The sequence below is a fragment of the Nanorana parkeri genome, unplaced genomic scaffold (genome assembly GCF_000935625.1).
Source record: "Nanorana parkeri isolate BGI_ZX_2015 unplaced genomic scaffold, ASM93562v1 scaffold800, whole genome shotgun sequence".
Taxonomy (NCBI): domain Eukaryota; kingdom Metazoa; phylum Chordata; class Amphibia; order Anura; family Dicroglossidae; genus Nanorana; species Nanorana parkeri.
The window spans coordinates 258,877-330,965 of record NW_017307068.1 but is presented as its reverse complement, the minus strand read 5'-3'; the positions used below and the strand labels follow the sequence as shown (position 1 = coordinate 330,965).

The 72,089-nt window shown below is 43.6% G+C and overlaps 1 protein-coding gene across 1 annotated transcript; it reads left to right on the top strand.

The window, feature by feature from the left end:
- Positions 1-35,300: 35,300 nt before the first annotated feature.
- On the top strand, positions 35,301-67,728 carry NIPAL1 (NIPA like domain containing 1). The gene is made up of 6 exons (XM_018564957.1): positions 35,301-35,493; positions 51,877-52,152; positions 61,274-61,330; positions 62,163-62,253; positions 63,151-63,311; positions 67,078-67,728. The coding sequence occupies exons 1-6, from the start codon at positions 35,439-35,441 to the stop codon at positions 67,695-67,697; spliced, it is 1,260 nt and encodes a 419-aa protein (XP_018420459.1). The 5' UTR covers positions 35,301-35,438; the 3' UTR covers positions 67,698-67,728.
- Positions 67,729-72,089: the final 4,361 nt, after the last annotated feature.

Here is a 72,089-nt window from a genome sequence, read left to right as displayed (position 1 = left end):
CTTGTCTTTTATTTTATTTTTTTTCAATTAAGGGAGTTTTTTAAAAGTCTGGCGTCTTTTTTTTAAACATTTACTTTAACCCTTTAGTGAATAGGTAGGGCTACAAGTACCCATTACTCATTCACAAGGGGGCACATCGGGGTGCCCCTTTATTAAAGGGGTACCCCGATGTGAATAAGTCCCCCTGCACCCCCACAACCAACACCCTAGGGCTTGTGGGGAAGAGGCCCTTGTCCCCATCGGCATAAGGGATAAGGTGCTTTTCCAGGGGTGACCCTGGAAAAGCATCCTCCCAGTGACGAGGGCATGTGGCCTGGTATTGCAGGGAGGGGTCTTCTCGCTCATCCGCCCCTTTCCTGCCCTGCCAGGCCTGTGCTCGGATCAAGGATCTGATAGAGAATTTTAGGGGGGACCACACGTCCTTTTTTCCCCATTTTTGGAGTTGGGGTTCCTGCTTAAAATTCCTACAAGACCTTAAGGGCCTGGTATGACTTTATGGTGCAACCCCACACACTTTTTGTTTTTTTACATTTTAACTTGGGATCCCTCCTAAAATTCCTACCAGACCTTAAAGGTGTGGTGTGGTTTGGGAGGGGGGCCCCACGCTTTTTTTTTTTAAAGGGGTCCCTCCTAACTTTCCTACCAGACTGGGGGGGGGGGGGGGGGCATGCTGTTTTTTCTGTTGTTTTTATTTCTTTTAAAAAATATATATTTTCTTAATTTGTTTACATTTTTCATTTTGTTTACATTTATTTAAATAATAATTTTTAAACCATTTATTTTTTATACATTTTAATGTATTTACATTCATTTCTATTCTGCTCGCTACCACAGAGGTAGCGAGCAGAATAGCTGTCCCGAATGCAGCTTGGCGGCATTTGGCTATTCACTCACTGCCGTTCGGCCCCTATGAGCTTAGGGGCGAACAGCAGCGAGTGAGCTGCCGGAGCTTCGGCTTGGCCGATCCAGATGTTGGATCAGCTGAGTCGAAGTCCGTCTGGAGAGCATGTTCGGTTGACCGAAGGCACCCAATGTGCGACTGATTTTAGCTGTTGTATGGCTGAAATCAGCCGTACTGAGCCAGAGTGAATAGCCGAACGCCGTTCGGCTCTGTTCACTTCGGCTCGGTTATTCACTCGGCTGCCTTCGGTAGCTAAGTGAATAACCCCCTTAGTCATTGTGAAGTTATGCTGGTGATTTATTTATGCTTTATAAAGATCAGGAGAACAAGTAAGTCATTGGGATTAATTTATTAAAGGCAAATAGGTTGTTCACTTTGCAAAGGAATTTGCACTTTGCAGGGGAAGTTTCTCTTAGTTTAGTGAATGAGATGAAGCTCTGCTGACTTCAATCACCCAATTATGTGCAAACATGATTGGGTATTCTTTGCACAGTGCAACTGTATCGCATCCACTAAGCTAAGGGAAACTTCCCCCACAATGTGCAAATTCCATTGCAAACAGAACTGCCTAATCACCTTTAATAAATCAACCACATAACGTTCACTGGAGCCCCTTCCAAATGTTAGTTTTCTTAGACACTAGATGGCACTATTGTGTCTAAATAGTTCATACCTTTAGCTTTGTATGTGCAGCACAAAACAGGAGATCTTTCATCTTCCTTTTTAATCTATCAGAATTTTGTTTTTGTATTAGCATGCTTATGGCAATTACTAAAGATCTAAAATTTGCTATTATTAATCAATCTGATATGTGACTCTAATAGTACTTCAATTATAATTACAAGAAGAGTAGAAATGTAAAATATTGTTCTTACACAATGGCTTCTAGGTATAAGGTTGTGCAGGTCACTAAGTCATCACTATTGCAGACACTGAGTTTAGAGTTTATTGGTTTACATTATAAATTGTCTTCTAATAGTACACTGTAATAGTAAACTACTCACTATTTTCCATCGCATTGCTCAACGTGATTTTCATTCAATCATTAAGCTGTATTGATCCATGATGAGCACTTTGCAACCTAAATGCCTGATAAGAAGAAGTGTTGTAATACCTGCCATATCAATTACACTGTACAACAGAGACATCAAAGAGATTTAAACGTTGGATTAGGAAGTCCTTTAATGCCTTGTCTACAGATTACTACTATGTGCCAGTAGCCCATAGAAAGCACATCCAGAAAAAACAGCCAGCAGCACACCATTAAGTCCGATGCTTTGAAATCTCTCATGTGGTTCACCCACACTAGAGGCAGAGTCAGCTGTCAATCAGACAGCGGGGTGGATCCCGACAATATTGTCAGGATCCTTCCCAGCTGCTGCGTGGCTCTGTGCTGTCAGCATATAGTGAACAGTAGCCCCCAATATGCTGACTTTGGGTTGCAAGAGTGCATCGCTCTCTTTTACTCCTAAAGAAGTCCAATGTGGTTGAAACACATCAGACAGGGCGTCTTGCAGTTGTCCTGGGTTAATAAAGTTTTACATATACCGTGTTTCCCCGAAAGAAAGACCTACCCCGAAAATAAGACCTAGCACTATCTTCAGGGATTTCTGTAATATAAGACCTACCCCGAAAATAAGACCTAGTTCGGTGGTAGATCTCATATTACAGAAATCCCTGAAGATATTGCTAGCCGCAGCTCCCTTAATTAAGGTACGGTTAAAACAATTGTGGTGCTGTATAAAGCTTTGTATAATCATCCACAACGAACATTCATTATCCAGACAGCCAGGACCTCTTTCTGGACTAAGTACAGATTAACTGATTTTTGAAAATTAATTACATTTCCCTTGTCTGGCAAATTTCAGGGCAGTGCAAACTGTACTACAGGCTGACGTAGCCTCCACATTCCTAATACAAGTGCCTGGGGTAGGTACGGTTGGCAAGGTACTACGAGAGAGAGAAATGCTGCCAGTTCAAGTTGGCTCATTAAGCTCTCTGGCAGCATTTCTTTTAGGTGACATAGTTCAGTGCGGTTTGTTGAGAAGAGATATCCTCTGCAAATTAAATTGTCACATTACCTGCTTACTGGAGAGTATGTGATTAGAGGTTACCCAGAATCATGCAGAAGAATTCACAGATTTCTCCTCGTTGGGTGGCTCTTTATTTGCAATTGGGGCAATTGGTGTCCCAAAGAGTATTGAAATAGTGTTATTAATGGACTCTCCTATTTGAAGGTGACTCTAAAATCTGCATTTAAAACACCTTGAAGCACCTAAGGTACCACAATGTCTACACTCTAGACAACAGGAGGGGGGACTTAGAGAATACTTATATGCTGTCAAACATGCGCATCCTGCCAGAAACAAAAAATCTGGGAAAAAGGTTTACAGGTTTGTGCAGGATTTGAGGGTGTTAAATCAGGTCATAATATCCCCCTTTGCAGTATATCCTGGTCCCTTAAACATAGTTTTCCAGGTTTCCAAAGCAATATTTTTCATGGTAATTAATGTGACTAATGCTATATTTGTGGCCCCCAGCCGTACCATCTTCTTGCATTTACCTTTCAAGGCAGATAGCTTACAGTGACTCAATTACTTCAGGGGCTAAAACACTGTTAAATGCTAAAAATCAGAAGGCTGAGATGACTAATGCCATTAACCCAGTACATTGTGTAAATTATCCTTTTTTCCTGGTGTTTGGCTTTAAGCCCAGCTGCCCTCAAGTGAGCCTTACAACAGGTGAAGATTGGTTCTGATGAAGGAGGCGTGACCTCGGAAATGCGTCAACCGAGAAGGACTGATAGCCGGCTGGCTAAGTCTGTTTTACGTGATCTGTTCATGCCTGTTGTTTATCTCCCTTTGTGAGTACAATTCCAACTGTTTTTTATTCTTTTTTATTAAAACGTTTTACACGATGGAGGAGCTCTCTGTGTTGTTTTTTTTTAAGCATGTATTTATTTATTAAGTTTCACAGAATACATCGCACTTGACATTTTACATATCACGTATATTGCTGTATCGTCATGTAACCAGCCGGCTACATGATTTACGATATCTATTCTGTCATTTCCTTCTTGAAAATAGGTAAAACAAGTAACTCTTGATGAACAGTTCGTTGTTTTTTATTTTAGGTTAAGATGAGAGCTTTGATGATGGTGTTGTTTCTTCCGATGCTCTCCACTGCCAAAAGGTTTTACACTGCTTCCATACAAAATTTCTGAGCAAGGTAGAACATTTTTCAGCAAGCCTATAAAGGTTTAAATCCCTTCATAATGCTTTGTATTACACATTTCTGACCAGGAAATGTTTAGCACCATGGAAATGAAGGACGCTAATCCAGGGAGGGTGGGATTGATTAGAAAACACAAAAGTCGGTCTCCGTACAGGCCTTCTTCACCTCTCCTCATCTGCCATGCAGCTGCAGGTTCTGATATGCTGGTAGGACTAAGGACTCTAATGTGAAGGGGGATTCCCCTTAAAATCTATAGAGACCCCTATCTGCTATAGGAGTCTGGTATGGACTTTGGAAGGGCCATACATTGATTTTGTTTTATTATTATTATTGTTTGATGTTTTTACTGGGGTGCCTCAAAATTTTCCATACTTTTAAAAGATGCTGTTACTAAAAAAAAAAAAATGGAGAAACACTGCACTAGATACAGAACCATTTAGAAGGTTTATATGAAAATAAATAAAGTATAGTTTCATAAGGTCTCATTCAGAGAAGAGTTTTATTTTGCACTTTACCTTTATTATTGTGCGTTGTGCAAATGTGATGTTATGAAATGGTGCAAATGGCTAATAACTTCATGGTCTTAACTTAATGGTCAGAGTTTTGTATATTTTGGGCAAATTGTTTCAAATAAAAACTCCAAATGCGTTGAAATGTGTTAAAACAGATTTAAAGCCTAAATTAAGCCAAATTTGCAGCATAAAGAATAGCACCTCCAACTGTCCAACATGCCTCTTGCAAACTTCTCCAATCAAACCCCTTTTTCTCCCTGAACAGTGTTATTGTTTGGAGCACTGTGCAGGGGGAATGTTAGACCACTAGAGTCCACAACCACTGCTATCTGTGTAAGAGTAGCGGTTCGGTTCTCCAGAGAGTTGTCAGCACAAGCAGTTTTATACAGTTTAAAATAAATTTTAACACATAAAAAAACACATATTCTTTACATGCTGTCAGCCTGACTGCATAGTAAAAAGTTTAAAAATGGCTCCAATTGGGCTTTAAACACTCACATAAAAAGCTCAGGAAATGTGCACACTGTTAGAAATGCAGCAGCATATTCTAATGTACTGTTAAGTCTTTTGAGAACTAGGCGGTGCTCTAGTGCAATGTTAATCTCTATGCTTACTTATCTATGACACAGGAAGTTCTTATCTCTATATGTTCTCTCTATATGCTGTATTGTGATGTAATGTCCTTATAAGCAAGTAAAACTTAATTCAGCATTCCTCACGATCTCAGTGCTTTATCTAAACAAATAACCAACAGGTTATGGGCCCAGACACTGAACAGAACAATGCAAGTCAACAAGTGCTGCATCCAAGCTGTTGAAATATGGCAAGTAGTTCAGTTGTGAAGTTGCAAAGCTCAACAAAAGCAACTACCAACGATGAAAGTTCAAGTTTGAAATGCTGCTAAGCACAGATGACTTGTGGCAAGTACTGAGTACAAACTGACCCAGTAATGGACCCACAGAGGAATAGGACAAAAGGAACAGGCAAGCATAAGCAATTGTGTCTGCTAGTGGAAGATGACCAGCTCATCCACAAAGGAAAAGAGAATACAGCTAAAGGTATGTAGACTGCATTACAGAAACTGCATGAGCGTTCAAACCTAAACAGTAAACTATATCTGCTACGCAAGCTATATAAGATGAGGCTAGAAAAAAGCCAGGAAATGCATGAACATGTGAATGCCATGCTGGAAATCATAGAACAGCTATGTGCAATTGGAGAGGAAATTAAAGATAACCACGTCCTGGCATTACTGCTATGCAGCCTTCCAGAGTCATACAATGCTCTTATTAACGCTATATAAACCAGACCTGAGCAGAAACTAACAGTAGAATACACCAAAGGAAAATGAATCGATTAATATGACAGAAGGAAAGAAGATTTGCACAATTAAGAAAATGAGAAAACCCTTAAGGTGCATGAGAGCGCAAAGTAAAACAAAGAAAGACTGGTCACCTGAGAAAGGACTGTTTGATCTGGAAAGCCAAGCAGAGAAAGCGAGAGGCACCTACAAGAGAAAGAGCTAAGGCAGTCACAAATGAAACTGCAAGCACATCATGGAGTGCTACATTTAAATGTCTCAGAACAGCATACGACGCAGATGGTGTATTGACTCAGGCGCAAAAAGTCACCAGTGATGAGACATTCTTCACATAAATTTATTTCAGTGCAAAGGACAAAGTCGTCTTAGCAAATGGGAAAAGTATTACTGCAGAAGGTAATAGTCAAGGATTCTTGAACTGTATCATACCGTCAGGGGACAAGCAAAGTATCCTTGTGAAAAATGTACTGTATGTTCCAGACCTAGAAGGAAGCCTTCAATCAGTGAAATCCCTTGCTAATAATGGTCTCACAGTTCAATTCTGAGGCGATGAATGTACAATCTAAAAGAATAAGCAAATCCTTGCAAAAGAAAATTGGATGAACAGCTATACAGTCTCATCACCGCAGATGAACAATTCAAAACAGCCACTCATAATCCACACAGCAAATGTATCCATCTATGGCACAGACGATTAGGGCACTGGAACTCAGAAGCCATAAAGAACATTATAAAGAGAGGCCTATCACAAGATATAACCGTACTGCCCTGCTGAATGCTCTTGACATGCAAATGCTGTATGGATGCAAAGGCCATACGTACCCCACTTCCACAGGCCACTCAAAGAAAGACCACCCACCCCATGGAGCTCATTCACAGCGATGTGTGCGGACCAATGAAAACTCCAACATCAGGCAGGAACTGATATCTACTTACTTTCATTGATGATTATTCCAGGCACACAACAACTTGTCTGATGAAGCACAAGAATGAAACATCAGAAAAACTTCAAGAGTTTGTAGCCATGTCCAGCAACAAATTCCAACGGAAACCAGGAATTATATGCACCAACAAGGGAGGGGAATACATCAGTATGGAAGTGGAATCCTATTTGAAGAAACAGGGTATAGTACACCAGACCACAGCACCATACACTCCAAAACAAATTGGTGTAGCAGAGAGGAAAAATCACACTCTTATAGAAATGGCCAGATGCATACTGCCAGACGCCAACCTACCTAAGAAGTACTGGGGAGAAGCAGTCATGACTGCAACATACCTACAGAACAGACTGCCATTGAAAGCACCCCATTTGAAATGTGGCATGGATCGAAGCCTAACCTAGGGCACATCAGAGTGTTTGGATGTGAAGCTTACATCTATATTCCAAAGGAGAAGTGATCCAAGTTGGAGAACACAGCCACTGAAAGTATTCTGGTGGGCTATAGTGAACAAAGTAAGGGATATAGAATACTCCACCCAAGTCTCCACAGAAGACTGACAAAGTGACAATAAGTTGCGGTGTTTATTTTGATGGGAACCCATCACCAGAAACAATGATCCCGGAAGGTTGTGAAGTGAGTTCTCCCAGAAGCTGAGCAAAGTGAAGCCACACAGGAGTCAGAACAAGAGGTGGAACTCACAATGGATAAGTCAAATTCCATGTTAAATTCTGCTGAACAACCTGAAATTAGAAAATCCACTCAAGCGACAAAGGGAATACCACCCTCCAAGTTGTCATATACTGCTAATACAAGTAGCGCACTTGAACCACCATCGTGGGGAGGCAGAGAAAAATTGCAAAAACGAAAAACTAATCAATGGAGATAAGCAGGAAAAGAAGAAATGACTGTGGATGCACCAAGCCATTGCCAAAGGATCCTCACAGTTTCCTTCGAGAGAAGCTGAATGTCATATAGCAACGCATATGCTGTTGAGAAGGGATATTGGAAATGCAGCAGCATATGCTAATGTACCGTTATGTCTTTTGAGCACTAGATGGTGCTGTAGTGCAATGTTAATTTATATGCTTACTTATCTATGACACAGGAAGTTCTTATCTCTATATGTTTGTAGCAGCCTGTAGGAAAGAGTGTTATTAAATTTAGTGCTATCAGATTGTATGCAGTCTGATGCTGATTTGTAGTCTAGGTTCATTTGGTTTCCTCTAATCAATCTGTCATCGTTTGCATCTGTCTGCTTCTGGGTGTACCCTGGTCACAGAGCAGAACAAGCAATGAGAGATTGCTATAAGTAAATATTCCTCTCCAGCCAATCACTGTGAGACTATGGCCAGTTTTGCATACTGGGGAAGAGATGAATGCTTGGGGTGGACTATGTGAGCTCTCTCTTCCTCCCCTGGGCCCTGCCTGTGGGGAGGTTGCTATGGACTGTCTGAGATGGCTAGGCCGGAAGCCTGGGGACTAGCCGTGTGATTACCCCGATGCCTTATGGCTGAATGCCCAGTGGTTACTACAGATGACAAAGATGAATATGACTAGTGACTTCTACCTCAAGTATTGCTGTGTCAGTTGCACTACCTGCTGTGCATGGAAACTGTAACCACACTCTGCAATGTAATGGAGTCTACATCTGCCTGAATGGCCCTAACCCTCTACCTGTCTCCCTGAAGTTCTACAATAAAAGTTCTCAGCATCATATCTACAGTCTGTGCTGATGGGCAAAGTGAGTGAAATTACACCTAGACGAAAAGATTTCGGAGTTGCGGTACCCCATAGCAACCGACCCTAGATCTCAAGGTGGGCTGTGGGTCCATTATGGAGGTTTCTTACAGAGGAAACACAGGGCGATCCGTTAGTTCTTTCACTGTAGATCACCCCTTTGGCGCCAACTGTAGTGTTATCCTGCACTGGAATACCACTGACCGAGAAAGGGGGATGCTACATGTTCTCTCTGTATGCTGTATTCTGATGTAATGTCCTTATAAGCAAGTCAAACTTTATTTTAGAATTCCTCAAGATCTCAATGCTTCATCTAAACAGATAACCATCATACACATGAACCTTGTGCACAATTAAAAAAAAAATAATCTAAAAAGGATGTGGAATACCCACTCTTTTCTGTAGTAAAAGACTACATGCTAATGACCTTAAGATAGCTGTTGTAATATCTTGTGTTATCATGCAAGCACATGACTGATTAAAATGAGAACACTGATAACAGAGCTAAGTCTGATAATAGGTTCAGATTGACATTCCATTATTGTATGTCTGACTATGTACTACATTACTTATTTTTATTGGACTTTTGTCAAATATTCATCATACCAGTAGCATAGCAATCACTGAAAAGATACTAACCGAAACTGAACTGACACTTGCAGAATCTAGTCAGTTGCATCTCCGTTTCCCAAAAGATTTCCAAATACCTTATATGCACATACACACGTGTTCCAAACAAAAGGCCATGTAACAGGCAGTGACTAAGAGGGTCTTCTTGGGGCCCAAAGCTAGGAAAACAGCAATGAGCTGTGGGTCAATGATGGTGGTGCAGCTTCCTCCCAGCCCATAGCAGCTGGAGTGGACGGAGGAAGCTGCACATTGAGGAGCCCGACTACTGAATCGGGCATCAGAGAGGCAGCTGAACCGGCTTTTCTCCTCCCCGGCTGCTGCAGCTACAAAGCGGCCGGGAGGAGAGAAATGACAGGACGGATCGCTGCTGCGGCGGCCGTTTAAAGGGGCATCCGCCCTTCGCTCGTGCATTTTGCGTAACAACCGGGGGGTCGATGGCGCTAAATGGCAGGAAAATGTCACTTTCGGCATTTAGCCAAAAGTCCCATTTTCGGCCGGTGCCCCCCATCATCTTTTCGCCCGGGGCCAGCACACCGGCCCCCCGGTTGTTACGTCACTGGTCCCATTCCACCCCATATCATAAAAATAACAGGATTATTCCTCATTTCCAGACAGTAGGCAAAGGCTTCCATACACTGCACTGATGATGGGGAAAAAAAAGCCTGAGATAGCTGTATGCAGTTAGGAGTAAATAGTTCTATAACATTTAGTTTTATTTTCACAAATCACCAGCAGTTAGAGATGTGCATTTGGCTGTTATGGTGTAAAGCAGTAGTTCTCAACCTATGTAACCTCAGGACCCACACTTGTCCGCCATCATTTAGTCACGACCCAAGTTGCATTGCAATGGAACGCACGGCAGTGTGGGTTGCTGTGCTGTGATGGAGCTCCATCCATTTGTGCATTGCTTGTACAGCTCCCATGCGCGCCTGTAGGGGTGCCAAGAGCCAGAATGTGATCTCATTCCGGTCCAGGTACCTCTACAGGACATGTGAGGAAGCTATAAGCAATGCACATATGGATGGATCTCCCTCACGGCCATATCCCCAGCCCACCCCATCCCACACTTGGCACCGTGCAGCATATTTTGAATGGCTGCTTGGTGTGAGAATGGACGGTGCTGCGCTAGGTGGAGGCTGAGGAGCCTCTCACCTAGAAAAGTGGAAGGCATGCGGCGACCCACTAAACATGGGGTCGCGACCCACTTTTGGGTCACGACCCACAAGTTGAGAACCAAGGGTGTAAAGGAATTATTTCAATAGCACCTACTACAGTACCTGAAATGAGTAATAAAACCAGATGTGTAATCATAGCCATAGCAGCCCATCTGGAGTACAGATAAGCTGAGGTTTGAACCAAACCGATCTGAACCTGAGCTCCTTCGAACACAGAGAGAGTTCCCCTGGACACGGAAGTAAGCCCTCTCCACTGCCACCCAATCAGCCGCAGATGCATAATTCCCCACCCGCAGCTACATATAAGCAAAGGGGCGGGATGCAGTGATGTCATTGACCTTATATGGCTATATTTGGTCAATGGCATTGTTTTGGGTTTGGAGGAGCTCAGGTTTTGACCGGGTTCAGTCCAAACCTAAGCTCGTCCTTAATCAGGAGCACACAGTGCGGGCAGCTGTCACATTGGAGTGGAGTGCCATTGGTTATGCAGGGAGAGACACAATCTGCCATTGTAATCTGCAGCCATCAGTTTAAGACCTTTTATCCTGCACAATGCATGACACAGTTGGAGATGCAAGAGCATGAGAGACTCCCTTCCCAGCTGTGCCACCCTCAGCACAGTGCCCCAGGAAAGTGCCGGTTGTGCCTTGGCCCGGCCCTGTATACAGACTCTAATAGTTTGAAAAAATCCAGTATATGTGGAGCTCCTGAAATGAATTGTTACTTAGCAAACACTGAACACAGAAACACAATAGGTTACGGATTTGTTTGTCACCTAACATTTGCACTACAAGGTTCAACCAAGATGAACTAGGATACAGAACAAAAATAGGGGGGGGGGGGTAGCAACTGAGGATCAAACATTAATATGATTTCCCGAATAAAGTTCACTTCATAGTATCTACCTTTTACAATAACATCTGTTTAGAGTTTGCTTTTGATTATCCACTATTGTATCCATTCGAAAAGCCTCCTGTTACATGTTTGTTGTCATTTCTTTTTATAATGTGGTAATTGGCCTCTATGTACAAAGTGGGTTCCTTTAGCATCTAACAATATTACTTGAGGTTGAACTGGAAAGATGAGTGTAGCACGCACATGACAAACCTTTAAAGTGATTTTCCCCGTACAGGGGTCCGTGCCTGACCCCTGCACTTTATATGCTTTATGGTACATTACCTACTCCTGACCAAAGTATGTCTTGTCTCAACAGCTGTTGGTTGGTAAATAATATCTGACTATTTGAATGTTCTATTTATGAAAGCTCAGACAAAATGTTAGCTATATATACTGTGTGCAAAAAGTATATGTAATGGAAGGGTTTCTTTTTTTTTTTTTTCTAAATATTGTGCCGAGATTGATTTGTGTCAGGAATTAAAGAAGAACTCCAGGTTGCAGAAAAATAAAGAAAAACTCCAGGTTGTAGAAAAATTAGGAGGAAGATATACTTACCTGATCCTCAGTTCTACAGCAGTGACCGCTTGCCTCTCTCCTCTTCTGCTCTGCCTGTGGTATGTCCCTAGGAATCCTCACGTCTAATACAGATGAATGGATTGTAGTAGATGTAATGACATCAGCAGGGCTTAGATCTGGGGAGAAGAGCCTGAGAGGCCAAGTCTAGCAGCTAGGTGGGATCAAGGATCGAGGATTTGAGCCCCTAGAAAACAATGAGCAATTAACCCTGGCAGTGTGGGGGTAGCTCCACTGCAAGGGTTAATTTCTCCTCAACCTGGAGTTCTTCTTTAAAGAATATTTTGTGGGTGCAAGGACTGTGACATATGTGTGCTAAGTGTACAGCGAGTAGGCTTAGGTTCAAATTATCCCTGACCATTTAAGCCCCTCTCTTTGTTAGCGCAATGTGCTATGCCCAATATTCGCCACTGTGTGCTACTCACTGGATCATTGCAAAGTATTACATGTATTGCAGAGATGTGCTGCATATGTTTTTTTCAACATCCCCTGTTCGGTGTGAGCCTAGGTCTTATTCTCATGCATGAATGTTTGTTTATCTTTCTCTTTCACCGAAACAATGTAAATTACATCACGATATGTCTGAAAATAAAATACATTCAAAAAGGTTTACACAACCACCACACACAGAAATGAAAACCTACCGTTTATTAATTTGCAAAATGAACCACCAGAGCAATTTTTTTTTTATTTCTGAACATATCTTAAAATCATTTTTCACCAGAAAATTACTTCAAACCCCAAAACACTATATTTTCTGAATGCAGAGGCTATGTATAATAAAAAGATGATAGGTTTTATCAATAAGAGATGCTTTAATGGCTGTAATAGCTCATCAGCTTAGAGGTAACTGTAAGGTGCTTATTCACAAAGCTAGCCGAAGGATCAGCCATAGCTCCGGCTGATCGTTCGGCTAGCTTCGGCCACCTGAGCGTCCCCTGGTTATCAGGTAACCAGGGGACGCTGAACTGTCATGAGAGCTCAACGGAGCCGGCAGTGATATCACCGCCGGCTCCGCTGAGCTCTCATTGTAATGACAGTTCAGCATCCCCTGGTTACCAGGTAACCAGGGGACACTGAACTGTCATGAGAGCTCAGCGGAGCCAGCAGTGATGTCACCGCCAGCTCCGCCGAGCTCTCATTGTAATGACAGCAGGTCCCGGCCAATAGGAAACAGTTAGGCGGAGCTTGCTGTCACCGCCCAATCGTTTTCTACTTTTTTTCTTCTTCTACCTTTTTTTTACTGTTTTTCTATTCTGCTTGGTACCACGGAGGTAGAAAAATTGCTCAGCGGCATTCGGCTGTCCACTCACTGCTGTTCGGCCCCTATGAGAATAGGCCGAACAGCAGCGAGTAGGCTGCCAGAGGTTCGGCTCAGCCGATCCAGATGTTGGATCGGCTGAGTCGAACTCCTTCTGCACTTCGGGTCAGCCGAACATGCTCAGCATGTTCGGCCGACCCGAAGCCAGCCGAACCAAGCCGATGTACGGCTGAAATCAGCTTTCCAAGCCTGAAGTGACTAGCCGAACAACGTTTGGCTCACTTCACTTCGGGTCGGTTAATCACACGGCTGCCTTTGGCAGTTTTGTGAATAACCCTGTCAGTGTAGAAGCTAGAATTATTTTTCTCTTTCATTACCCAATATGTGCTGCGCAATCATTTTTTACACACATATACGTCCTCTGCCCTCTGCTATAGCAGATAAAGCACAGACTGTGCTTGAGCCACTGTCTACCTGGCTTTTCAGTCAGCAATGTATAGACAGTTATAAACCTAAAAATGCTTAGAGCTGGGCGCTTCCAAGTTCACACACAGCATAGAACATCAGGGAAAATCTGTTCCCCAGTACCCACCAGCTTGTCATTCATCCTTTGTTAAGGTCTTGATCTCTGCTGTGAGTCAGCATAACAAAAAGGAAACATGTTCACAGCTTCTGCTGAAGACCTGAGCTTGTTAAACCACGTCAGGGTTTAGACAAGGGACATACAGCGCTCTTGTAATGATAATAAGGGGGTGAACAGTGTATGACCCTAGATAGTGTGCAGCCCTGAAACCCAGGAGGAGTGCCTGTGTATCTGCAAACTTGAAAAAGAGGTATCAATCCTCGAAACGCGTTGCTCACTGCCTTTCCACCCTGCCACTACCCTCTTCCTATCACAGACCCGACTGATAGCTGACAAGTCTCAGCCCACGGCACCCGCACACTACCCCAGCCTGCGCCGACAGTGACCGAGCAGCACGAGCCGCAGCCGCGGTCACAGCAGCTCTGCCTGCTTCTGACACCGCTGATTCTTTCCCACACCACTCAGCCCCTGGACTCACACAGCGGGCCACGGACTGAGTCCCCATTCCTGTGGTTGCTCTTTCCCCCCCTTTTTCTTCCTCGCCCCCAGCCTCCTCTCCCCGTGTGGATGCACATCCCCTGGCTCACCAGTTCCAGGTATATACCACGGATGACCCGATCCTTTGCAACGGCCGTCCATCCTCTGGTCCCGTGAAACGAAATGTAAGTGCTTATTCTTTTTCCTCAGCTATCCTTCGGTTTTTCGCCCAGTGCACCCATTGTCACACTATTCTCCTGTCATTTTCCCTGGGTCTCCCGACCCGGTCAGTTAGCCCACCCAGTGTTTCACATTTGTACAGTCACCACCCTTTTGGTATATGAATAGATATTTTACACTAAGGCAAAATAGCAAGGCAAAACACTACACTAAGGCAAAACAGATTATACTTCACCATGTGTGTTAATAATTATTCCTTAACAAGACCTTTCATCTTTGCTGAAGAGTCCAGTACAATATATAACCTTATGGATTTGATAAGAATACTTTGAAATTTCCCTTACTTCTGAGCGATATCTCTTCCACAGACAATCTGAGATCAGATAGTGAACAGTTAGGATTGCCTCTAACATCCAGCGTATAGCTAAAGACCAAACAGTGACTCCCCATTCACACCTTGACATTGTGTTTGTTGCACCACAAACGCAGCCGGTGAAATGTAAATTTTTTTCCCCTTGCGTGGACGTTTGACAATTGCACACAAATGTGAGGGACAAAAACACAGAATGACCAAAGCTGAAAATGCTGCATGAGCTAGTTTTCTGCAATTGTCGCGCATCAACGTTGTGACAGTAGAAGCAAAAAACACATACAAGCGCACATGAACGTGCAATTACGCATTGCTAGGTGTGAACAGGGCCTAAATGTCTCAAACAAAACAACCGATCGCAACTTGAAGATGCATTTCTCTCCCCTCAGCTCATAATGGCTTCTATGAGATATTAGAATTGCAATGTAAATTTTTTTTAATTTTTTTTATTTTCAAAGCGTTTTTTTTTTCTCAATAAAGCATTAGGTAAACAACGCACTAACATGAACATCGTGCGTGTGCGTAAATAACAGTGTAGACAGAGGCATTGCTATACAACAGATGACATTACAGCATACGTGGCATACTTTCAGCAATCGCCTATCCATATAGGAGAGAGTGGGGGGATAAAGTTGGTGAGAATCCCACCCTTGCGGTCAAGGCAGACCAGGAGAGGAAAAGGTCAAGGGAGAGGTGAGATAGGAGAAAAGACAAAAAGGAGAAAAAAAAGGAGGGGGGGGGGTAAAGTGGAGAGGGAAGGGAAATTGGAGTGAATGTGACGCTCGGACCATTGCACCCACGGGTCCACCGTGTAGCTAGGAAAGGGGGAGCTCAGAGATTGATTAGGCGTGGGTCGAAGGTTGGTGGCAGGAAGTGTCTTATCCAGGGCTCCCATAGCTTCTCAAATTTCGGCATTTGGTCTTCCAAACGTGCAGATAGTTTCTCGTGGGAAAAGATCCAATGTATCCTGTTTTTAGTGGAGACTCTGTTGGTAAGCCATGAGCTAGCAATAGTGAGCTTAGCGGCTGAAAGAACATGGAGCATTCATTTGAATTTAGTAAATGGGATGTGTGTGGGTTTGGAGTTGAGTAATGCTGTTTGCGGGGAGGGGGGACGGGAGAGCCCATAAGAGTGGAGATCATTTTAAAGATTTTCGACCAGAATGACTGGAGAACGGGACACGACCACCAAACATGCAAATATGTGCGACTGGCAGGGCAACCACGGAAGCAAGTGCCCTCACATTCCAACACAAAGTGTTGAGATTGGGAGGGGGTGATATACCAACGGAGGAGCAGTTTGTAATTCGTCTCGAGTACCTTTGCGCTCTTAGAGCATGAGTTGGTGGAGGTCCATATCTGGGACCAGGTGTCATCAGGAAGTACAAGATCTAGGTCTTTCTGCCAGCGGTCCATATATGGGTGATGTGTGGTTTGAATGGGATGCAGGGATGAGGTATAGAGTTGTGAAATAATACCAGGAGAGTGGGGGTCTCGTTTACAAATTGTTTCAAAGGGAGACATAGATTGTAGGTTTCCATTTTGGTTACTGTTGGTTTGTATAAAACTTTTTATTTGTAAATAACGGAAGAGTTCGGAGGATGGGATTGCGTGACGTGCTTGTATATTCGGGAAGGGTATTATATTATTGGTATTATAAAATGAGTGAAAATGAATGATGCCCTTTTCTTTCCATTTGTGAAAAGCAGCTGGGGAGTCAAATGCTGGGGGGAAGGCTGGGTGATTTAAGAAGGAGAGCATGGGTAGGTGTGGTGAAAGGAGCCCACTGGAGTACTTAGAGGCGTCCCATATACGGAGTGAATGGCGTGTGATGGTGTTCGTGATACCCTTTCTGTGGTTAGGGTGCATCCACAGTAGGTTGTCAATTGTGTATGGATCACAGTCCATGGCTTCAATCGAGACCCAAAGTGGTGTTTCGGTGAGTGCGTGGTACTTAGCTACGGTAGCTAATTGGGCAGCATAGTAATATTTTTGGAGGTGTGGTACGCCTAGGCCTCCAGAACGTCTGCTTTGGTATGTAGAGTTCCCCGATATCCTCGGCTTTTTGTCTGACCAGATAAAGGAGAGGATTGATCTCTGTATGACTCTGAGTTGGTGAAGGGGTATTGGGGCAGGCAGGACCCGAAATGGGTACAAGAGTTTTGGCAATAGGGTCATTTTGACCGCTGCAATTCTGCCTAGCCATGAGAGGGGGTAGGTGTGCCAAATTTTGAGGAGATTCTTAAGCCTAGTGAATAAGGGAGGGTAGTTGGCAGAGTATAGGGAGGAGTGGGATGGAGTTAAATGGACACCCAAATATTTCAGGGAGGTGGCTTCCCATTGGAACTGATAGTTAGATTTCAACAAATCAAGTGTATGCGATGGTAGCGTTATGTTGAGGGCCTTGGATTTTGAGGTGTTTAGGTATAATCCAGAGAGGTTGCTGAAGGAGTTTAGAAGGCTCAGTGAGTTGGGGAGGGAGATATGGGGGTTGGAGAGGAAGAGTAGGATATCGTCTGCGAAGAGGCATAGTTTGTGGTGGTGTCCTGCTAGTGGGATACCTGTGATGTCGGGATGGTTTCTAATTAGATGTGCTAGGGGTTCTATTGCCAGTGCAAATAGCAGTGGTGACAAGGGACAGCCCTGTCTGGTACCTCTTAGGATGGGAAAGGGGGCGCATCTATGACCAGCGTACTTTACCGATGCTGTGGGGTTAGAGTATAAGGCTGTGATCCAGGAACAGAATTTCGGCCCAAAACCCCATTTATTAAGTATGTAGAGCAAGTATTGCCACGAGAGGGAGTCGAACGCCTTTTGCATATCCAAAGATAACAGCATAAATGGGATACCACGTTGGTTTGCTTTTTCAATTAGGAGACAAGCTCTGCGTACATTATCACCGGCTTGGCGCCGAGGGATGAAACCAACTTGATACTTATGGATAAGGTTGGTGATGATTGAGTTGAGCCTTGTTGCAAGTATTTTGGCCAATAATTTGACGTCGATATTTAAAAGAGAAATTGGCCTAAAGTTAGCCCAGTGGGTACCATCAGAGTCTGGCTTTGGGATCATGCAGATAGTGGCTGCGAGGGATTCTGTTCTAAATTTGGATACATTACGAACATCGTTAAAGGCTGCCGTCAATAGAGGCGCTAATATTTCCGAGTATTTTTTGTAGTAGGTGGCGGTAAAGCCGTCAGGGCCAGGTCTTTTGTGTAGTTTGAGGGTTTTTATAGCGGCTATTACTTCTTGGTTAGTTATGGGAGCATCTAGGGCAATGCGAATATGTTCTGGCATTTCTGGCAGTGACACATCTGAGAACAATGCTGTGGCTGCTGAGGGATCGAAGGGAATAGTAGAGTTGTACAACATGGATAGATGTTTGGAGAATTCGTGGACAATTTTGTGTGGGTTGCTGGACAGGGAGTTATCCGAGAGGCGAAGGCGAAGCGGTTTCTGGTGTAGGTCTATTTTGCGCCGTCGTCGGGCAAGAAGAGTGGATTGCTTATTGCTTTGGAGGTAAAATTTATGTTGGGTTCTGTGAAGGCTTTTGTCAGCGAAGCTGGCGAGCAGGAGATTCAAATCTCCCCTAGCCTTTTCTGCCAGTGATTTATTAAATGATGTCGGGTGCGTACTAAAGGAACTGGAAGCGTCGTTGAATTTAGCCTCAAGGTCAAGTAAGTTTTTTTATGGTGGAAGCTATTTGTATGCACGTGCCACGCAGGACTGGTTTGTGTGCCTCCCAGAGCGTGGTGGGAGAGATTTCTGGAGTTTTGTTGTGCAAGATGTAGTCCTGTAGTGCATTTTCGATGGTTATCAGTGTGTTACTGTCTGTGAGGAGGGAGTCATTCAGGGTCCAGGAGCGATCAGTATGCTGAGACCAGAGGGAGGACACCGAGAGGGTCACCCCATGATGGTCAGTCCAGGAGAACGGGACAATGGTGGATTTGACCACCGTAGGGAGAGTAGGGTGCAATACAAAAAAGTGATCAATCCTGGAGAATGAATTGTGTGGGTTGGAATAGAAAGTGTACTCCCTGGAGGTGGGATTAACCTCTCTCCAGCAATCAACCAGCGAATACTCTGAGAGAAGTGTGCGAAAGGCTTTGGAATTGTCAGTGGACGGGTCGCCAATTGCAGATCTGTCTAGGCTAGGGTGCATAACTATGTTGGAATCTCCACCTATTATGAGTGTACCGCGTTGGTGAGTGTTAATCGTTGAGAGGAAATGTTTGAAGAAGGGAAGTTGCTTAGAGTTAGGGGCATAATATGTAGCTATGGTTACCTCACGATCAAACAGTGTGCCGATTAGGATTAGGTATCGGCCAGATGGGTCAGGTATTTCCTTTGTGCAACGGAACTGCATAGAGTTTTTAAATCCTATCAATACTCCCCGGTGTTTGGACGTGTCATTAGCCATAAATATCTGTGTATTGGGAATGGAAATATTTCAGGTGAGAGGAACGAGAAAAGTGTGATTCTTGTAGACAGAGAATGTCAAATTTGGATATGTGGAACTGACGGAATGCAATCTGTCGTTTCCGGGGGGAGTTAAATCCTTTAACATTTAGTGATAGAATTTTAATTTCAGGTGGCATACTCAGGGTGGGTGAAGGGGTGCTGTGAGATATACATACCGGCAGGCGAGTGAGTCTCGAGCGTCACTTGTGGAGGGGGGGAGAAGAGCAGAAGAGGAAATAGGAGCAAGAACTAAGAGAAAAAACAGCAACATGTTAGTATACAATAATACAGGTTCAAGGTTCTGACCTGAACAGATGGGTGATCCCTATTTGGGAGTCCCAGCTGTGGGCAGAAATAGGTCCCCCAACCGAAGGTTGGACCAGATTAGGGGTTAAAGGAGGGGTACAGTGACCACCTCCCCGGCATCTCAGGGGAAGGGTAGGTGAAAGACATAGTATTCCGGCTTTAGAACAAGCAAACCAGAGAGAATAATCATGTGTGGGTTCCAGCCACCAGGAGCGTTGTGCGGGGGCCATCCGTATGAGGTCCCCTCCCGTGGGAGCTGCTGATGGTTGTGGCATATTCGGGTCTACCGCCCCCATAAACAATGGGATGTAACGCTCAGGGAGGCTGGAAGAGCAACACAATCACATGGTACTTGGATCATCAGCAAGTCAGCATTTAGTTATATTACGTTGCAATAGGGGACATAGGTGAACAAAAATAATAGTAATAACTGGGCCCCTGCTGTAGGTAGGCGAACAGTTACCGCTCAACAATGTCGACCTAACTAGGGCATCAAGGCGGATGTGGGTGACTATAATAACATACATATAACCAGAGGTAACAGCCTGGGTCCGGACTGGTGCGACCCAAGGAGTGGACATTAATAAACCAGAACATTAGGGGCCAACCTGAGAGACCAACAAGCCAGGTTTATGCGTCGAGTCCATGGCACCGACGTGGTCCCCTGGGGCTCCAAACGTGTTCAACGAGAGTAGATGAAAGTCGTCCTGTTGGAGCTGTCAGCCATCCGAGTCAGAGACCCCTGGGGTGTGGCGGAGGAGCTGTACCACGCGGACTTCGCTGGCCTGAAGCAGGGGAACGGCGTGTGTTGGTGTCTGGTGTTAGGAGGCCCAGATCCCCGAGCAGTCCCAGGGCCTCCGCCAGAGTGGAGGCTTGGTGTTGGCGGCCCTTATAGGAGAAGAGGAGGCGAAAAGGAAAGCCCCATCGGTAAGCTATACCGTGATATTGAAGGTGCTGGAGGGCTGGTTTCAATTCCCTTCTTTTGGAGATGGTAGAGGGAGCAAGGTCGGCAAACACCTGATAGGCATGATCTTGGAATGACAGGTTCCCTTTTTTCCTGGACTCCTGCAGGATCGATTCTTTGGTTCGATAGTAAAGGAATTTGATTATAATGTCTCTTGGTGGGCCATCTTTCGCTCGGCGTGTTAGGGCTCGGTGGATGCGTTGAAACTCCAGTCTGTCATGTGGTATAGAAGGCACTAATTCTTGGAGCAGGGCTGTAGTGAAAGCCTGGAGATCAATCACTGATTCAGGAATACCGCGAATACGTATGTTTGAACGACGGGACCGATTTTCTAGATCCTCCAGTTTAGACAAAAGTTGTATGTTTTCATCTTTGATGATGTCTAGCTCTCGATCATGTGTGTTCAATGCTACAGCAGCATCATCCATTTTGGATTCAAGTTCGGCTGTTCTATGACCAAGGTCACGGATTTCTTTTGTCAGTTTTTCAGTAATTTGCTTAGAGGTGCTGTGCAATTCCTTCTGTAGCATACGATCGATTTTCTGGAGGAGCTCCTTATGTCCTGAACGCTCTCTGGTAGGGGAAGGAGGGCTGGCCCTGCTACCTGTATCTTCTCCCTATGAGTGTGGGAAACGAGGGGGGGGAGGTTCTCATTGCTGAGCGAGAGCGTGTGGGAGTCGGCGCCATCTTGGCTGCAGATGCCGACAGGCAGTCTTTGGAATTGCGGCTCTTTTTGTTTGATTTAGTGCCTGTGGGGGCCATGGCTGTGTGGCCGGGACAGTACCTGAGCGGATGAAGTATGTTGCCGTCCGGGAGATTCGTCCGTGCCGGTGCAGATGTCCCCTGAGATGCCGGCGAGGTACGGAGCGGCTCTAAGGCACGTCAGCCATCAAGCGCATTTTAAAACATTAAATAGTTAAGAGGTTGGAAGTAGCTAAAGTCCCTCCAAAACGATTATTACTATCTTGTGGAGTTCCAGCAATCTCTCATAAATTCATTCATATGCCAAAAGCGTCCAAAACATACTGGTGTAGACAAATATAGGTCACTGAACTGATATACAAAATCCAACATGTCCACATGTTGCTTTCCACAAAACAATACATGTTGATATAGGCAAGAAATCGCTGTCTGTAACGAATGTGAAATGAGTAGTTTTTTAGTTCTCACAGATATTGTTCTCCTCCAGAAGAAGAAGCACTTCATGTGATCTGTGTAAAACAAATAGTACAGTGTCACTCAGGGCTGTCCCTAAGGTTCTCGGGCCTGAGGCGATGTCGATCCAAGGCTGCTTGGCTTTGCTGGTAGAGAATGTTCACGCGGGGGGGGATGCAGGCTTGTGGTTGTTGTGCTAATTTGTGTTTTGGGAAAGAAGGGGTGAGGATGCCAGACTGCGCTGTCAGTAGCTGTGTGCAGCATTTCCCCCATGTCAATTATTTGCAAAAGATTGACAAAATGCCTGCCAGAGTGTCCAGCTCAGCTCCTGGCAACCGGTGATGTCAGTGAGCTGAGCGGAAGGCCACAAAGAGCGTCACAGGTTGCTAACAGCTCTTAGCAACCTGGCATGCTGAGGCCACCCAGACACCCCCAGGCTGCCTCATTATAGGGATGGCCCTGGTCTCACCATATGATGCAGTCTATAACTGCAGTTGCATCAGCTGTTTACACTGTAAGGTACACTACAACTACCTTTTTTCTGCGATACACTATGCGCGGCTGTTTTAGATGCAATCGTGTTCAGAAGCACGGGCGGAATCACGGCGGGAAACCGAACGATCTGCCCGGCATGACTGGGGTGCCATGGGAAAATAATGGCACCCACAGCGCGATCGTTGCAAAGCTGGGCGACTCCTGACCGCGTGGCAATTTGCGCTGAATCATGCACGATTGCCGCGCGGTGGGGTGTCGCCTAGGTATGCACCGGCCCTCAAAGGGGATGAGTATAGCCTTAAGAGCAGTAAAAGACCAGTCCATGGGGTGATGGAGGGGAAGTGCAAGGTATTAATCAGAGGGAGAGGGGAAGGGTAGGATGGAACAAGTAATGAGGAATCCTTAGTGGGACCAAACGACACAGGAGACAAGAAATTTGAGGCAGATGACTTACAATCTCGCCATACAAAATAGGTTCCACCCATTGGTGAAAATATATAAAGAAGACTTGAAAGCCCGGATAAAAGATGGCCATAGAAAGTTTATTTTAGATAAATGGGAAACTTTGTATCTCACCCCTTCAGTTTGCATGATACCTATTATCTATGACCTTCCTAAAATGCATAAGGATTCAGATAAACCCCTAGGAAGACCAATTATGAGAGGGATTGATTCCCTACATTAAGGATTGGGGGAATATATTGATTACAACCATTAGAGCTGAGGACAAGGGCTTATTTGAAAGATAGTAAACATGTCATAAATGGTTTGAGGGGCTTGATTTATGGGGATGATTGTATCTTCTTAGCAACAGTGGATGTTGTTTCCCTGTATACTAATACTTGACATAGGGATGGGATTGAGGCAGTAAAATGGGCCTTTGAATAATTGTCAACTATATATGAGGATCAAAGAGATTTTATTATTAAATCTTTGGACTTTACCATGACCATGACCAAGAAGAAGGTCCTATGCACTACTATCTATAGAGCCTCAGGGAGACTGTCCATCACAGTGATGGGCCAATAGTGTGGCTTCAAAGTTGAGAGGGAGCAGGGTCACACTCTTAACACAGACAGTTTGATTATTATCTGTATGCCAACGTGCTCTCAGTGTTGGCACTGATAGTGCTGAAATGCCAAATGAATCTTAGGCAACTGGTTTGATATGTCCTACCAGCAGCATGGTGGAACTTTGTCTGACATTTTTGTTTAATGTCCATGACATACGCTTGAGAAATTTATTTTCATAAATACAAATAGTATGGTGGAACTTTATAAAAACAGGAGGACAGTTGCCATAGTAACCAATCATCATCTATCTTCAGTTAAGCTTTGAAAATAAAAGAGAGAACCTGATTGGTTGCCATGATAGCTGCTCCAGATTTTGTCTGCTCCAGTTTTGATTAATTCCCCTCAATGACAACTAAATATAAAACATGTGTATTAATAACAAACTAAGCGCAGATATGTTTCTCCATTGTGAAAACAAGAGGTGGTAACCAGTAGCAGAATAACTCAAAGGATCTCATTAAGGAGACCTGCATATGTCAACCTCAACCTGTTCTGGACACAGGAGAAGCCAGGGGACCAATTAACCCGGTCCATGAGTCTGCTGTCAGGTGCCGTTTTTACATGTTAATTACCAAAGCACCACTAGCAGCAGGATTTTAAGGGATGTGATTCGTCCCTAGTGGAATAGTATACAAAGAATAGCACCCAGGACAGCTAAATGTTATTCAGTAATTGTACCGCAGCATGACAACTGTGCAGGAATAAACTGCTGTACCTGAACACTATTATGGGGTAAAGCAAAGGGATATTTGAACAGGTCTGTATAACCCAGGGACTGTAAAGTAATAACAATAATAACATGGATAACCATTTTTAATAAAATGAATAAATAAACTGTAAATGTTATCTATGGTACGATTCTTAATATTTTGTAAAATAAAAAACACAAGGGTTAATCAAGTTCACACTATGTTAATTCAATTGCTGTTCTTGTACTGTTAATCCAGAACAATGCAAGGTAAAATCCCAGTGGAGCAACTGTTTCATTCTAACACTGGGGTACACGTCCTTCTAGACCAGGGGTGCCCACAATTTTTCGTTCGGAGATCTACTTTTCAAATTACAAGCTCAATGAGATCTACCAACGAAAAAACACCTGCATTCAGGGGGGGAGGAGGAGGGAGCATAGCTGTGCATTGAAGTCAATGGCACCGCAGCCACGCCCCTAACCCGCAGTGCAATCGCCCGCACCCGGAACGCAGGCACATTAGTGCCTGCGTTTCAGTCCAGTGCGATCTGCAAAAATGCTGCAAGCACTATTTTTGGGCTTTCGGACGGAGCCGCTGTCACAGCAGCATGTGCGGTGAGGAGAGAGAAAGCCGCCAGCTGTCAGATCCAGACCGAGCGGCTCTCTCTCCTCACCGCTCGGCGTGCTGCTGTGATAGCGGCTCTGCCCCCCACCGCCACCTGCAGCGCTTTGTTCACTTCTCCTCGGATCCCCTCTGCATACAGATGGGGGAGAGCAGCGGGGATCCAGAGAAGCCCCACGGCAGGAGGACAGGACATCGGGATCTACCAGGGATTGCTTTACGATCGACTGGTGGATCGCGATCGACCTAATGGGCACCCTTGTCCTAGACTCTGTAAATGGCCCCTATCAGATGGGCAGTCTGATCAGGTCCACGTGTCAGTGTTTCATGTGGATCTGATCGAAAGACCAATGTTAGCCAATGGGCAGCCAGATCTAAACGGACGTGCATCCATTTGACATCCAACTACTCCCGACTCCATTTAGGTCTGGGAAAAAAAACTGAACTGTTTTAGCTGACTTGATTATGGTGGATCGGAGGTAATTGGGTATAAACTGACCCATTTCTGCTTACATCCGACTCCCCGTAGACCTGACATGGGTCTGTACAGGTCCGTTTTGAACGGACAAGAGTGACATCTGTTCTGTTCTGCTACGATTAGCAAGGGATCTGTTCCCCTGCTGATAAGAATGGATGGCACTTGTGTGAAATGGGCCTAATACTGGTGCAGTTTTAAAGAAGTCCACCAAGATAAAGTTAAACCCCTTCAACATGATGGTGGTTTGATACTGACCATACAAAATACCATCTGTTTGTTCAATCTCCTATACATCTGCCCACAACTATGTAGTACAAGGATGGATACCAATAGAATAGATTGTTTAGGTAGATACATGACATAATTTTGATAAATCTAGAGGAACTGTACAGAGATTGAACAATCAGTTCATAATGTGTATGGCCAGTAGTCCTTATTTTAGATCCGATAAGAAGGAGTGGATGTTATAGAAGGTGTTACCATGGTTACCTATTTAGATCTGTGAGTATCTAATGCAGGGGTGGGCAACTCCGGCCCTCCAATGTTCTGGAACTACAAATCCCATGAGGCATTGCAAGACTGAAAGTTATAGGCATGATTCTCAAAGGTGGAGGCATGTTGGGATACATATTTTTTTTTTCAAAAATCAAATGTATTATCAGGAAAATACCACATTATGGCCAATAGATGGAGCTGAAGAGCATAAAAAATGTATTAGCCATTAGACTTGTGCGGCGTCAAAAGATTTGTTCCGTTTCGTTCGGCTTCGGAATATCCGTTATTTCATATTTCGTAATTCGTATCCAAAACTCAATTCGGATTCGTACGAAATACGAATTTTCGTTAGTTTTGGCACATTTTCGTAACTTTACGAACATTCGTTATGATGAAGTTAAAAAGCAAAAATACCTTTGTTAATATTGGAGTCGATGTGGTAGTTGTTTTTTTATCCGAAATACGAATTCCGTTAACGGATTCCGTATCCGAATTTCGTATTTCGTATAAAAAAAACTACCATCAACTCCAATATAAATGTACTTTGCTTTTTAACTTCAATATAACGAATGTTCGTAACAGAACGAAAATACGTCAACGGAATTTCTTATTTCCTGCCTGTGTATTGTAATGCAACTGTCAGCAGCAGAAGAGAAAACCTCTGATTGGTCATCCAAACGAAATACGAATTCCGTTAACGGATTCCGTATCCGTATTTCGGATTAAAAAAAACTACCATCAACTCCAATATAAATGTACTTTGCTTTTTAACTTCAATATAACGAATGTTCGTAACGGAACGAAATTCCGTCAACGGAATTTCGTATTTCCTGCCTGTGTATTGTAATGCAACCCTCAGCAGCAGCGGATCCGTATTTCGGATTTAAAAAAAAAATCTTGTCATGTTGTTCAACCTCATTTACAGGGGTAATATTAGTTCCTGTTTCAAAGAAATTCGGATCCGAAATCCGCAACGGAATTTCGTATTTCGGATATAATTCGGAAACTGCAATTCGGATTTCAGATCCGAATTTATGAATTTCAGGAAAATTCGTACAAATTTCGATTCGTAACGAAACGAATGGCACATGTCTATTAGCCATAATGCAGTAAGTTAGGTTCCTGACATGTAATTGACCTGAAAAGAAAATATACCAACACCAATTCTTTCTACATTTGCACAGAACAAATAAAAATGTATTGTCACTTTTGTGCCAGGTAGGAATGAATGAATGGCGAGTGAATGGCGCTGTAGCCACGCCCTCCGGCCGCAATGTGATCGCCTGCACAGGATCGCAGGGCAGATTGTGCCTGCAGTGCGTTCCGGTGCAGTCAAAATGCTGCAAGCACTATTTTGACCGCATCATGCCGCAGGCACAATGTGCCCTGCGATCCCGTGCGGGCGATCGCATTGCGGCCAGAGGGTGTGGCTATGGCGCCATCCACTTCAATGGCCCGCCACTCCCCCTCCTACCCGGCAAAAATTGAGCCGTCCGCAATGTGGTGCAGTGCGTTCCGGCCAGAATCGGGCCGGGACGCATGACAAGTGGTGTGGACGACCCCTTAGAGCCAGAAGAAGAAGCTGGTGAAGCAGATCTCTGCTGCATCAGCTTCTTTGGGGTCCCTAGGTGACATTAGGGGTATGAAAACCCCCTGATGTCTCCATGAAGAGGGCCTGTCACATTATATGTGCTATTACATAAGGGGCTTTTTAGCCTGCTTTGTGATAGCAAAAAAAATAATTAAAGTAACATTAAAAAAATGTCAAATGCAAAAAAATTTTTTTTTAAGTTTCCCCTTTTTGCACGTGCACGCACATACAACGCAAACACGCGTCGGATGCGCCTACATGCAAAAACAAAAATTGTGCCACAAAGATGTTATGTATCGTCGCGAGCGTCGGAGTGAGAGCAATAATTCTTGGCCCATCAATCACTGATAGCACTAAACTGATGAGCGGTAGAAGCATTTAAAGCGTCGCTTATGGAAAATTTTTGGTTATTGTAGTTTTTGGCGGTTTCATGGATGCTTGACATGTTTAGTATCTATTTGCCCGGCGTGACCTCGTCTTTTATATTGTACCAAAAAATTATCCATTATATTCTGATTCTGTGCACTAAATTTCATTTTAGTGTATTGTATCCTAACAATACTGGTTTGATAAACATTTGCGCGAATACCGTGCGACATAAAAAATTGCAACTAGCATCTTTTTATTCTGCAGGGCCTCTGCTTTCAGAAAATATATCATTGTTTGGGGGTCCGAAGCTGTTTTCTACCAAAAAATTCAGATTTTATCAGGTGTGTGCAAATGTAAGAAATTGCTCCGGGCAGCAAGTGGTTAATGAGTGTATAAATATTTGAATATGTGTGTTACCTTATTTTCCCTGAAGCAGTGATGCTGAACATTTTTTAAACCTCGAGCGCCCGAACTGCAACGCAATACTAAAGTTATTTTCAGTGTTGGCACATTGAGATAAATATATTGATTTTACGTCGCAGTTTGGGCACTCGGGTTCAAAAACATTCGCCATCACTATCCTAGTCTGACAGCGACGCAGACGAGTGGCCAGAGGTAGCGGGGGATCACGTCACTTCCGTCCAGTCCGGCGGCAGAGGAGGCCAGGCACCAGCAGCAGGAGCAGGTAAGGAGGAGCTGGGAGAGAGATGCAGCCCCAAACTGCCCACCTGGGACCCCTGCAGAGCCCGCCATAGAGAGTCTCAGATGGGCTGTGCAGCATGTATGGTGGGCTCTGCAGGTTCACTTTCAGGTGGGCTGTGTGGGGTGGGTCCTGTGTCCAGCGCGCAACTAAGCCCAGAGTCCGGCGCGCAACTAAGCCCAGAGTCCGGCGCGCAACTAAGCCCAGAGACGGGCGCGCAACTAAGCCCAGAGTCCGGCGCGCAACTAAGGCCAGAGTCCGGCGCGCATCTAAGCCCAGAGTCCGGCGCCCATCTAAGCCCAGAGTCCGGCACGCAACTAAGCCCAGAGTCCAATTCATATACTGCTCTGCATTGCTGTATAAATGTATTGCTGGGATTTGTAGTCCCCCTACAAGCGGTGCCATTCTGCATTAGAGTGTAAGCTCCTCTGTACAGGGAATGATGTGACTGGCTCAGTGTTCTCTGTACAGCATTGCGGTATATGTCAGAGCTATATCAATGTATAATAATAACAGTGTGACTGGCTCAGCATGGCGGCGGTGCAGGGGGGGCGGGCGACGACGACCGGGCTGGGGGGGGCCCTGGCCTAAAGCCGTGTAAGGGGCCCCAAAATTTCTGAAGGCTGCCCTGCTGCTCACAGTGTTTACAGATTATGCATTCTAAGGAACCAAGAGTGAGGCACACCCTTAACAAACATAGCTACATGAAGTAATTAATACAATTGGGTTATTAATCGACACCTAGGAGAGCATTTTCCTATTGTTCCATGTTTCATTTATGTTTCCTTTCATATATTTGCTGTATTCCTTACTTTGCACCTTGTTGTACAAGGTGTTGGCACTATTCAAAAAAATAATAATAATGATAATAGCTGAAAGTATATTTCTCTCAAGAAATAAAATGGAGAAGCCAAAGTTCATTTAGAACCTAGCAGACATTGAATACACGGACAGATCCTAAATATGGTGCACTGTGCCCTTGCACACTCTTCTTGTGCCCAATGCCACTGTAGTCCATGCCTCTGCTTGTGAAAGCTTGTTACACAGGAAGGAGGTAGATCACCAAGCTCTTTCATTATTTCCCCCTCATTCACATGATAAGGGAGTTAACCTGTCACATTGCCCATTCAAAACCCTATTGTCCCTCCCCTTCAACATTTTTTATTAAAGGAGAACTATGGGGTTAGGACTTTTCCCCATAGTTCTCCGAAGGGTAATGGGAGGACACAAACTAGCGTCCTCCCGTTACCCAAAGCTCAGTATACTGCGAGCTACAGCTCGTGGTATACTGAGATGTCGCAGCTGAAACGGATCCCGACAATTATGTCTGGATCCGCCCAGCTGCATGAGTGACAGCTGGCTCTGCCTATCTAGAGACAGAGCCAGCTGTACTCGGCCCGTCTGTTCCACCAGTCAGCGCTGTGGGATCGGACAGGGGAGGGGAGAATCCAGTCACTCCCCTGTCACGGCTCTCTGCAGTGACAGGATCGAGAAGTGAGTGAGCGCCGGTATGTGTTCGTTCACTTCCCGATCTCCTGAGTCGACCTGTGACAGTTTCATTGTCACAGGTCGGCTCAGATTATGAGGCTGAGTGAAAATCACTCACCTCATAATTCTCCTTTAATGCGTGCACCTTGTTTCAGTCATGGCACCCTTTTAAAGTACGCAAAATCTAAAGGCACCCCAGTCTAAGATGTAAAAAAAGGACTTTTACCTCCTCTGAAATTAATACAAGACCCTTATCCCATATAGGGATAAGGAGCCCCCCTCCTTTCACATTAGAGTTCCCGCTTGACATCAGAAGCCCCCCTTCACATCAGGAGCCCCCTCCATATCAGAAGCCTGCCTGCCCTTGGCATGACTCTATGCAGAAATTTGGAGGCAACCCCGAGGAAGACAGCAGGCATCCTGGTTGATAATGCCTGCAGTAGCAGTTGGAGTTCACTCCTAAAGGTGACCCTACACTGTGCGACTTCAGGCAGGTTCTTGAGTAACAGGTCGAAATTCGCTCAGTGGGTGCTGCTGTTGACACCCTTTTGGCCCGCATCCCTTGATCGAAAAATCTTCGAGCGAACAGAGCGGGCAGCCTGTGAGCTGCCAGCTCTGTTCGGGTATTCTGACAGCGGCTGGCAGTCACTGTCAGAATACAGACAGCGGGAGATTCCTTAAACAATGCTTGTAAGCGTTGATGGAAGAATCTGTAATATTTTCCTTGTTAAGCCTGCAGGTGCAATCATTCAAATAATTACTGACCAGCAAGCGGGAAGGATTTCCAGCCTAAACTAAAATTGGTCCCAGTAACATGTCCTAGTAAAGCTGGCCATACACCTATAGATTATCTGCAGACTTTCTATGGTCAGATGGAAAAAGTGCAACAGATTCCTCCATCTGCCCTAAACTGTGTGGATGGAGGAATCTCCCGCTGGTCCAAGTTTCAGTATCTTGCTAGTCGGCCCCGCTGGCTGTCAGAATACCTGAACAATCTGATTAGATACAGGCATTGTTCAGGCATTTTGAAAATCTGCAGATAATCTATAGGTGTATGGCCAGTTTAACCAAAAGTGTCATGAAATAAACTTAGTAGGGTTTGTTCAGCTTCAAGCCCACATCGCTTTGTTTTCCTGTTTGCATGTGCGTGTCTACAGCCGGCTCACATAGTTAATAATGGTTTCAAGAAGTCAGACAGGGAAGTTACATTTGCATCTCTCACCATTCCTGTAGACGGGTTTTATCCTCTGCTTTTTCATCATGTCAGCTGCTCTGCAAAAGCCAGTGTACACAGGTTTTACTTATTTACTTACACTTATTTAAAAATATTCCAGAAAAAAAGGATAATGATATTAAGTTAAATGGGAAAGTCAGTAGTAATAAGATTTCACTTTACCTTACTAGTAAGTAGATGATTAAGGGTCCATTGACATCATAGTGTTTTGTTTAATACACATTTTTTCACAGTGCACCTAGTGTGCGTTACCATTCATTCATTTGAATGGTGCCCCAACGCACTTCCTGGTGGCCACGTGCTGCAGCATAATGTGCAGCTTCACAATTGTTTGTGGCGAATGCACTTTTTTTCCATACAGCGCAAGGTACAGTATTGCTTTACCATGCATTGTGCTGCACTGCAATTTCTAGAGGTGCATTGGGGTGCTCTTCAACTGAATGGCAACACAATGCATCTAGTGCACAGTAACGCACGATACGTGCGCTGTGCAAAAGCCCTAAACATTCAGTATTGTGCGATTAATGCAATGCTCTGGTGTAAATGGGCCCTAAAGCTGGCCATACATGTATAGTTTTTTTCTCATCCAGCCTGTGGGCTGAACAAGAGAAAATCACTTGATTCCATGTAGTCACTGTTCAACTAAAAATTATCCACCTGGCTCCTTCAATTTTCCAATTAAAGTTTGAGTTTAATTTAAGGTGGCTATACACTTTACAACCATCGCAAGACCTTAGTCTTGCGATGGTTATAAAGTAATTAAAAAAACGTACGATCTGCCCATCATGGACAGGCAGATCGTACTTGCGGACTTCCGATGACCGCAATGCTGAACGGGCAGTGTGCGCATGCGCACACCGGCCCGTTCGGCATTTGTCTCCCGAGCACCGTTCAAACTAGCCGAAAATCGTAAGATTTTCGGCTGGTTTTCTAGCGTGCTCCTTAGACAAAAGACGTGCGACCGTACAGTAGAAACGGTCGCACGTCTTCGTTCACACTGCACGATTCTCATACGATCGCGGGATTTCCTGCGATTCTCGTACGAGAATCGTGCAGTGTATGGGCACCTTTAGGTTGCGCCACCCACAGCTAGAATGTTAAATGGTTCACAATGTATAACAGTGTGACAATATTCCCATACTGAGCTCTGTCCTAGTTGGGTCAGCCTGGGGCCTATGCCAAGCAGGTGGGTGGACCTAGTGGAGCATCATTCCAGTAGAGCGCAAGAGAACAGTGCAATGTCAGTATAAATCTCTCCACCTTCCCTTCCTACACTCATACCTCTGCCTCCCTCCACGATCGATTGGTAATGGAGGGAGGGATGTACGTGCTATAACAAGTCCTATTGGACACTTCAAAGCACATTAATTGATGCATTATGGGATGAGATCTTCCCATGAACTGCAGCAGGAGGCGGCGGGAAACCGCCGATTTAAATGTGACAGCTGGTCACATTTAAATCGGCATGTAATGTCGATTTAAATGTGACCATGCCGAGGCTCCACTACTTCGAGCGTGTGGCTCCCCCGCCCACTGTCACTAAGCTCCACACAGCTGTCACATTTAAATCGGCGGTTTCCCGCCGCCTCGATATGTTCCTTCTCGAGCTTGAAAAAGAGGTATCACTCCTCGAAACGCGTTGCTCATTGCCTTTCCACCCTGCCACTACCCTCTTCCTATCACAGACCCGACTGATAGCTGACAACTCTCAGCCCACGGCACCCGCACACTACCCCAGCCTGCGCCGACAGTGACCGAGCAGCACGAGCCGCAGCCGCGGTCACAGCAGCTCTGCCTGCTCCTGACACCGCTGATTCTTTCCCACACCACTCAGCCCCTGGACTCACACAGCGGGCCACGGACTGAGTCCCCATTCCTGTGGTTGCTCTTTTCCCCCCCTTTTCTTCCTCGCCCACAGCCTCCTCTCCCCTTGTGGATGCACATCCCCTGGCTCACCAGTTCCAGGTATATACCACGGATGACCCGATCCTTTGCACCGGCCGTCCATCCTCTGGTCCCGTGAAACGAAATGTAAGTGCTTATTCTTTTTCCTCAGCTATCCTCCGGTTTTTCACCCAGTGCACCCATTGTCACACTATTCTCCTGTCATTTTCCCTGGGTCTCCCGACCCAGCCAGTTAGCCCACCTAGTGTTGCGCCCTTTTTGGTTTTTTTATTTCAAGTTTGCAAGCACTGTTCAGCGAACAATTTTCCAGCATGTCAATAGATTGAATTTTGTCAAGGGAATAAGGCCACCCAATTGAATGTTGGTTGCTTCCTGCTGTATTGGCTGAAATTTGATCCTTATAGACCCAGCTTTAAGCTGGCCAAACATTAAGGTGGATTCACACCACAGTGTTCCGTTATGCTTTCATGCAACGCATCTATCCTGCATTACAGTATGGGAGGTGCATTGCTATTCACTTGAATGGCACCCCAAACACACCACCGGCTGCAATGCGCTCGACTGTGCCGCAACATGTGGTACCACAATACCATGCATTGCAGTGCAGCTACAAAAAGTAGTGCATGCAATGAATGCCAACACAATGCACCTCCCCAACTGTAACGCACGGTCGTTGTGCTGGGCGGTAGGGTTAATCAAATGGAACCATGCGATTAACGCAACGCTATGGTGTAAATGGGTCCTAAGAGATTTTTTTTTTGTTCTGCCTGCAAGCTGAAGAAAAAAAAATCAAACAAATTCCTCCATCTACCCATGCCCATTAGGTGCCCATTAGGTAGATGGTGATGTACCAGTAGCTCTCAAAGCGGATGCTGGTAGATCAGGAAGGGTGTGAATGGTGGCCGCTTTATTCCATTTTGGTATATTTATTTCGCTGTGCACACATGATTACCTATTAGCCTGAGTCTGCTGAGCCAAGCTCCCTGACACCTTTCTGGTGGATACTGGTGGTTGAAGTGCTATGTATTACATCAAATAATATTAGTATACACAGCTTGTTGCACTGCACTGTTTGCAAAATACAGCAACGTGACCCAGGAGAGAGAGCGGGCAGAGACAGCCAGGAGACAGAGCGGGGAGAGACAGCCAGGGGAGAGAGCAAGGAGAGACAGCCAGGAGAGAGCGCGGGGAGAGATAGCCAGAGGAGAGAGCGGGGAGAGACAGCCAGGGGAGAGAGCGGGGAGAGACAGACAGGAGAGAGAACAAAGAATGACAGCCAGGAGAGAGAACAAAGAATGACAGCCAGGAGAGAGAACAAAGAATGACAGCCAGGAGAGAGAGCGAGGAGAGACAGCCAGGAGAGAAAGCAAGGAGAGACAGACAGGAGGATGAGCAAGGAGAGACACCCAGGGGAGAGAGCAAGGAGAGAGAGCGGGGAGAGACAGACAGGAGAGCGAAGAGAGACAGCCAGGAGAGAGAACAAAGAATGACAGCCAGGAGAGAGAACAAAGAATGACAGCCAGGAGAGAGAGCGAGGAGAGACGGGCAGGAGAGAGAGCAAGGAGAGAGAGCAAGGAGAGACAGCCAGGAGGATGAGCAAGGAGAGACACCCAGGGGAGAGAGCAAGGAGAGACAGCCAGGAGGATGAGCAAAGGAGAGACAGCCAGGAGAGAGAGCAAGGAGAGACAGCCAGGAGAGAGAGCAAGGAGAAACAGCCAGGAGAGCGAGGAGAGACAGCCAGGAGAGAGAGCAAGGAGAGACAGCCAGGAGAGAGAGCAAGGAGAGACAGCCAGGAGAGCGAGGAGAGACAGCCAGGAGAGAGAGAGAGAGAGAGAGAGAGAGCACAAATTACATGTGGCTTGTCATTTCAAAAGTAGATCTTAGCACAAAAAAATGTGGGCACCCCTGATCTACACTAAACAGCACAGATAGATCAATCTCCTGCTGCGGCTTTTGTTTTCTGACATCCAATGACCTCTGCTATCAGAATTTCCAAACAGTGACAGCAGCTGATTGGCAGCAGTCATTGTTTCAGTCTGGCTCCTTTGACAAAAACCAGTTGAGTAATCACCTTTTATTGAGAATCCAGGGCCACACACTGTGAATATTTTGCCTGAAATCCTAACAGTTTATAACCAGCCTTACAAAGTCACATGATACGTTTTAATTCCAAAAATGTGACAGTAGAATTAAACAATACATAAAAAAATGTGTACAGTACATTGCGGTTACTGAGCCTGAACCCTTGCCTTCCTATAACCATGTTTGTGAATTAAAGATCGCTTGGCAATAACTCAGCAAACAGTCACCTTTAAATACCCAATAAACACTCATTGTGTACAGGAAAACAAAGCAGCTAAAAGCAGGTCTTTGAGAAGTGAGTGTACATGGGTCAGAACTTGCAGAAATAGTTTCTTGACGGCAGCCAGTGGCTTGTCACAGAGGCTGTGACACATAGAGTAATGGAGTGTGGATGGGTGTAGCCTACGTAGTCATATTAGTGTAGTGAAGGCAGGGAAGAAGGGACAGGTCTGTAGTGTTCAGTGTACAGGAGGTGACAACACTACAACTACCTGGAGAATTCCAGGGACACTCAGGAGAGATATTCCTGGATTGAAGGATGGGAGAAACACCACCCATTATCACCCTGCCAGCAGGAACAGTCTGCAGCACAGGTTAGTGACATTGCTTTTCATCTATTACCCACATTTATATTAAATGACATTTTTATTCTAGCTGTACATTTCATCTACATCTCCAACAAAGCAGCCTGTCTTCAACTAGTTATCGGATTGTATTTAAAGTAGAACATGCTTTCCACAGTGTTATGTCTACATATAGCCAGTACATTAAAGAGAGATGAAAGATTTATTTATAGGAGCAGCAAACCTGTGCTCACTTTAAATAACCAATCACGTTCAGAAGAAACAACCATCTTTTTAATATTTCCCTTGTGCTGGTTCAGATCAAACAGAGACTTGACCAAGATAGAGTCAGCAATGTGCCTGAAGTGTATAACATAAAACTAAAACTTGAGGTTATTCTACACCGATACTGAATTCATACTTGGGAGGATGAGATGAGTGGCTTCATTTTCTTTAAGTCGAGGATGTGTGATCAGGTGTGTCATTTTGTGTTGGTAACATCATTAACAAAGGTAAAAGAAATTGTAAAGCCTGAAGCCAGTTTGTAAATGTTGGCATGTGTGAGTAATATTGTATATACAATGAAGGGAATTGATCTAAACAGGAGCAGACAAAATCTGGAGCAGTTGTCGATGGCAACCAATATTTCATTTTTAAATCTTAAGTGAACAAACTGAAGAGAGAAGTTGACTTGTTGTCATGCACAACTGCTCCAGATGTTGTCTACTCCAGTTTTGATAAATTCCCCCCGGCATCTTTGCAACTACCTAGTGCAGTGTTTCTCAGCAGTCATGTCACCCTTTAAAAGTATCCAAAAACTTGGGTCCCAAAATTTTGCCCTGGGGCTCATTCATGCCTTACTTATTGTTTATTGACCTCTCCTTTTAATTGTCTAAAATTGTAAAAACTGTAAATATAAAATATGTGTGGTCCCTTCAAAATCCTTACCAGACCTTTCCCTAAGATAAGGGGTCAGGTATAGTTTTTAGGGGCGGAACCCAAAGCAAAAACGCAAAAAATATGTGGAGTTCACATTCTGCTTCACCTCAGAGTTTCCCTCTACATCAAGAGCCCCCTTTCTTATTAGGAACCCCTCTCACACTAGGAGCCCCTCTCACACTAGGAGCCCCTCTTCACATTAGAGTCCCCCTTTTTAAAATCAGGAGCCCACCCCTTCACATCAGAAGCACCCTTCTCATTGAAGGCACAATGATGTGAAAATGTTAAGGTATCCTGATTATAAAAGGCTAACCTGGCATATCCAGGTGATTTATACCTTCATTTTGTGCATTTGGTGGTAAATGTAAATGAATATCTCCTGATTTGTTTTAAAACTGTCCCAAAATAGTAAAACATTATTTTTTAAACTGAAGCTGTATATTTCATGCCGTTACTACGAGCCACTACCAAAGAACATCCCAAAATAAATGATCCAACTCCTGACGTGCATTTGCGGTACCACTTATTTGTACCATGTATTGTAGTAGGTTCCAGAAACAATTGTGTGCATTTTTGCCTTCATGGAGGGCAACTGATTATGTGATCAATGTGATTGCCTATCACTTTGATTGGAAATGTCCTGCCAGTGGTGGCAGCTCAATCATAGTGCTGGGGGGGGCAGGATTTAGCATCTGTTGTGATGTCACATATATGTTGCAGCACGGTATAAGACCCACTCTGTGCAGTCGGCATGAAGGAGTTAAATAAAAGATACAGATTTCATGTGGCTGGTAGTAGTAGGAAGGAGTTATGGGGTTAATGAGGTGACACACAGCACGTATGTTTTCCGCTGTTGCCTGTGCAATGTCATGTCTCCGGTATGTACAGGTGAGTGTGAGGGTTATAGTGGAAGAACAGGTGAGCTCAGCGGTGACTCAGGCAGGGAGGGGAGACAACTGCTGACCAATGGGTGGTGCAGATTACACAAAGAAATGTTGTCATCAGCCCAGAACAGAAATGGCTATGCTAATGTATGATGTGTACACAGCAGGATCATACCTAGATACTGCACAGGTGATTCACGTCAAGGGCTTGGTGCAGTGTACATGGTTGAAATGAGACACGGTGTACTGACATTTTCCACTGATTGCATGCATACATCTGTAGAAAATGTCTGTTCACGCCATCATATCATCATTTGAACCTTTCACATTAATCTGACACGTAGCTCACTAATTAAAAGGAGAGGTCAATAAACAATAAGTAAGGCATTAATGAGCCCCAGGGCACAGACAGTCCCAGGAATACCTGAAACTCTGGCAGATAACTTTCAAAAAATCAGCTAGCAATTAATCAGCTAGCAATTAAAAATCACAGAAGACACTCCAGCATGCTGTCAGGCAATTTTGATGCTTTTTTCTTTTTCCAGCTTTCAATTTGTTTCAGGTATAACCATTTTTGTTTTAGCCAATGTAAAGCTAGTTACTAGGAGGAGATGCTTGTTATATTTAAAATTGCGTGGAAAACATGCATTACGCACATTTTTTCAGGCGCTTTCTTCTTAGTCTATAGGGCCAAACATGTGCGATTCTGCCCCAAAATAAGCTCATGTATTTTTTCACGCTTCAAGCACCAGCGACACAATGTGGCAGCATTCCAGGGGTGAAAACACCCCTTTATCAAGTCAAATCCCACCTTACCATTAAAGTGCAGGATTTCTATAGCGATACCTTGCTACTCTTTGTGAATAATCACTAGCGATTATAGTAGCATGATTGAGCAGTTAGAATCTACTCATGTATTCCTACACAAATGTAAAGGGTTTAATATCTTGTGCTGGATTGGCATAATTGGTTTACAATTGGATCAAGTCCTATAACCCCACCAACCCAAATAAAAAATGTCCAACACCTTCACACAGAACAGTGTCCCCAATCCGTTAAGGTGACTACTTTACAACACACACAGGGACCATGGGGAACAAAAGTAGCCACCCTTCAGAAGGAAGGACAGTGTCGGCACCACCTCAGAGATGATGTACAGCTGAGTGATGCACAAATCAGATACATTTATGTTAATAGTTGAGGTACTTAAATGCAGTTGTAAGATCGAATTCCTGAGTTTAGTGTTACTTTTAGAAATGAATCGATTAAAGGTGATTATGCCACTTTAAAATGTTGTTTTCTGTGTATAAAAAAAGCTTGTACACAGACTGCAATAATGACAATAACAAGGTTACACTTCCTGTGTTGTATGTGTTTCATCCAAAGGAAAAGGACAAACAAGGATGGAGCATGTCAGCTGACAACAACAGAAGGTGCTTGCTCCAGGTTGTATTGGTGGCAGGTTCATATTCTTATCAGTGCCCTATAAAACGGTTATTTATCATGTGCAATGAAAGAGCTTTACTATAATACAGTTCACTTAGACAGTGGCCACTGCTTCAAGACAATATGGAGACTATGATATATGGAGGTCCTGTTCATAGTGGCCACCCAATATATGACAATATAATAATTAAAGTGACACTAAAATCAGGAGGCAAACCTTAAAAATGCATTCAAGCACCCTATTAACAAAACGGTATCTTATTTGTGCATCGCTCTGCTGCAGATCCTCAAATCATCTCTGAATTGGTGCTGACACTGTCCTTCCTTCTGGAGGGTGGCTACTTTTGTTCCCCATGGTCCCTGTGTGTGTTGCAGTGACGTGCGGGAACCTCTGGCTAGGGGTAAGGCATTCCCCAGCCCCACCCCCTGCCGACCAAAGCTCCACCTCCTGCCATGTGAAGCCCCACCGGATGTAGCCCCGCCCCCAATCTAGTATAAAGGAGGAAGGGAGGAGACAGGGAGGGGTCTCCCTTTCCCTCACTTGTTCCTCACCGCTGAGGCAGGATTTCCCTGCTGTGTAACCTGTTAGATGCCAATCTGAATGGAGAAAAAGCTGTCAACTTCAGACATGAAGCTGATAGCTTTTTCCTCCATAATTCTAGGTGAGGCTCTGCCTCACCTGCCTCCCCTAACCACACGTCCCTGGTGTGTTGTAAAGTAGCCACCGCTCCAAGCTCAATCCCATGATGAACTACAATCTCAATACAAATTAGTAAACTAAACATGAGATTGTAGTCCATCACAGGAGTGAGTTTGGAGCGGTGACAACTTTACAACACACACAGGGACCATGGGGAACAAAAGTAGCCACCCTCCAGAAGGAAGGAAAGTGTCAGCATCAATTCAGAGATGATCTAAAGCTGAGTGATACACAAATAAGATACATTTTTGATAATAGTTTAGGTACTTAAATGTATTTTTAAGGTTGAACTCCTGAGTTTAGTGTCACTTACGTACCAGCAGAATGACTGCTGTAATATGACTGTTTATTGTGGATGGCACACTTTACATCACTGTGTTATTATTACTTTCAGAGAGTGCCATGCACATTAAACTCTCCAAAGAGAAATGACGTTTGGGTGAATGTCATGTATGCAGGGCAGTGAAAGGGAATGCTTTTCTTACTGGGATTTACAACTTTGCACAGCCTAGCTGACTTCAAAGATTATGGAAGTGACTCACTGGAGTTTTTATTGATTGCAATTGTACCATTCATAAGTTTCCTAGGTGCAGGGCCGGAAGTCTCCCTAGCCTTGTGTGCAGTAGTCATATTGAGGATATGTAAGGCCGCTAATAAAGGGGTACAGACAATATTCCCATACTGGGCTCTGTCCTAGTTGGGTCAGCCTGGGGCCTATGCCAAGCAGGTGGGTGGACCTAGTGGAGCATCATTCCAGTAGAGCGCAAGAGAACAGTGCAATGTCAGTATAAATCTCTCCACCTTCCCTTCCTACACTCATACCTCTGCCTCCCTCCACGATCGATTGGTAGTGGAGGGAGGGATGTACGTGCTACAACAAGTCCTATTGGACACTTCAAAGCACATTCATTGATGCATTATGGGATGAGATCTTCCCATGAACTGCAGTATGCGTCAGGTCACTGGCCTTTTTTTTAACCTTCTTCTCTGAGTTAGTGAACCAGGACTGCAGGGCTGTGCGTAAGAGGCAGATAGGGTAGCTCCCAGTATCTGCAGTATATGAGGATACACCAGGCTTAGGAGGGGGGCTTAAAATATATGGGGAGACATGGGGGTGGTTAAAATGTATAGAGTATACCAGGGCTCAAAATGACAAGTCCTAAGCTACTAGCCAGGCCTGAAAAGTTACTCGCCACCAGTTGCCCCACCTAACCCCTACCCTGCCCCGGCCTTAACTCCGCCAGGTCAGCGGTGTGACGCAGAGTATAAAGATCAGTAACAATGCACAGTACAGAAGTCAGTGGTGCAGTACAGAATACAGAGACAAGCTGTGTGACGCGCAGTGCAGAGGCCAGCAATGTGACGCGCAGTGCAGAGGTCAGCAATGTGACGCGCAGTGCAGAGGTCAGCATTGTGATGCGCAGTACAGAAGTCAGCAATGTTATATAATAGGAAACCAGCCTTACCGGAAAAGTAGTAAACCTGCAAAGCAGGTGGGTGCTTGTAGCGACCACGGATGGCACTGTGAGCAATATAGAAGTAGTAAAAATTGTCACCAGCACACCACAATATTTACAGCAAAAAGTCCTTTAATGACAAATTGCCGTTCAGTACAAGCGCTTTCGGGGTCTATGAAGTGCCCCTTCATCAGGCTCATTCTGAGCCTGATGAAGGGATACTTCTGAGACCCCGAAAACGCATGTACTGAATGGCAATTTGTCATTAGAGGTCAGCAATGTGACGCGCAGTGCAGAGGTCAGCAATTTGACGCATAGTGCAGAGGTCAGCAATGTGACGTGCAGTGGTCAGCAAGGTGACGTGCAGTGCAGTGGTCAGCAACGTGACGTGCAGTGCAGAGGTCAGCAATGTGACGCGCAGTGCAGAGGTCAGCAATGTGACGCACAGTGCAGAGGTCAGCAATGTGACGTAGTGCAGAGGTCAGCAATGTGATGCGCAGTGCAGAAGTCAGCAATGTGACGCGCAGTGCAGAGGTGAGGATGAGACACACATTACAGAGATCAGGGTGTAACGCACAGTACAGAGGTCAGTACACATTACGGAGGTCAGCGGTCAATATGTAATGCAGTGCAGAGGTCACAAAGAAAGTACAGGGACTTACAGTTGCTTTGACCTCTTCTTCTCCTGGTGATGGTGGGGGAGCAGCGAGGTTGCCTGCACGTCCAGCCGGCTTCAGGTGCTCTCCCTTTTTCGCGCAGCAGAGGCCGGCAGTCTTCCTCTCCCACCAATGGCAGCTCTCGCCCCTGGGTCAGACTAATCCAGCACGTTATTAATATGAGTGCCCCACTCAATATGGCCGCAAGCGAGGGGCATACTGAGTGGGGCAACTCAGATTAATAACGTCCAAAAGATGTGGACTGGTAGGGGGGGGCTCTTTAAGACTGCTCTGAATCACACCGCTGAACGATCACCGGCAGCTACGATCACACCTGTCAGCGTTCCCTCTCTCTGCTCCCGGCCGCTGCAGCTTCAGAGCAGCCAGAAGGAGAGAGAGGGAGCGATAACGGGTGTAATCAGAGCCGCCTATCTGAGTGGAGCTGAAGCGGCCGGGACGAAAGAGAGGGAGCGCAGAGAGCTAGCTCCGGCTCTGGATGGAACACTACCTCCGCGGCAAGCGTTCGCTTCTGTTCTCTCTTCTCGGGCTCGGCCACTCTGTAGCTGCAGCAGGCGAGAAAGAGAAGAGAAAACAGAAACGAGCGAGCGATTGCCGCGGCGGTACTGTTCCATCCCTTGTCCCGCCGGCGAGGTACCATTGCTGACATTCCACTCGCCACAATTTTCACTCGCCAATTGCAAGGGGCGAGTGGACATTTTGAGGCCTGGAGTATATAATCATTTCTAATGGTGGCCCTAAAGAGATGTATAATAAATTAAATTAGATCACCTGTAACTATGTGCTGTATACTGAGAATACATTAGATTAATGTGAGATTATATCACCTATGTTTAACATGCAAGCAAGTACAGGGGAAACACCTATAAGTAGAATTAAATATGTATGTACTTTTCAAGCCACACCTGTGTTCTAAAAATTAAATTGAATTGTATAATTCCATCCAACATATGCTATTAATACAGCATATTAATTAACTCTCTTCATTACTACTTATTCAACTTTGTTCACCTCTCTTCCCAAGGCTGGAAAAAAAAACCCCAAACATTTTACATTGCCATATCTTTATCAAATAAGTAACCCCTTCCTGGCCACGCAGCTGTAAATGAACACCATGTCAGCACCCTGGGATGGGGATAGTTAGAGGATATGGTGAGGTTTAGATACAAATCCCCCAGTACCCTAAAGTACTCTAAGCTACCCCCCCCCCTTCCCACTACTACACCCCACACCCATGTCCCCACTTATTTCTCTCCAAAGGTGCCCATACACCGTGGTGCCCATACAGCGTGCGCACACCGGCCCGTTCGGCAGTTGTGGAACAAGCAGGCCACTAAACCGCCCAGAATCGTACGATTCTCGGTGGGTTTTCAAACCTGCTTGTTCGATGGAAGACGTGCGACCGTACAGTAGAAACGGTCGCACGCCTTCCATACACTTTGGGATTATCGTACGATCGCGGGATTTCCCGCGATTCTCGTACGATAATCGTACAGTGTTTGGGCACCTTAAAGGGGCCCATACACCCTGCGATTATCGCACGATAATCGCAAGGTGTATGGAAGGCGTGGGACCGTTTTTACTGTACGGCCACACGTCTTTTGTCGAGCCAGCATGCTAGAAAACCCGCCGAGAATCGTACGATTGTCGGCGGGTTTCTAGCCTGCTCGTTCGACAACTGCAGAACGGGCCGGTGTGCTCACGCGCACACTGCCCGTTCAGCATTGCGGTCATAGGAAGCCCGCCCCTCAGCGGGGCGGGCTTTCGATGATCGCAAGTACGATCTGCCTGTCCAAGATGGGCAGATCGTACGAGCTTCTAATAAGCTTACGACCATCGCAAGACAAAAGTCTTGCGATGGTCGTAAGGTGTATGGGCACCTCCATTAAGAAATCTAGAATTGAATGGGGCATTATTCAAATGGTAGAGGTACAGCCCAGTGAAGTCTATAGGAAGTAACTGCACTGGCACAGGTAGAGCCAAAAAGATGTCCAAATGAAGGAAGTAAACACCACAGAAGGCTTCCACTTTCAGAAAGAGGTAGGTAGGCAACCAGGTACACTTTACCTTATTGTAGGTTGGGGGTTAGGGAGTGGAGGCTGGGGACTTGTCATCTAAACTGGTACTTAATGTGCCCTTTAAATCATCATACCCACGCCTAAGGCCATGCAACATAAAAATCGGACATATTCCCCACTGGGAGCCACAGCTGCTGTGTACATCCGTCCATAGAAATCAGTTACAGGATGTGGCAGTACATGGGTCTGCCTTCAGGGTTTTACATCTGTGTGCATGCATGTATTTATGCACGTACTGGAATACACTGCCGCATCCTGTAATTGATTCCTATGGGTGGCTGTACGCAGAGGGGAAATATGCCCAATTTATACATTGCACAGCCTCAGGAGCTCGTGTGCCTCTAGGCCCTGATCAGATGAGTGAGGACCACACTTTATGGTTCTTTATTTTTATTAACCAGTCATGGTGGTCCCTATCAAACATGGTACTATTACTACATTAACAAACATTTTATGTTTTCAGTCACTAAGGGTCTTCTATGAGAGCGCAGCTTGTAGCCTTACATGCTAGAAAGAAGATGAGGAACTTTCTGGACTTTCTGATCATGTGATCACTATCATTAGCAAATTGTGGTGATTACAGCGAACTACATTAATTATTCCCATGCTTCTGTCTCTAGTACTTCATCTCCTTTCAACCTGCCAGAAATGTGACAGGCAATATAGTGTATATAATGTTTTTTTTCTGGTGAAAGAAAATACATAAAACTTACATTTTGTCTTCAACTGTGATCCAGTGTAGACTGCCATAGACAGGCAGATATTTTACTGAGAATGGAAAGTAAGGCCTCTACTTGTCCTCTGCTGCTGTGGCCCACCTAGATCTCTTCCCAACATAAAATAACCCACAATGCATAGTCCGGTTCTTGACTTATTTACTTTAAAATGTTGCTTTCTGTGTATAAAAAAGCGTGTACACAGACTGCAATAATGAAAATAACAAGGCTACACTTCCTGTGTTGTATGTGTTTTATCCTTTCGTTACCAAAGGAAAAGGACAAACAAGGATGGAGCATGTCAGCTGACAACAACAGAAGGTGCTTGCTCCAGGTTGTATTGGTGGCAGGTTCATATTCTTATCAGTGCCCTATAAAACGGTTATTTATCATGTGCAATGAAAGAGCTTTACTATAATACAGTTCACTTAGACAGTGGCCACTGCTTCAAGACAATATGGAGACTATGATATATGGAGGTCCTGTTCATAGTGGCCACCCAATATATGACAATATAATAATTAAAGTGACACTAAAATCAGGAGGCAAACCTTAAAAATGCATTCAAGCACCCTATTAACAAAAAGGACTGGAAGGGACACATGGCTATCCCTAACATCCACCTAGCTGGTAGGCTGCCATGTTGATTCAGCAGCTGGCATATTTTGTAGAGATGTGCAAAGTGCAAGGATTGAGCACATTCCAGTATTCAACAGAAAGCAGTTCTCTGTTTACTGACTTGGCACAGACATTAAGCTACATACTTATTATTAAAGTGATACTAAACTATTGACAGAAATGTATCTTATTTGTGCATCGCTCTGCTGTAGATCCTCAAATCATCTCTGAATTGGTGCTGACACTGTCCTTCCTTCTGGAGGGTGACTACTTTTGTTCCCCATGGTCCCTGTGTGTGTTGTAAAGTAGTCACCACTCCAAGCACACTCCCGTGATGGACTACAATCTCAATACAAATTAGTAAACTAAACGTGAGATTGTAGTCCATCACAGGAGTGAGCTTGGACTGATAAATAGTCTCACTGACAAATTGGAAAGCCAATAGGAGAGAGGGTGCAATACAAGCTCTACTTTTACAAAGGGAAGTCAGGATTTGTAAAGTATATGACTAGAACACTTTAAAAGCTTTTACCGCTCATCAGTTTAGTGCTAACAGTGATTGATGGCCCTAAAATGATTGCTCTCACCCTGACGTTAGCTGCAATATGTAACATGTGTAGCGCAATTGTTGTGTTTGCACGTTGGCACAACAACGCGTGTTTGTGTATGTATGTGCATGCACGAGGGGAGCGGGGGACTTGTAAAATTATTTTTGCATTTTTAAAAATGTTCTTATATGTTACTTTATTTTTTTAAATTTTTTTTACAGTAACCTTATTGCTATTCCATAGAGGGCTAAGAATCCCCCTATGTATCCTCTCCATGGAGACATCAGAGGTCTTTCAGAACCCTAATGTCACCTAGGGACCCCAAAGAAACTGAGAAAGCAGAGATCTGCTTCCCCAGCTTCTCCTTCTGGCTCTAAGAGCCAGAGAATGTAAACAGCGACACCGGAAGTGATAGACCTCCCTTCTGCTTCCAGTGATCGGACGAGAGATCAGTGGCTAGAAACCGCTGAATCACTCTCCGATCATTGCGGGCAGACCCTCCGCTGAGCGACAGCGGAGTATGGGGATACCGTTGGCAGCGGAGGGGGGTGGGAGAGCACATGCCGGCGATCTGTACAAACGATCTGGCGACTGTATAGACACTGGATCGCTTGTACCTCAACAGCCATCACCAGCTGTTTAAAATGACAGCCGTGTTCTACGTTTAACCACTTATGCGGGCCGCCGTATGTGTACATATTGCTGCCCGGAAATAGTAAAAAAAGAAATAATAATAATGATGATAAAAGAAAAACTAATTCACACAGGTCATGTTGCTCCGTACATTGTGAAGGGACGTTTTTTTGATGCGGCCGGAGCTGCAGGCAAATTTATCAGCTCATTTAACTCTATGTAATTGCAGGAGCTGTGTGCCTTTGCACAGTGCCTGCTGCAGCTTTGAGTTTTGACAGCTTCACACAGATGACTCGGATGCGGACATAATAGATCCAGATCTGTGCATCATTTGTGTGCAGCTGTCAAAACACGGAGCTGTGGAAAGCAGCGTGTGAGGGTGCTCCATAGACTTATATGAACTGTCCACATGCTTCTTCCTGCAGCTCTGGGCACATCAACAGTAAACCCTTCACATTGTATGGGGCAACATGCCCTGTGTGGCTGATGCCTACTGCCCAGATAACTTGACACAAACTTGTGGCAGGGTTAAATTGTAAGTCTTGTTAACTTGCTGCACACATTCCTGGCAAGTTGTAGACTTGCAGAACACTTGCAGCACAAGTTCTAGTTGACACTTTTTGAATTTGTAGTAAATTTGCTTGGCAGGTCTACAGCAAGAGTCCTGCAGGTCTAAGCAAGAGCTCTGCAAGTGTACAGCACTTTTGCAAAGCGCATTGATCTGGAGACTTGCAATGCAGACTTGCTGTAATTGTGCAACAAAATTGTGAAGCTTGGCAAGTCTGCAATAGTTTAGCAAGTCATTTTCAAACTTACAGCCCAATTGCTTGCTATCTGGGTGGCTCTTTAAGTCAGAAGAGACACGAGCTCTGTTGAAACCTTGCAGTTTATCTACGGCTTGTTAAGCACACACTCACACATCCTGGAATTCTTACAGAGTGTCATAGAGCACCCTCAGTTTCCTAAGGAAACAAATTGATTGTTACATTGTTAGTCAGGATGAAAAAAGACACATGTCCATCAAGTTCAACCTATAGAGATTGTTATCTTCTGGCATTACGTTATTCCACAACAAGCATTTAGAAAATGTACATAGGTGTCCTTAAGTTACCAGGAGGCAATTGTGATGTAGTCAGTTAGACCACATTTTGAGCCAGTTGGACCAGTTATTCAACTCTTTCCTTAGAGTCTCTATGTAGATCTGCAGTTGTCATGGTGCTGCTTGTGTGATCAGTCATGACACCAAACATTTGAGAGCTTGACAGTTCAGAAAAAAGCTGACATTGAAGGGTATCTATGGTCAAAAATGAAAAATAAGTCTGTGTTTCTATATTGAATTTCCATAAGTTCTATCCCACCCCTTCGTCATCTCATGGTATCGGCGAGTACCGAAAAAAAATTATCAGTACTCGTACTCGGTACCAAAATACCGGTATCGGTGCATCCCTACTTATAACCATATGAATCTAGAAGTTTGTAAACTTATTTATTGGAGATGTCCATAGGGTGTACTTCTTCAATGCACTGCCACAATTTCACTCAGCCCTGTGAATACTCAATTCTGAAATCAACATATGAACAATGTAACATTATCATTGCTTGCTGGAAGCAATGCATTATGGGATATGCGGCCTCAAGAAAACAAGATTGCATCACACCAAGCAGCAGGGAAAGAGATGCAAAGCACACTGGGAATACAGGAAGTTCTTGAAAGTGATGGGCAGACGGAAGGCAGCACTCACTACATAAAAGGGATTTTTCAAGCTTTGATTGCATTATCAAAAACAACTCTAGTATGTTACAATCCTGATTTTATAACAGGAGAGTATATGCTGGGACTTGACACCTCCTTTTAGTGCTACGTTTTAATGCCTGAGCAGATTACCCTGAAATTCGTGAAGAGTGTCAAAGATACTCTTTAGAAATTTTTCTTGCGGTATTGCAAAAAATGGCAGAACTTGCAACAGATTCACAGATTGTACCTGTCGGTAAGGTGTACATGAATCTGTCGCTACTCTGACAGAACTGGCACAAGCATCTCTCCTACCACATGGCGGCGTTTTACAGGCAAGAAAACTATTTAGTGAAGTTGGGAAAGTAATGGAAACGTATTAAACATCAGTCTCATAGGATCTTTAAGACAAATGTAAAGAATTCCTCAGGAAAAAAAAATCCCCACCGATGATCTGACCTGCTTGTGTTGCGGTTCATGAAGTCACATGTACCCAGCTTCCTTAGATAGGTTCCATGAGGATTTTATTTGCAGAATTGTCTCACACATGTGACACAATACATATACATACAACACAATTTACTCCAACCTGGAAAAAAATCCTATTTTCCTCCATTTTCTCTACCATAAGCATTTGTTATACATTTTTAGCAACACTAGCGACATACAGTGAAATTGTCGCATATAAGAACTATAAGAACTGGCCAGTCAAGGGTTCTGTAATTGGGAGCTCCTCTTGATCTGGGGACTCAGTCAGAAAAAGCTATGAAACCAGAAGCACACACAGGAGTGTGCATCTCATGGCTAAGGTTTGGCCGTAGGTCTACTGCCTACAGGCATTAAAGCAATATTAAACTCTCAAATATTTTTTAGTAATGAATTCAGATCAAATAAATATATATATTGCTCAGCAAAGTATTTCTTTACATTTTTTTCCAAAGCACTTACAGTCATCATGTTGCAGAACTGCTGGCTCCCTCTCTCTTAGTTGGGCTTCCCTGAAATTCCTGTCCAGTAAAAGATCACAAGGGACAGAACAATCTCCAGCAGCTCTCCATCTATTAGCAAGGAGCAGGGAGTAGGAAGGAGGGAGGAGAGGGGAGCAGAGTGGAGGGGAGTGTTTTGCCTTCCTGTGGCTGTGTGTTTGTGGACACACACACAGCTTAATAGCACACAGAAAGGTGGCTCCATAGAACCCTGCAAGGGTAAGAAGCCACCCTAAAACAGGACATTATGGCCAGTACTCAGGGGACCAGCTGATTCTGCGGGAAGCTAAAACTTTTAAACATCAAGGAGAAGCATCCATTGTAAGTGATGTAATCAGCATTTGAAATAACTTTAAAACATTTTGAGTTTAGCATCACTTTAAGGGGTTAAAGTAAATTTTGTTCTGCACCATGAAGCTTTTGTAAACATGCTTAGTATCCATGTGTGCTTCTCAAAGTGTTGTTGCTAAACTGAAGCCAAAACTTTGTTTTTAGTTTTAGATTTAGGTTATAACCTCTGTCAGCTTTTTTTCCCTTCACTTCCGGTCTATAAAACCACAACAGGAAGTGAAAAGGAATCCTTCCAAAGCGAGGGAGACCTTGTGGTCAGCAGGGTCACAAGAACTAGTGTCCACACTGGAAGATTTTTCATCTATTCCTGTTATGATGACAACCCATCATTTTGGATTTTATTTCACTTTCTGTGAGAATGGTCATCAGGACAAGTAGAGAGGGTGAATCTCCCTAACAGAGATACAGACAGCAATAAAAAGCTGACAGGGGTCTTAATCCCTCTCCACTCTATCCAAAACAAGATTAGGCTTCTGCTGCACTTTAATGTAAACATATCTTGGCACAATTGACTACATATTACTGGCTTTCATGAATATACTGTATAAGATTTATAAAGATCATGACACTCCTAACCCACAAAGTCATTCTGAAAAGTCCGTGTTTATTGTGCCGCTCTATTAAACCCGCAGGTCACGTGTACAGACGTGTGTACATTTAACCTGTTCTAGGCTATGTCTTGTTTGCACAAAACAGCTCATATGTAAGACAAGGTAACATTGCAATGACCTAGGCGTGCTCCAATTTGTTCTTCCCTATTTAACATAATAATCCTTGTTATTGAATCTTTTTATTCTGGTGACATTTTGTATTTCACTTTTGTCACTTCTTCATTCCTATACTTCCATAAAGTGGAATTCCACCTTTCACTGCGTTTTTTTCCTAAATTTGCCAGAGCTGCCATATTGTAATGTACACAGTATATTTTTACTTACTTACTTTTTTTTTTTTTATTCAGCACAGTAGATCCATTCTGGCTTGATGAGCTTTTTTGTTTTAAATTGCCCCATTTCATTTATTTGTTACAGGTTGTATACTGCCGCCCTCCTCTCACATTTACGGTGTCTCCTTTTCCTAGTAAGTTGCAAAGGAGAGACCTGTGTGTGCTTGCTCACAGCCACTGACGCACACAGCACTCGTTAGATGGGTATAAAATGGCCTCAGAAAGTATTCTTTTTTTTCAATAACTGGTGAATGGGTGGGATGGGAGAGAGCGTCGCTCAGAGATGGGTTTTACAGTATATCAAAGTTTTTTTTCCCACCATCCCATCTAACAATACCTATCCATAGAGGCTGTTGTATCTATTGCTCCCTCTCACGTCACAGCTCTCTAGTAATCACTAGATAGCAGAAGGATCAGTAAAGCTCAAACACTTTTTAGAACTGCAATGCAGGAAGCGGAACCTGGGTTCTTTATCTTCTTAATACGTAACAAGTTTGAATTTGTTACATATTAGGAAATGATGGCTGCTATATACATATAAAATGACAAACCATACAAGAAACACATTTTTCAAACATTAAAATAAATTGGGTTTTTTTTTTTTTTACATCAATAAGACCTTTTTACCTGTATAGCTAAACAATAATTATAAAGACTTTACATTTCTTTTATTAGCAACATCCACTGAGTATTGCTCCATGAAAACCACTTCCCATGCAGGTGCTATGTCCCAGGCTTTGACACTGTACACTGACTTGTAAATCAAATACCTAATTTAACTTTTAATGTATTATTAATGTCAGGGGTAGGCAACCTAGGCACTCCAACTGTGGTTAAACTGCAAGTCCCATGAGGCATTGCAAGACTTTGGCAGCCACAAGCATGACTCCCAAAGGCTTTTGTAGTTTCAGCTGCCTAATTCTGATTTATGATATGGAAGATAGAATTCCAGGTAAACCTTTGTAATAGAATTATTCCAGATTAGGAAGATCAAGACTGTTGGCAAGGTTCCTGTGAACAGTGTAACTTGTAATAAATAGAGTAATAAATAAGGGTGTGATTAATACAGTTGCTATGAGATCTATCAGAAAAGACATATGGAGAAAATTATGCACAACATTGCAGTGTGTTCATGGCAGATCATCCCTTAGGGCCCATTCACACCACATCCAGATCAACTCCAGATCAGACCAGATTGTTTCCGGACCCTATGCTATTTCTGGCCTCTGTTCACACCAGCGCAATCTGTTCCAGACCAGACCAGAAAAATACTACATGTCTCATTTTGTCTGGTCTGGAATGCACTGAAACTGCGGGCAGGTTCACACCATTTTCCAGACCAGATCTGGTCCGCAAAATGGTGTGAACCTGCCCTTAGACTGGATATACAAGGTTAGAATTGCATTTGATATAATGTATCTTCAGAAGTTAGACCTTCATTATTGTAGTTAATGGGTCAAATTGAAGGAGGATGATGGAAAAAATGTTTCGAACATAATTCAGTGAATGTAAAACAATGAATGTGGTTTTCATTCGAGAAACCCCATCCATTCCAAAATCAAATGTTAAAATCAAACATAATTTCAAACGAGGCATATCCAAAATGTGTCTAATTTTTGTGAGTTTTAATTGCAATTTGTTATTTTTGGGGTTCTCTTACTGGTTACTACGACAATAACAGAATTCTATATTGTTTCCTTTATTCCAGGAGCTTTGTTACCATTGATGTGTCCGCACAACATTTCCCAAGCATGGTGTCTAATAATGAACACAAGTCAAAGTCCATCGTCATTCATCCCTGTACAGAACAGCAGCCAGTCCAGCAACGAGACCAACCTGAGCATTGCCACATCATTTGGAAACAAATACAACCTGTACATTGGCTTAATATTAGCAGCCAGCTCCAGTCTCTTTATCGGGTCAAGTTTCATCATGAAGAAGAAAGGCCTCTTACGGTTGGCTGAAAAGGGAGTCACCAGAGCAGGTGAGGAAAATAAGATGTGTTTGCTTATGATAAGATAAGCACCCTATTTCAGATAATGGTCATAGCATGTGTTATACATTAATGTCTCGGAAATGTACTGTCACCCGGGTCACGAGTCTGAATGTTTACACGTCACACACATAACAAAATATTTCCAAAGTCATAAACATGTCATAGTTCCGGTTTAGAAGTACCTAGTGGTACTTGTAAATTTACAGTCTATACAGAACAATAATGATTGAAGGCAAAAGCTACGCCTAGGTGACACAGGCAAAGTGAAGAAAAGTGTGTGTGAATCACAAGACTGGCTGAACATGAATACAATAAATATTTTGCTGGCGGTTCATTATATTTACACTCAAACCTTGTTACTCGCATATCTGAATAACTAGATCATTAAAGGGCTTTTTTTGTGGGTAATGACCGATTAATTCCCAAGATCACCAGGGGATGCTAAACAATGACAACTACGCAGAGCCGGCCGTGGCGTTACGACTGGCTCTGCCCAGTTGTTATTCATGCTCGGCAGCATTCGGCTATTCACTCACTGCCGTTCGGCTTCTATATGAATAGGGGCGAATGGCAGCGAGTGAGCTGACGGAGCTTTGGATCAGCCGATCCAGATGTTGGATCGGCTGAGTCGCAATCCTTCTGCACTTCGGCTCAGCCGAACATGCAGAGCATGTTCGGCTGACCGAAATGCAGCCGATGTATGGCTGATTTCAGCCGATGTACGGCTGAAATCAGCTGTACAAGCCTGAAGTGATTAGCGAAACAACGATCGGCTCACTTCACTTCGGGTGGGTTATTCACTCTGCTGCCTTTGGCAGCTTTGTGAGTAACCCTTTAAGCATATTTTCCGCTCAGGCTGAATGTAATGTAATATCAAATTGTGGCCACTAGATGGAGCTGAGGTGCATTGGAAAGAAATATTTATGTCTTAGGCTCCAGCTCCGTCTAGTGCATTGGTTCCCATGCAGTGTCCCCTGTCCTGCCACAGTATCACAGTACCAAAAGAGCGTTGCGACACCTTCTGCAGTGAGTCGTGGCATCCTTCCTGCAACTCTCAGCAGCCCATGGCTGTGCTCAGCTCTGTAGGGATCATTGATTTGAACTTTCAGTGTGTACTTTGAAAACATATAGATCATCGGATTGATTTTTGGCTACAACCGTGTATAACCTTTCATAGAAAGAGAAATGATAAAAGGCAAAGGACTTCAACCGCAAAACAAACAAGTAAAGTGTGCAGAGGAGGAACGTGCATTCTGGGACTAGAATGACTATTATTGTTTCTGTTAGGAGAACCTGGTCAGACCATTTGACTGAGAATGGTGAAGGGAACACGTCGGGATCAGAAAGCATATGTAGCTCTTGGTGGGCACAATCATGGACCACGGAGGGTTTTGTTTTCCCTTTTCCAGTTCTGTTAGAGTTTGTGGAAAGTTGAAATTTATAGATTCGGGTGTTTCTCCTTGCAACAATGTGTAAATGAATCATTATTTGATCCTGGGATCAATCTTTATGCACATTTACAACATTTCTACAATCATTTTCCATTCGGCATCAACAAAACTCATTTGAAAATTCGACTTTGGGTAAACCGGGTGGCGTTGGCAGACCACCTATGGATCAACTTTTGGCCAATTGAGCAGGAGACGTCCGATATTCCAACTGGAGTATGACCAGTTTTATTTAGACTGTAATGAGATAAAGGACATTTGTAGAAGGGACCGTTGTTTGTGGAACAGCCTCTAAGAGCCGATGTGAACAGATGTTTCTGTTTAGAAGAGCTTGCTATCAATGCACATTGTGAGTGAGGGCCCATTCACACCATAGCACAATACCATGCAAATAACGCATGCTATCACACAGCGCACCTAGCATGCATTATCGCGCAGGAGGTGCGTTACCATTCATTGAAGAGAAAAGTATAGGTGAAGCAGAGAACACTAGGTGAAGTATAGAGTATGTACAGTAAGTAAAACACAGAACACTAGGTAAAATACGGAGGCTGTAGGTAAAACACAGAACACTAGGTAAATTATGGAGGCCTTTAGGTAAAACACAGAACACTAGGTAAAATACGGAGGCTGTAGGTAAAACACAGAACACTAGGTAAAATACGGAGGCTGTAGGTAAAACACAGAACACTAGGTGAAAGGTGGAGGCTGTAGGTAAAACACAGAACACTAGGTAAATTATGGAGGCCTTTAGGTAAAACACAGAACACTAGGTAAAATACGGAGGCTGTAGGTAAAACACAGAACACTAGGTAAAATATGGAGGCTGTAGGTAAAACACAGAACACTAGGTAAAATACGAAGGCTGTAGGTAAAACACAGAACATTAGGTGAAAGGTGGAGGCTGTAGGTAAAACACAGAATACTAGGTAAAATATGGAGGCTGTAGGTAAAGCACAGAACACTAGGTAAAATATGGAGGCTGTAGGTAAAACACAGAAAACTAGGTGAAAGGTGAAGGCTGTAGGTAAAACACAGAACACTAGGTATAATATGGAGGATGTGGTAAAACACAGAACACTAAGTATAAGGTGGAGGCTGTAGGTAAAACACAGAACACTAGGTAAAATATGGAGGCTGTAGGTAAAACACAGAACACTAGGTGAAAGGTGGAGGCTGTAGGTAAAACACAGAACACTAGGTATAAGGTGGAGGCTGTAGGTAAAACACAGAATACTAGGTAAAATATGGAGGCTGTAGGTAAAACACAGAACACTAGGTAAAATATGGAGGCTGTAGGTAAAACACAGAACACTAGGTGAAAGGTGGAGGCTGTAGGTAAAACACAGAACACTAGGTATAAGGTGGAGGCTGTAGGTAAAACACAGAATACTAGGTAAAATATGGAGGCTGTAGGTAAAACACAGAACACTAGGTATAAGGTGGAGGCTGTAGGTAAAACACAGAATACTAGGTAAAATATGGAGGCTGTAGGTAAAACACAGAACACTAGGTAAAATACGGAGGCTGTACATAAAACAGAGAGGCTGTAGGTGAAACATAGAGGAAATAGCAGAAATATAAAAGGATGTAGATAACACACGGAGGCTGTATGATAAAGTTGGACTCCAGACACAAAACCCATATTTAAATATATTCCTCAATAGCTACAAAGTATATAAATCCTATTTCTGTGCACCAAATGCCTTTGCAAGCTCAGTTATCACCTTGCAAAAGCAGTGGTGACATCACCGTGCTGTACACAGCCTGTGCAGAGAGAAGAGTTGTGGGAGGGACCCAACAGGCCCCACCCACTACAGGCTGCCTGCAGAAAACTACAGGAGGGGGCGGAGACAAGACCAGTGACCCTGCACAAGAAGAGAGAGCAGCAGTGAGCGGTCTTTATTGCAGGACGTCTCACGCTGGATTCCTGCCCAGATCTGGAAGCAATACACAAAGCACAGCAAGATTCCAGTAAGAATACACACGCCTCTTGTATTTAGACAATAGCTGCTTATCCCGGAGTTCAGTTTTAATAGGTGGCTCAGCACTAGGTTGTGATACTGGGCGTTGATGTTATGATTCATATAGTTCATGTTATTTTATAATTAGCATGCAGAATCATTATGTTCCAGCAGAACAAGATTACTATATGTATAGTCTTTCCAGTTTTAGACAATTGTACAGTGACAGTTTCAGTGGGATGATTTTTGGGTCTCTGGGGTTTATAAGCTATTTCAAATGCTGATTAAATCACTTACAGTGGATGCTGCTTTTTGATGTTTACAAGTTATAACTTCCTCCATCAGCTGGTCCCCTGAGCACTTGTCCTGATATCCTGTTTTAGGGTGGCTCCTTTCACTTGCAGGGTCCTATGTAGCCACCCTTGTGTGTGTTAGTAAGCTGTGTGTCTGAATCTGGGAGAGTTTCCCATGGCAACCAGTCAGCTTCTACCTATAATTTTCAAAGCTTACCTGAACAAACTGAAGAGAGATGCTGATTGGTTTCCATGGGCAGCTGCTCCACACTCTGTCTGCTCCAGTTGTGATAGATTCCCCTGAATGTTTCTGCTACCTTCATGACAAAATACAACATAAATGTAGGCCACTATTATTGCAAGGCCCCCAAACTAAAAGAAGTTCTGCTCAAAAAACAAAAACAGTTCTTCAGAGAGCCAAAACTATTATAAATCTAATTGCTCCAAGTAAACTGTCGGATAACAACCCCCCATGAATTAATGACTGACCTTCCTGAATATTCAGGGTGCCTAATTGTATAATGGTGATGGTGGAATCAGGAATGAACTATTTACTGTAAGTTCGTTTAAGAAGACAAGAGGCCACCACAGTGGTGTATTCTGGTTTGGGGCTGCCCTAGGCAAGATGAAACTAGGGCCCCCCCCCCCCCCCATTACATCTGCAGGATCTCAGGGGGGCTGTGCAGATCCTGCAAAGCCCCCGAGACCCTGCAGAGCCCACCACAGATCATGCACATCCCCCCTGAGACTCTCAGGCGGGCTATGCAGAATCCATGCTGGGCTCTGCAGGGTCCCTTTAGCAGCAGTGTGATCATCTTACCTGCTGCTTGGTCCCTGGCCTCCTCCACCGCTGGACTGGTGCTGCAGGACCTGGCCTCCTCTGCTGCCCAACGGCTCTTCTGTGACCCGGCTTCCTATGGCACCCTGGCCCCTTCTTGATCCGATGTCACCCTGGCCTCGCCACGCCCCTTCCTGCTGCTCCACCTCACCCCCTCCTGCTGCTCCGACTTTTCTGCCTCCTCCGCTGCCTCCTCTCTGCTTCCTCTGCCTCCTCGCCGACTCCGTCCTTTGACTCCTCCTCTGCCGCCCCCTCCGCCCAGATGCCTATTTGTTTTGGGGGCGACATTTTTGCTGCCCCCCAGAAAACTTCCGCCCCAAGGCAAATGCCTTGTTTGCCTCGCAGCAGATACGCCCCTAGGTCACCAAATGAAATTATAGGAAAAAAGGTATAACCTCAAACTGTGAAAGGGATTCTATGCTGTCTATACTTCTATACTTACCTACCAGTGGTATAGCGTGGGTTGTGCACCTCGAGTCCTTGAAGTCTCTGGAGATGGAGACAGAGATTTCGGTGGACACCGAGTGGCACGGGTGCCAGGGGTGCGGAGCACCGTGCAAGCCTTAGTCCGAGATCCGAGCCGAGGTCAAGTCCACTCTGGCAACGAAGTACACAACGGTTAATCAGAAGAATGGTCGAGATCCAAGCCGGGGTCGGTTCCAATCTGGCAGCTGAGTACAAAAGGGTAAAAGAAGTAGAATGGTCAAGGTACAAATCTGAGGTCAATGGCAGGCAGCAATCAAGAGTAGTCAAATAGGTTTCCAGGTTACAACAAGTTCAGAGAGCTCACACACTAGCACAGGAACAAGGGGGGACGGAAGATAATCCAGCAATTTGGCAGTGTCTGGGCTGGGCTTATATAGGGAAGTGATGATTGAAGTTTGAGGTCACTTCCTGTGCGCCTCCTGGGCATTTTCCCGCCTTTTTCCATCAGGTTGAGGTCACTTCCTGTGCGCCTCCTGGACATTTTCCCTCCTTTCTCCATCAGGTCTTCTGCGCATGCGCGGGTTGACACACTGACGAGTCGTTGGCGCGGATTTCCTCTTGCGGCAACGCGCCATTGGTGCATGCGTAGTAAGCCCTGGACTCTTACAGACCGGGGCAAGGCAAGTATTGTGCCCCCTACCCCACATGTTATGGGGGGTGTAACTATTTTTTTAATTATTATTTATTTCTTTCATTTTTTTCTTTACTGTCACGGGGCTTCAGATAAATATTAGGTGTCTAAACAGACCCCTGATATTTCCCTTTGAAATAGAAAAAGAGATTGAGGACACTGAATCCTCAATCTCTTTTTCTGCAGCCCCAGCACTGATGTAACTGGAGCACTCAGTACAGAGGCTTCCTGTTCATTCAAAAACTGAGGAGGCATAGTACTCTCCCCAGTTATGAATGGACAGGAAAAAGCATCTGTACTGAGTGCTCCTGTCCATTCAGAAACTGAGTAAGTGAATACTATGTCCCCCCCTCATAAAGGAACAGGAAGTGATGTGTAGTACTTCCTGTTCATTCATAACTGGGGACATAATAAGCTTACTATGTCCTCAGTTATTTACAAACACTGGAGTGGTTAGTACTGCTCACCCCGGTGTTTGCTCAGTACAGGGAAGGATCAGCAAATATCACACGTTTGCTGATTTTCTGCTCGGTATCCTGAAGCTCCACCTAGCCTGCACAGCCCCACTCTTCATTCTGACAGCCCTGCCTCGGCATCCTGACTGCTCATGTCATTGCCTTCTCCTCCCCGCTCTGCACAGGCAGCTGGATCAGCTCTGTATCCCCTCCATTCTCACTCCCTCTGCTACAGGGATCGGAGCGGGCACAAACCGCAGCATACAGCTGGTTCCCTGTGGGGAGGAGAGAGCTGAAGAGCAGCGGCAGTTTCTAACCTGAGCCTGGGACCCCCTGCTGGCCCGATGGGGCCTGGTACAGGAGCATTTCTAAAAATGTGGTGCCCATGGCAACCGCCCCCTGACACCATCCCCTTTCCCCCCTTCCCCAACGCTTAGTCCCTGTTACCTACTATGTAATTATATAACTATACGTTGCAAAATGAAACTAGAACTAGAGATCAGTGCTATAATCCATCAATATTGCATCTATCTATCTCTGACTGGATAAGAACAGAGCTCGTATAACGATCTTGTAAAGGTTTTATAATGTTTTTCCATGTAACACTTTTATTGAACGAGGGTGATGTTTTATTGGAGAAAGCCATGTATTGTGGTAGGTTTACATAATTTATTGGAGAATAATACCATGTACAGAGATTAGAGGTTTAGATACATGGGCAAAGCCCAGTTATTGCCGCCTCGTAGAGTCCAGGGGGCTAAAGTGTCTGATCACCTGGTGCCCATAAGGCTTTTCCACCCAACTGTCCATTAGAAACTACAAAAGTCCTGTATACTAGATAATGTTAGGATTGACGAAAGAGGTACCACTCCCACTTCTGTGGTTGCCCATAATACAGGAAGTGGGCAGTTGATAAAGGCTGGACTGTCCCATAATGCATTTGTAATTTGTATGTAATAAGATGGCCTATGTGAGTCAGCTTGGATGAAAATAAGGGCAGGGTTAGGGCTTCTCACTCTGAAAGAAGGTGCTCTTTGAAAAATGGGATTGAATGCAAAGTATGGCATGCGTGCTTTTGTGATCATATTACATTACGACCTGCAAGCAAACACCTGCAAGAAATATGGTACATGCAGAAAATCATATGGCTGAATTTGAATGTACACAGAGACATAGCTTGAATGTAGAGCTAGGCATATGTCTCAGTGAAGGACAGACTAGGAGGCTGTGGGAGGGGATCCCATACGAGCTATGACACAAAGAAGCGATCTTCCTGTTTCTCCTTTGACGGTTTCCTCTTTTCCTTTACCTGTAGCAGCCAAACTAAATTTACAAAACTTTATTGGGGTAACTGTCTGAATCTTCTAAACATGGTCAACAAATTGTCCAGGGCAACACATATCCAATCTGTATCCAATTATCTGCTCTGTATCCAATTATCTGCTCTGCATCCAACACCCCTTATTGCCCTCACTGCTATCTCTCCCATCTTATCTAGCATCTAACAATCACCCCACCACCAAAATCAACCTCCCACCACACTCCAATGTTCTGGAATGCTTCAGTATTCTACCATAATATCCAATCTGCCCATTTTTACACGGAATAGAAAGCAGCAGTTAAGAAGTAAGCTAAATGTTTTGTAGACATTTAGAAATCTTACATATGAATATTGGTAAGAACTTAGTCCTTTAGGGACAGTGGCAGGTTGCAGCTATGACCATGTTCTTATATAAAACGATTTAGTCATTTTACTGATTTTTAAACTATATGACCAAAGGTATGTTGATACCCCTCTAAAATTTTGAGTTTAGGTGCATTAAACCAGGTCCAAAAAAATGGTTTGAGTTTGGTGTAGGAATTGAAATGGTCTGCACAAAGCCCTGACATCAACAGGTGGCATTGCTAGGTCCCTCGTATCATCAAAATCGGCATACATGGGAGTACATGCACAGGTCAAAGCAGTGTGTGGGGACAGGGGGGTGTTAGAAAGAACAAGGAATATACTGGCCGGAGAAGAGAGCAGAGTGAGCCGGGGTTAACCTAACTGTGCTGCTACTGGTTCGCCATTCAGCCAGTAGGATGGGGGTGTATACTTGGCAAAGTAGTACTGCTGCTGCAGTGGAGGTCAAGGGCAATGGCTATGTTTTCTAGCAGGAGTGTCTGGATCACAAAACTGGCTGTTTAAAGTTATTAATCCATTGGTTGATAAAATAGTCCCTACTTTATCTATGGTATTTTATTTGTGTATTGAGCTGCTTGCCTGGTGATCAACTTTAAGTATTAACCAAGGAGTAAGCCTCCCTGCCTCTAACCAAGTATATTTCTATGTCTAGCTCTTAAAGTTCCCCATGTCCAGCCAACTTATCTGTCAATAGTACTGCAATACCCTAGTGTGCCCCTTGACGTTTATGTGGTGTTCTTTTGTGGTCACTGACTATTATTTGATTTTTTTTTTGTTGTTGTATCTATTGGCTTTTGTTTTATCCATAGATTGTAATTAGCAGGGTCAGCACTTTTTCCAACCAGAATCAGATCATATGGGCTGAACCAGTAACACACTGGACCTTTTATCCTCTTCATGTACATGTGTTTTGAAGAGTTTTAAAGCGACCATGGCATATAAATAAATAAAATGTATAAAGCACACATGTATCTGTAAGGAAGAGAAATATTGCTTACCTGCCCATGCCACTAAAGTCTGCTCCCCCAAAGTCTGCTTGAAAACTCAGATCTTGAGTCCCAAGGTGGAACCATTTCTCACATACGGAGCAGAGATCTTTATACAATTGACATGTATGACAGGTTTGCTTTAAGTTTCTTCATTGATTAGTGCTTGGGGGCCCTGAGCTGTTACTTTCTACCATTAGCTATGATTAGTTCTTCTGATTCAATAGATATTTACCAATATTAGTACAGTATTTGGTGGTGCCTTGTCTTAGAATATGTATCTCAGTTAGGTTTTTTTCTAATGATAACATTATTTTGTTCCAGGACAGGGTGGATTTTCATACCTCAAGGAATGGCTCTGGTGGGCTGGGCTTCTTTCAAGTAAGTCAAACAATTCTTTGTTTCCTGAGAAAATCAATGCAATAATGAATTACTTGGCTGAGCCAGCTGAATGAGACTTTCCACGTACAATACACATGTGAACAGAAGTGTGCCCTCGGTTCAGCTCTGCTTTGTTTAATCTTATTCTTATATATTGTTATTAGCGAACTTTGTGTTTTGTAGCTATCTCATGAAAGTAAAGCTGGACATGCTGCCTTATATCTCATTAATGAACACCTTTAGGCTCAATTGATTTCATTATATATAATGTAATTATTTCATGGTTTGACTGTTGACATATTCTATCCTAATTCAAAATATTAACCACTTACAAAGCCATCCACAACTCTGCCCCCGGCTATATCTCAAACTTTGTCTCTATGTATCGCACTAACCGCCCCCTCCACTCCTCCCAAGACCTCTTGCTCTCTAGCTCCCTTGTCAACTCCTCCCATGCTCGCCTACAGGACTTCACTAGAGTCTCCCCCATTCTGTGGAACTCTTTACCCCAACCTGTCCGTCTATCTCCTACTCTGACTACCTTTAGGCGTTCCCTTAAGACTCATCTCTTCAGGGAAGCTTATCCAATCTCAACCTAACCACTGAAATATCAATTTCTCAAACAATTCATCCCCACACAGCTACCTCCTCATGTATCACTTTCCCCTCCCTTTTAAATTGCAGGGCCCTCCTTACCATCTTGTCTTGAATTGTATTGTAATTGTAATGTCTTCCTTATATTGTAAAGCGCTGCGCAAACTGTTGGCGCTATTTAAATCCTGTATAATAATAATAATAATAATAATATAACAATCTCACTTTTCATTGCTAGTGGGGGCAGGAGAAGCTGCTAACTTTGCTGCATATGCATTTGCACCGGCCACTCTAGTGACCCCGCTAGGAGCATTGAGTGTTCTTATCTGGTAAGTATGGATTTTAGTAATGTAAATATTGTTGATCGCCATATCATGTCACACACACAACATTTTGTGTGTTTAATTTTCATCTGTGAGCATTTTATTCTTATTGGGTGCATATGGTACTGAGAAATTGCTGATAAACTGTCTGGCCGACTACTTGCTCCTGCCACTACTCAAGATCTTGGTCAGTATGGACACGGAGGAAACAATACAGATTGTAAAGTCTCTCTTCATGAACTACCCTAGATAGATCCCATAGAACATACATAGATTTCCCTTTGTATATAAAGCTCAGGTTTCTTCCATAGTGTCCCCCAGGGTATTACTCCATCAGGTTAAACCCAGGGTGTGTCTCTCCATGCACACTAGCAATGTAAAGTGGCTTCTAGGGCACCTAAACATCACACCATGTATCACACCATTGTGTGCAGTGATGTTGCCGTGGATCGCACTTACCAAGGACCTCGCAGCCGCATCTGCGAGAAAATTTAAAGTGCCGGTGTCAGCAGAGTGTCTTGTGTACGGGTGCCTGCTGGCTGGACACCCGTACACAAGACTCCAAACCCGGACTGTCCGGTTGAAAACCGGACGGGTGGCAACCATTGTATTAGACTGAAGAAAAGTCATATAGCTGCCATGTCAAAACAATCATAGGTCTGGATTACAGTCCAGTGAGGCCACCCATCATACTAAAGGAGCAATAGGGAAGCTCACAGGTCAGGGGTGAGCAGGGCCAAACTCATCTTTTTCAGGAGGTAATGTCGGCTTATGTATTTTTCATCATATTCACACTGAATTGCCTAAGCCTTTACAGGTTTATTTTAAGCCGATTGCTTTTACTTTGATTAAAAATACTATTTATGCTTGCAATTTAATCTGCAACCTGCTATTTTCCTGCAGTGCAGTCCTATCTTCCTATTTCCTGAATGAAAAGCTGAACATGCATGGAAAGCTCGGCTGTGTTTTGTGTATCCTTGGCTCCACCATGATGGTCATACATGCTCCTCAAGAGGAAGAGGTCACGTCTCTGCATGACCTAGAAATTAAACTAAGAGATCCAGGTTGGTATTTTGAATATCACTGCAAATTTAAAGCAATTATTTGAAGTTCCAAACTCAACTACAATTTTTTGGGTGTATTTAACCTTTAATGAAGAATAATACATACAAAACATATTATAACTGCAATTTTGGTAAAACAAAGTCCCTTGCTGTGAAAAATAAATTTTACAGGGTTTCAGTAGTTTTTAAGGTGCTCTCACAGAAGGATACAATATTTTCACATCGGCACTTCTCCACATGGAGGTTTGGCTGTCTGCAGACTTTCATGTATCCCTATCAATGAAGGATCCTGTACGGCACACCACTTGTCAACATGACAACTTTCAGCAATTTAAACTCCAATTACAATTAAAATGCAGAGGTGTCTTCACATACCTGTAGATGGTTTCCAGAGCACTCTAGGAGTCCTCATACTATTTATTATGCAAATACTTCATCTGCTGATACCTGATATCAAGCTTGAACTGATAGCGTCCTTCACCTTACTATTGGTCTATAGCTATAATGAGCAGTCAATGACAATAAGTAAGAGGGAAGAGGAGTGGGTCTAGGTTTGCATAAAAGACTCAGCGGGCTTTGGCGGCACTCTGGAAGCCATCTAAATGTATGTATATACACTTCTAAATACCTGCACTTATTTTTTCTAATGTTAATTTGTATTTGTTGTAACAGGTAGACAAAAGCAAAAAAAGAAAACCACTATTGCTTAGACTCTAATCCCTGAATTACGTGGTAGAATAGAATATACGAGGGGGAATCAAAAAGTAATGCCTGTTGAGATCAAGAATATATAGAATGAACATACAGTTAGCCAATAATTCCTCTAGTTATTCTTCCACATAGTCCCCATCACATTCGATTTATTTGCGCCATTGTTTTACCCAGGCCTCAAGTCCAGTTTGGAAAAGTTTAAGTTTTTCGGCACAAGGAGAGCTTGAATGGTGCCATTAAATGCCTTGTCAGCAATCTCAGTTTCTTCTTTTATTTCAAACTTTTTTACCCAGTGCCTAATATTGCTCATGTCAAATAACCGCATAACCATACACATTGTACAGGCACTTATAGCTCTCAACAACCAAACAAACCCTCTTTCCTCAGAAACTCAGTTACAGCACTTTGTTTTATCCTCTCATCCATAATTCACTTGGTACAATGTAAAAAAACAGAAGCACACAATGATTGAGTAAAGGTGGCTATACACCTTCCAATTATCATTTGATTTATTTCATCCCATCATCGAACCCCAGTTCGATTTCCGCTTGAATACCCCATCATGCACAGACCAATGTAGATTTCGATTATCGTTCATTAGCAATAATAACTGGCAACAGAACGGATTTTCGTTTGCACATGTGCAGTGTTCATGTTGCGATTTTTTTTCTGTACGAAAACGCAACAAATCCATAGATTTTCATACGATTCGAAAAAAGTTTTCTAGCCTGACAGACAGATGAAATTCGGCCAGGAGTACAGTAATTCTGATCATTCACTTCCCATCAACTGGGCGATTATCCTACAAAAACCTGAACTTGTTTGTTTTTCGAATGATAATCGCAAGGTGTATGGGCACCTTTAGACTATATGTATGATATATATCACGCATTTAATAATACGTAGATATGAAACACTGCAGATATGAAACAACAGACATTACTTTTTGATTCCCTCTTGTATTTCCCTGTAAAGAAGAAAGGACTAAACTAGACATATAATCCTCTCATCCACATTTTTAGCCAGATTGAACCAAATAAGGCAAAGAAAGTGAAGGGAAGTCTCCAATGGGATACTAAAAAAGTTTATTTACTATAAATACCCGTTTACTGGAAAATACTTGCCTAAGATACCTAAGATTTTCTTGCATGATCCTTATCTACTGAGATAATGGTTAGGAAAGATGGAAAATCCATTAACATGCTCACATTAAAAGCCTGCATATGTGGCCACATTGCCTGCCCCACAAAATCTAGAATTGCAGCAAAAAAACAAATGATTTAGATTTGTCGATAGCTGTGTATCAAACACCCAGATTTTAAGAGAGGCCAGACAGCTTAGGCTTATACACTGAGTGGCCAGATTATTATGACCACATGACGTTTGTAGGCAAATTAGCTATAATTTCGAGCTGAAGTTGCTAGAGGGCCAGACCATCATAAATAGGGAAGCAGGTTGTTTACCACGACAGTAGAAGTGATTTTTTTCTAAAGATACGGGTAAACAACGCGATTTAACAGCCTTTGAACGTGGGATGATTGTTGGCGCTCGGAGCCATGGAGCGAGTATCAGCAAAACAGCAGAATTCGTTAAATGTTCAAGAGCAGCTGTTGTTAAAGTGTTTAAAGAGTTGACTGTCAGCCGAAAATCTGGGTCTAAACGTGCGAATTGTGGCCGTCAGCGACTAGTCAATGTTAGGGCAGAACGGAGAGTGGCAAGACTGGTACAAGACAACAGAAGGGCAACAGTGCACCAAATTACTGCAGATCTTAATCAGGGATCCTCTCAAATGATCTCTGAACACACTGTTCACCGTACACTGCATCATATGGGATATGGAAGCCGAAGGCCTGTTCGAACATCTTTGCTGTCTACAGTTAACAAGATAAAACGTCTCTAATTCGCACATGTAACACAAGGATTGGACAGTCGGGCATTGGAAAAAAGTCATGTGGTCCGATGAATCACGTTTCCAGTTGCATCATGCAGATGGCAGAGTGAGAATTTGCTCAACCCTTCAAGCTGGTGGGGGCATGATTTGGGCCCTTTAATTCGTGTGGAACAACGTCTGAATAGCACAACATACCAAAGTATCGTTGCTGATCAAGTTCATCCTATCATGTTGATGGCATATCCCAATGGAGATGGCTTCTTCCAACAAGACAATGCGCCATGCCACGGTGCTATCAGGCAACTGGTTCCATAACCATCAAATCTCACAGAACTGGACAGTGCTATTCATCAGGCATGGTGTCAGATTCCGCGCATCACCTTTCAACATCTTGGGAAGTCAACGCCAAGAAGAATCGCCGCAGTATTGAAGGCAAAAGGTGGCCCAACAAAGTACTGATGGGGTGGTCATAATAATCTGGCCACTCAGTGTATTTATAAAACAGTTATTGTGATTTTTTTATGATTCTTTATTTAATTTTTTTTTAGAACAAATAGAAGAAAAGATAACAACAGCAGTAAATGAAAAGTACAGTAGTAATTGTACTCCCAAGCAGACCCCCGTATTCAGAGAAATCCCAGACCTGGAACCCTGAGTCCAACTTCATTGCGTAGGGCCCTAAAGAATATTGCAAGCTAACTCAGTAGGGGCTATGTAAGAGACCTGGTGTACTGACTATGACTTTGACTGCTGAGGAATCCCCTTCCAGCAGAAGAAAGCCCAACGTTTAGCATTCAATGACAGGAAATGTCATCAAAGCACATCAGTGGAGCAGGGAGTCCAATAGGAAATTTGAGAGTCAGTGGGTCTTCTCTGGGGAATGCAAAGAACGCTGCAGTGAATGTTTGGTGAATGTCAGATTTACTGCTGTGTACATATGCCCATGGTGTTTGCATCACAAACTTTATTTTCCAATTAAACGCTAAGCCTTAACCATGTTTTTACTGAGTTGCAAATTACTGATATGTAACTTGGACTAAGATATTTATTGATTTGCTTGCTTAGTTCTAACAACTGTGAAACATCTGGCAGATTTCTTGTACCCAGTTTGCTGAAATATTTCAGTATATTCATTTTAATCTCATTACATTTTTTTTCCAACAGGTTTCATTACTTTTGCTACAGTGTCAGTTGTGGCATCCCTGGTCCTTATAATAGCGGTTGCCCCCAAAAAAGGTCAAACCAACATCCTAGTTTACATCGCCATTTGTTCTATAATTGGTGCTTTCTCTGTGTCTTCTGTGAAAGGACTTGGAATCTCCATCCACGAGTTCATTGAACAGAAGCCAGTTTACAAAAACCCTCTATTTTACATCTTACTGGCTACACTGGTCCTGTCTATCAGTACACAGATAAATTATCTCAACAAAGCTCTGGATATGTTCAATACATCAATAGTGACGCCTATATATTATGTCTTCTTCACCACTATGGTGGTCACCTGTTCCGTTATATTGTTCAAGGAATGGAATAATATGAATGTTAGTGACATGATTGGGACATTGAGTGGCTTCCTTACCATTATTATTGGCATTTTTCTTCTGCATGCCTTTAAGAACACCAATATTACATGGAGTCAGATCACCTCTACCATCAGCAAAGACAAACAGACAGTTCTGGATGGACAGGAAGACCAACAAAGCCTGCTTGGGAACGCAGAACATTCTATATTGGCATTTGAGGATGATATTGCCATCTACAGTAGGACAAGCCAACAGCACTGACTAAGCTCCATGGCTGGAAGATTTGTATTTACTTATTATGTTTGTGTGTACCTTGCAGTGTTGAGGTAGAAGATTTGTACTCATTTTATATTCTTTAAGTGCACGGACTTTTGTGCTTCTTATTTTCAGATCTCAGGAAGTGAAACTAATTGTATATTTTGTATATAGACAGAGGAATAAATATTTTCAAATAAATTATCTATTTTTAATGGTTAATAAACCATAAAATTATATATTTTAGTACAAATAACAAAATAACAACAAGTAGAAGAACAAAATTGATGACATTAACATAAATATATACATATGCAGCCGTATATATTTCTTACAGACACAAATTACAAAATCTCTTTCTTCTCTTCATTATCTTTGCATTATATGCGTTACATTCACCTCTTTACCTTGTCGTAATCATTACCCATTATTTATGTCTATTATCTAGACTTTCATATACCTAAACTCACTACCAACCCCTAATTAGAGGTTGATTTCTCTCACCACTTCAACATACATTTATTTATTACCCCCAAAAATGTATTTATTTACTCAAGACTCATCTATTGGGTATTATAACTTAAACAATGTTCAGAATACATTACACATTATTCCATAATTACTATATCTCGCCCAACCTGATCAAACATGGAAGAGGAAGAATTTACTGATATTCCTTCTTATTTGTGCTTATTGTTGTGTTTACCCTTCCAAATCTCTTTTGTGGTCTACTTTCTCTATGTGCGTGTACTAAACAGAGTACTTACTAGTACATACTTAGTGGTTCGGTCCGCTGTCTCCCTTCCCCCTAACCCCACCATTATCTGTAATTGTTTATTCTTCCCAATTGTACTTTGTGTCAGGGTACCCTGCACAGGCGTTCTCACACCACATGCTTGTACCCACGCAGGATGACCAAATTAATATGCCCACACAGGATAGGGTTATATGCACAGTTTATTGGTTCCACATCAACAAAACTACAAACCCAACAAAGAGGGGTAACAGGCCTGCAGATGTACAGCAGGCCTTGGGATACAAGAAGAGTGGTCAGGTACAAGCCGAGTCGTTAACAGGAAGGCAGCGCGGTACAGGAACAGGATTCAATGGAGAGTGGTCGGGTAACAAGCCGTGTCGGTGACAGGTTTTCAGATAGGAAGCAAGGTTCAGGACATGGGAATCAGTCAGGTTTAGCAACACAATACTGACCCAGCTTCCTGACTGCAGGGAGGGTCTAAATACCCTCCCAGGAAGCACCAGGTAATGGGATGATCAGTCACAGCTGGGGCACACCCACAGGTGAGTACCAGAGCTGCAGGTTCCTTACAGTTCCTGGCTGCTGGAGACACCCGCAGGCGAGTACAGGAACTGCAGGACACGGCTCCAGCGCCACCTGGGGGTGCCCTGGATCCTGACACTTTGCCCCCCCCTCCTATTTCTTATGTGACCTTGTTTATAAATTTAGTGTTCATCTCCCCTACCTCTCCCCTCCTTTACCCTACAATTTAGTTCTCTCCTTTCTTTGATCAGGTCCAGATCTGAGCAATTTTATCCTATTCCTCAGCCCCATATCATTGTGTTCAAAATATACCTATGAGAAACACTAATTAACTATAGTAAAGAGAAAAGAAAAAAATAAAAGTGTTGAGGTAGAAGATTTGCACTCATTATATTCTTTAGGTGTACATACTTTTGTGCTTCTTATTTTCACACCTCAGAAAGTGAAACTAATTGTACATTTTGTATATAGACAGAGGAATTAATATTTTCAAATAAATTATCTATTTTAAGCGAAGTATATATTTTAAAAGATCTCTTTCATTTTCAAAGACTTCAGAACAATTTCTGAAATGTGTTTTATTTGATGATACTTTGAATGATTGTATGGAATTTGCTTTAACAAAGTATCTCCTAGACCAGCCAGAGGTACTCTGCGGGGACATACCATTGGTTGGAAATCTATGAAGATTAATGGACTGATCTGGCTTACCATGGTCTGCTCAGCCTCCATCAACCACTAGTCAATGCATACATATGGCTACTTACAGTATATGGCAATGGATGACCAGTACACAGATAAATGATCTCAACAAAGCTCTGGATATGTTCAATACAACAATGGATGTATTGAACATATTAAAATGTGTCTAGCCAAAAGCTTTTCTGACATAAATGTTATGAGGTGGGTGAGTGATTGCAAACTTGGATCATTTCTTAGTTGACTTTATGTGTTACAGGCTGGCACATAGATAACAAGTGACCCAATCCATACGGTTTCCATGTTAAATAGTTTGTCTTACTGCAGCAAATAGAAGCAAAATCCCAGCTCAAAGAAGGAATAAATTAAATAAGTAATAAGCTAAATCTAGTGCCCCTTCCATGTCTAGCCACATGGCGTGCAATGAAGAGAGGGCGGTTGATGTTCAAGCAGTCAGGCAGTGATTCGCTGGTCATGTGGTCAGGTGAGAGCACATGATCGTTGAATGCCACACCAAATAACGAGGCACTGGAAGGTGCCAAACATAGCTTTTTACCAGCAAAAGATACCTTTTTCTACTCTGATGTTCACCTGAATTTATATACGGGGGGATGTCAGTCAAATAACTATATTTTACTTTCCCCGTTATAGAAAAAAACAAGTAATCTCTCTCTACAGAAATGTTTGCAGAGACCGAGCAAGGTAGTTTGCTGGTATGAGCTGTCAGTGTTGGATGGTAAACACGAAGCCCAAACTGAAATCTTGTATGTTATCTTGTATAGTTTATATTTGTTTAACAGTGTTCATCACTCAGCAAAGGGACATTATACTGACATTACCTGCTGCACCTGTACATGCTAATGTACATAAATGTCTGCTGTCAAATCTGCCTTTTGTGTCATTTACCTAACATTTGCTAAAAAAAAAAATCTTTCTACAACAATGCTAAAAGTGTCCAAGGGAACTTGTTGTTAAAGGAAACATGCACTGAGAGAAACGTGAAGGCTGCTATTGCTAACCTTCTTCTGAAAATGCTAGATGTCTGGCTTTCCCTGGGTTTAAGGGAAATCCAAAAGATGTGAGAACTCCTGATTTCCATACTGGCTAGGTCTGTGATTCTGAGAGTAACAAAGCTTCCAAATCTGCATAACATCCAGGTGGCTAGTATTCACAGAAGTGACAACCTCCATAGTTCCTTAGTACAAGGTTCTATTCACTTCCAATCAGTCCTTCAGATCCCTTCATTCAACACTGCGATCCACTGTTCAGTGATGTTGTATGCATACAGTACAGCATTGGCTTATGCATGCTGTATCAGCAGAGAACAATTGCCAATTAGCTATACTTTCATGCCCAATGACTATCCTTTGACTGTGATGTTAGTTTCCTAATGCATTCTGCGTTAATTATTTCAACCCCATTTATAGTACAAAAAACCATCACACACACACAGACACACGTATATCATTCATTCACAGATCTATTTACAGTGTCTGTGAATTAAAAAAACTACAAGTCTTGTCTACCACTGCAGCAGAGGGAGTAATAGCGTTGAGCTTCATAGCCAAAGGTCCATACCTCCAGATAGACCAGGTACAGACCAGGAGCTGGAAGAACAGTATGCAGGAGCGTGTCGTGGCTGCAATCCTTTGCAGGCTCCAATGCAAAAATAAATAAACAAATTTTTTTTTCTTTTACGAATATGGGTGCATTTTATTTACAGTAATACCTTGGTTTACAAGTAACTTGGTTTGCGAGTGTTTTGCAAGACAAGCAAACATTTCTGAAAAATGTTGCCTTAATATACGAGCGATGTCTTGCAATACGAACAGGTTGTAAAAAAGCACCACCCGAATAAGGCTGTAGCATTGCGAGCGATGAATCTGTTTAACGACAGCGCAATGTCACATTTCCGCAAAATCCTCAAAAGGAGGCAACAGCAAGTGTCATTGAATAGATTCCTTGTTAAGGTTTCACTACATGAAAAAGATTCCATTGAGCCAAGAGATAGCAGTGATTCCGTTGATAGTGAAAGTCGTCCTACACAATAATTTTCCTCTCTCTTGTCCCCCTCACACCAGCCACGAAGGTACCTGTAATTGGTTTATTTTTCTTTATATTTTGTATTATATTACATTATTGTAATCATGTTTATATGAATATTTTTGGGTTGTGGAACGAATCATCTGAGTTTCCATTATTTCCTATGGGGAAATTCGCTTTGATATACAAGCGCTTTGGATTACAAGCATGCTTCCGGAACCAATTAGGCTCGTAAACCAAGGTATTACTGTATTTTATTTTTTGCAAAGGGTGCAATATGAGTTTAAAATGATAGTGTGATAATGCTGAGTTGACCAAAGGCAGCTCTGTAAATCTGTGATGCCCTCTAGTGGTGTATCATATGAATGTTTGATGAT

Bases quoted from the DNA above. Each gene is read 5' to 3' on its own strand.
- NIPAL1 (XM_018564957.1), top strand. From the start codon at position 35,439: ATGGGAGAAACACCACCCATTATCACCCTGCCAGCAGGAACAGTCTGC. The intron at 61,331-62,162 runs GTAAGTCAAACA...TTTCATTGCTAG, and splicing joins GTGGGCTGGGCTTCTTTCAA to TGGGGGCAGGAGAAGCTGCT. The intron at 63,312-67,077 runs GTTGGTATTTTG...TTTTTCCAACAG, and splicing joins AATTAAACTAAGAGATCCAG to GTTTCATTACTTTTGCTACA.